A 50,465-nucleotide genomic window follows, 5' to 3' on the forward strand; every position below is an offset into this window, starting at 1 on the left:
CATCACTATTAATATTTACCAAAAGGGTACAAAAGGAGGTCATTTCAACCAAATTTCCAAATGTGCACCAATTGGTACCAACTTCAAAAATATGACAATAATCTTATCTTTGCCCTTTTCCCTTATATTGGCCCAATGTTGTTTTTTTCCTCAAAATCTCCAAATTTATCCCCATATTTTTGCAAGGGGCCACTTGAAGCGCTGTTTTAGTTCTTCCATGTTTTGCTCTGCAGGACACTGGCTGTCCAAGTACACATCAGGGAATTCAGTAGCAAGTCAACACCATCAATTGCATCAACTACAACAGCACCACCACCCTGTTATCACCCCTACTCAGGAGATTGGTGGTCCCAAAATTGAACCTTGGGGAACACTAAATGCATATCTTACTATCTTTGCTCTTTATATTGGCCCAATATTGTTTTTTTTCTTTCTCAAAATGTCCATATTTATTCCTATATTTTTGCAAGGGGCCACTTGAAGCCCTGTTTTAATTCTTGTTTCCATGTTTTTATTTACAGTTGCTCCGCAGGACACTGTCCAAGTACACATCAGAGAATTCCAAAGTGCACCAAATCAGCACCATCAATTGCACCAACTACAACAGCACCACCAACCTGTTATAATCCCTACTCAAGAGCTCATCATTCAGCCATCAATATCTGCGCCTCCTGTATCTTTGTCACCAACGGGGTGCCTGTTAAGAAACCCCACAGAGAAGCAAGCCCAACAAGGACTATAATTGTATGTTCTGTGGAAAGAAGTTCACAGACAGCAGCAATTTGAAACAGCATGTCAGAATACACACAGGTGAGTGAGATTGGAGGTCCCAAAATAGAACCCTGGGGAACAGCATGTCAGAATACACACAGGTGAGTGAGATTGGAGGTCCCAAAATAGAACCCTGGGGAACAGCATGTCAGAATACACACAGGTGAGTGAGATTGGAGGTCCCAAAATAGAACCCTAGGGAACAACATGTCAGAATACACACAGGTGAGTGAGAGTGGTGGTCCCAAAATAGAACCCTAGGGAACAACATGTCAGAATACACACAGGTGAGTGAGAGTGGTGGTCCCAAAATAGAACCCTAGGGAACAACATGTCAGAATACACACAGGTGAGTGAGAGTGGTGGTCCCAAAATAGAACCCTAGGGAACAACATGTCAGAATACACACAGGTGAGTGAGAGTGGTGGTCCCAAAATAGAACCCTAGGGAACAGCATGTTATCAGAATACACACAGGTGAGCAAGATTGGTGGTCCCCAAATAGAACCCCAGCGTTGCTGATATTCTTTCTCAGTGCAAAAGTTTGTCCGCATGTCAGAATACTGAGAATACACACAGGTGAGTGAGATTGGTGGTCCCAAAATAGAACCCTAGGGAACAGCATGTCAGAATACACACAGGTGAGTGAGAGTGGTGGTCCCAACATAGAACTATCCCCAGGGAACAGCATGTCATCAGAATACACACAGGTGAGCAAAATTGGTGGTCCCAAAATAGAACCCCAGCGTTGCTGATATTCTTTCTCAGTGCAAAAGTTTGTTGAGGTTCGATGAGTTGTTTTAAGATATTGATTCACTAATTTTAATACAAAACAAACTTTGAGAGGTTTATGAAGTAGATGATAGATCCTCAGGCCCTAAAAGTTCAGAACAAAACTATCATTTCCTCCAGTGTTTACTCTCGCTGGAAATTGAGTGCGCCAAATGAAGCTTTTTCTCCAAAATTTGGCTCAGTAATTCCTCAAAGTGTCTAATTAATGTGATACAGCATTGCAAATTTGTGTGCGGCAAATATAATTTTCACTGGCTAAATTAGCGACATACAGCCTTTGAGTAAACACTGATTTCCTCCCCCCTGCAAATTTGAGAAGTCAAAGCAGGGACTAGGAATGGAAAGTGATTTCACTTATGACCTTTTCAATTAAAACTTATCTTTCATGAAATTTGTTTACTTATTACAATTTTCAGGAGAAAAGCCGTACAAATGCAGTCACTGTGGAAAGGGATTTATCCAGAGCAGCAACTGCAGGCTACATGAAAGGACACACACAGGTATGTACAAAGTATCCCATCCCTAAATGCTATATCTCTGCTCCTTGGATAATTACAGGTGGTGTATGACGTGCAGTCCCTAAATTCAGTAAATTTTCATCGTCAACCGTGTAATTGAATGGGATTATTTTGAAATTTTAAAACGCTTGAAATATCACAAACAAATAGGCCTATGTTGATAAATAATATCAATACAAGCTAAAACCGTTGGGGTTCGATAATGAACCCCACAAAACTAACCGAGTATATGGAAAATGCCATACGGCCGGGCGGTTTCACGAGTTGCCGGCTCGATCATGTCATCCGCCGCCTGGATAATTATTACCTACTTGGGATATATACTGCCTCAAAGGCCAGAGCAGCAACTGCAGGCTACATGAAAGGACACACACAGGTAAACAAAGTATCCCATCCCTAGAAATGCTATATCTCTGCTCCTTGGATAATTATTACCTAATTGGGACATACTGCCTCTGGCTTTTAAAAGTCCACATCTCAAAGGGTATGTAAAGTATCCCAGCCCTAGAAATGCTAATATCTCTGCTGAGCTGCTCCTTGGATAACTCATTACCTACTTGGGATATATGACCAGTTGAAGTATTTCCTAAATAAAAGAGAGCAAAATAAATTATTTCCTTTGTTTGGCTGTATCTTAAATCTATATATCCGACTTCCGACTGATTCTGCTTGATCACATTTGTGGAATCAGCATGAAGAATGCATTAAAATGAGTGCAAATAAGCTTAGTATTGGTTCATTGCTTCTTGATAGCTCTTGATATTTTTGGAAAATATTCCAAAACTTGGGACTTTTTATGTTGTAACCTTAAAAGTTTGATTTTATCCAATTTTTTTAGGTGAGAAACCTTTCAAATGCAGATGTGGACGCGCCTTTATCAAAAGCAGTAACCTGAAGCTACACATGCGGACTCATACAAAAGAACGACCATACCAGTGTATGGGGTGTAAAAAGGGATTCACTTGCTCATCGGATCTGAAGAAACATCGCAAGAAAAGTCAGGTAATAGATTATAGGTCCTTGAATTGAGCCTTGGGGAATCCCATATATAGTCAAATAAGAGCTCATACAAAAAACACCATACATGTGCATGGGATGTAAAAAGGGCTTCACTTGCTCATCGCATCTGAAGAAACATCGCAAGAAAAGTCAGGTAATAGATTAGAGGGCCGTGAATGGAGGTTTGGGGAATCCCATATATAGTCAAATAAGAGCTCATACAAAAAACACCATACATGTGCATGGGATGTAAAAAGGGCTTCACTTGCTCATCGCATCTGAAGAAACATCGCAAGAAAAGTCAGGTAATAGATTAGAGGTCCGTGAATGGAGCCTTGGGGAATCCCATATATAGTCAAATAAGAGCTCATACAAAAAAACACCATACATGTGCATGGGATGTAAAAAGGGCTTCACTTGCTCATCGGATCTGAAGAAACATCGCAAGAAAAGTCAGGTAATAGATTAGAGGTCCGTGAATGGAGCCTTGGGGAATCCCATATATAGAGCATAAGAGCTCATACAAAAAAACACCATACATGTGCATGGGATGTAAAAAGGGCTTCACTTGCTCATCGGATCTGAAGAAACATCGCAAGAAAAGTCAGGTAATAGATTATAGGTCCGTGAATGGAGCCTTGGGGGAATCCCATATATAGAGCATAAGAGCTCATACAAAAAACACCATACATGTGCATGGGATGTAAAAAGGGCTTCACTTGCTCATCGGATCGGAAGAAACGGCGCAAGAAAAATTGGAGGTCCATTACACTGGTACTCACTACTCATACTCAGGTAATAGATAAGAGGGTTCTGAATTGAGCCATGGAGAATCTCATAGTTAACTAACATGAGTATTCATACTGTAGCTTAACCATTAATGCTGCGTAAGTATGAACCATGTGGTACAGGGTAAATAGGCTGAAGGTCACACTGGAAGCTGAAATGCATAATATCGAGGGTTCAGAACCAGAAAGCTGTAACTCACCATGACCAGCTCTCACAAAATGAGCATAAAGTTTGCTCAGGCCTTTGGTTTTCAAAAATCAATATTTCCTATACAATGAATGTCTCTTGTTTTCTATTGAATGTTGTCATGATGGATTGTATCTTCAATAGCGCCCTGGCGACTTTATGCTCATTTTGTGGGTGCAGGTGATTGTAAGTTGAACCTTTCTGGCTCTCAACCCTCGATATATGTTTGGACATTTACACTGAGGTGCTCCAACACATGTTGACAGCGATTGTTGTCCTAAATTACTTGTACTTTAAAATACATTAACTTCCTTCTTTTATTGATGTGTTTGTAACCTCAGGACAAAGGCAACACAAAGTGTGCCAATGCGACACATGTATATCCTGATTCAGTGTACCCGCCAGGTATAAACGATGATGCACCGGCTGCTCTTGCCACTACATCAACAGGTGAGATTGGGTGTATTCATACATTTGGGTGTATTCCTAATAGATTTGGGTGTATTCTTAATAGATAATAGACCTTGGTGTAGATTATTCATCCAGTTGATAAAACAAAAATACAGAAATTAAATCAAATACTGGAACTTGCGTTTTGTTGACATGATGTTTCGTCTGAAACCATTGGACATCATCAGGTGACTGATTAGGCCGATTGGTCACGTGAGAGATGGCGATCAATTCCTTTCAGTGCTTGGTCCCACGCGCGCGAGAGTTGAAAGCGTAGTCATCCTGTCCCGTTCAGCAACAGGCTTTTGACTCTGTATTGTCATCTGGGAGAGAGTTGAAAGCCTGTCGCTGAACAGGACAGGAGGACTGGAATAGATTGGGTGTATTCTGAATACACTTGAGTGACTAAATGGGTGTATTCCTTATACATTTGGGTGTATTCCTAATACATTTGGGTGTATTCCTAATACATTTGGGTGTATTCCTAAACGATGATTCTGCATCTGCACCGATTGCTGTTGCAACTACTCTTTACATCAGCAGGTGAGATTGTTGGTCCCAAAATTGAACCTTGGGGTACACAAATGTATTTCCTAGGGAGAACAAAGGAATGTTAAATATGTTAAGGGCAAAGTAATGGGAGAGAACCTGGACCTTTTTTGACTTCATTATTTCTGAAGTTAAAGTTCAAAGTATATAAAACTATACATGTTTGGAAAGGAAATGATTAAATGAGGAATCCTTATTTAATCATAAATGTTCTGTTCAGTTTTTGATAAATCACAAAAAACACTTTTTTACCCGAAATTTTTTTGTGACAATATACCATTTTCACGAATCTATTTTCGTTAAAATATCTGCACCTCGTACTTCTACTTCATGAATAGCTGACATCCCAGCACCACAGAATAGTGGTCAGATGACAGAAGAAGTCTCTACCAGCACACAACCTACTGCTACCGTGACAACAGTTGTTAAGCAACCAGTAACCAAGAAACTACATAGGACAATACGTCAAATACAAGCAGGTAAGTAAATACCAGATGCACTTCCCACAATGCATTTCTTCCAAAAATAGTCTGTACTGATTTGCTATCACATGCAAAATGGGTCGATAGTGAGAAAAAGTTCCTCAATTAATATCCAGATCCTGCAAAATATGAAATTTCTTCACTATGACCCATGTTTAGCCAGTGTGTTCTCAGTATGAAAAGAAAGGGAACCGGTATACCTATACAAAGTGATAGTGAGTGTCATTTGATGTAATGAGGTAATGCACCATGTTGCAAAGGATTTTGGGAAGGAAAATTTTTAAATTTGTGACTCTAAGATTTGAAACACAAAAAGTGCACTGCAAATATAGATGTAGCACAAAATTGTATTCTATTTGTATTATGATGCAATCTTATCAAACCAGTCAGAATTTAAAGGAGACATTTTTGAAATTGCACAATAAGCAAGTGTGCTTGTAACTTATTACTATAATTACATCAGTAGCATACTTATTTGGTTGCCAGTTTTGACAATATGTCAATCTGTCAGATTGTGTCACAGATATTCCGCATACTAGCAAATACTAGATTGCCATCCTATAATCAGGGTTAATGTGGCATAAACCAAGGTTAATATGGCTCAAACCAGAGGTAACATGGCTTAAACCAGGGTTACCATGGCTTAAACCAGAGTTAATGTGGTTTTAACCAGTGGTAACATGGCTCAAACCAGGGGTAATGTGGCTCAAACCTGCCTGAGAAGTTCTGACTTTCAATCAAGCAATCATAATTGGTTAATTATGTCATCTGAGTGACCAATTTATATGCAGCACCTAAATTTTTAGGCTTGATCCTCTTCAGCTCTACCCCAATTTTTAACCATGTTGTTGATTGGCTCAATAAATCGTAATAGTCTTCTTGTAACCAATCAGCAGGTAGTACTTATGGGGTTAACCTACCACCATTCTAACCATGTTGCTGATTGGCTCAATAAATCACAATAGTCTTCTTGTAACCAATCAGCAAGTAGTTCTCATGGGATAAACTTGTTTGGGATTTGTCACTATGCAGTGATCATAAATGATATCAAACTGACTTTTGTACTCTATAAATGGGTTATTCCAATTGAAAACCACACACCCTTATGGAAGAAGTGACTGTAATGGCCCTCACATGGAGCGTAGATTTCAAATGGGGTCACTCGTTCAGGTAACCCCATTTGAAATTCACACACCCTGTGATGAAGACCAAGGTCATGTCTACAATTAGTGGTGTATGGATTTCAACTGGAATTGCCAATTATAAGCAGATTGTGGCAAATAAGTTGTTCCCATAAAGGAAAATGTATGTACATCATCAGCTTCACATACTTGTGGTTGATGTATTGCTAATACATGAAGGTGTATTCCCAACACCTTCCTAATACATTTTGGTTCTTGATCACACAGGATTTTCAGACATCACAGTTGAAAAAGAGGAAGAGGAAGTACAGCAACAGCCATTTCAGCAACAGCAAATGCCTCAGCAGCCACAGGCTCAATTGTTAACACAAGAGCAGGTGGACACATTACAGCAGGAGGCTATTAATCAGCAGGTATGATATTAACCAGCAGGTGTGCTATTAATCAGCTGGTATGCTATTAATCAGCATGTATAATATTAATCAGCAGATATGCTATTAATCAGCAAGTATGCTATTAATCAGCAGGTATGATATTAATCAGCAGGTGTGCTATTAATCAGCAGGTGTGCTATTTATCAGCATGTATGCTATTAATCAGCATGTGTGCTATTAATCAGCAGGTATGCTATTAATCAGCATGTATGATATTAATCAGCAGATATGCTATTAATCAGCAAGTATGCTATTAATCAGCAGGTATGATATTAATCAGCAGGTGTGCTATTAATCAGCAAGTATGCTATTAATCAGCAGGTATGCTATTAATCAGCAGGTGTGCTATTAATCAGCAGGTATGCTATTAATCAGCATGTATGATATTAATCAGCAGATATGCTATTAATCAGCAGGTGTGCTATTAATCAGCAGGTGTGCTATTAATCAGCAGGTATGATATTAATCAGCATGTGTGCTATTAATCAGCAGGTGTGCTATTAATCAGCAAGTATGCTATTAATCAGCAGGTATGTGCTATTCAGCAGGTATACTGTACCGGCTATATGCATGGCATGCTTTTTAAAGGGAGCTGATCAGGGTTACTGGAAAATTTCAGCCCGAATCGCAGGTCAAATAATCAGAAAGTCACCCCATTTTTTTCTTATGCATTAGTTTCTATGGGACAGGAAATTGTCAAAAGTATTCCTAATGCATTTGGGTACATTTCTGAGACAGTTTGGGGTATTCCTAGTGTATTTCTGAGACATTTTCTATTCCTAATACATTTGTAACCATCAAGGAACCGGGTGTAAAGTTGAACATTTAAGAATCTTAGGTTTTGCATCAGTCAAAATTGCCTTAAAACAAGCAATTACTGCGTATTTTCACGGTCTATCGCGAAAGTACGCAACGCTCTATCGTGTACACGCGAAGGCACGCAGTGCTGGTGTGATTGTTAGACACGGTACGAGCGAACAATCGGCCCTCATGAATATGCGAGAACTTACATCATATAATACACAGGGACTTTGACTGGTTGTACTCTCTGCTTTCTTTCTCCTCTGTGATTCCTTATACTTTTGGGTGTATTCCTAATACATTTGGGTGTATTCCTAATCCATTTTGGTGTATTTTCTCCTCAGGTTGTGATAGATGAGCAGTCCACGCCAATACAAACCCTCCAGCCATTACAAGCTACACCGCATATGTTAGGACAACAGCCAACACTTGCTGTGGGTGGTCAACTACTGGGTTATTTACCTGTACCACAACAACAAACAAGTACATGTAAGTATACATAGTAATGAGATAAGAGGTCCATGAATTGAACCTTGAGGAATGCCACACCACATATGTGGTGACAACAGCCAACACTTGCTGTGGGTGGTCAACTACTGGGATATTTACCTGTACCACAACAACAAACAAGTACATGTAAGTATATATAGTAATGAGATAAGAGGTCCATGAATTGAACCTTGAGGAATGCCACACCACATGTGGTGACAACAGCCAACACTTGCTGTGGGTGGTCAACTCCTGGGATATTTACTTGTACCACAACAACAAACAAGTACGTGTAAGTATATATAGTAATGAGATAAGAGGTCCATGAATTGAACCTTGAGGAATGCCACACCACATGTGGTGACAACAGCCAACACTTGCTGTCGGTGGTCAACTCCTGGGATATTTACTTGTACCACAACAACAAACAAGTACATGTGTAAGTATACATAGTAATGCTATAAGAGGTCCCTGAATTGAACCTTGAGGAATACCACACCTCATATGTGGTGACAACAGCCAACACTTGCTGTGGGTGGTCAACTCCTGGGATATTTACTTGTACCACAGCAAAAGACAAGCGCATTCCATTTTGACATGTATCTGAGGTAAACAACTAGTCCTTGCTATGAGTGCTCCAGGAGCTAACTTAAAGTCATGGTTCATTTGAGAATTACAGCATTTATTTTCTTTTTAAATTTGTTGACTTTTAACTTCCTGCAGCAAATAATGTGACACAGGCCCAGATGGTGAATACTACTACAACTCATGTGAGCCAACTTCAACCAATTGGTGAGTAATACTTAGATAGATATTAAAGGTCCCTGCATTGACCCTTGGGGAATACCATTATAGTTACACAGACCCAGATGTTTAATACCACTAGTCAAATTAGCCCACATTAACCAGTGGGTGAGTACACTTAGATGTGACTGCAGCAATATAATGAGATTACAGGTCCCTGCATTGACCCTTGGGGAATACCATTATAGATACAGACCCAGATGTTTAATACCACTAGTCAAATTAGCCCACATTAACCAGTGGGTGAGTACACTTAGATATGACTGCAGCAATATAATGAGATTACAGGTCCCTGATTTGAGCCTTGGGGAATACCATTATAGTTACACAGACCCAGATGTTTAATACCACTAGTCAAATTAGCCCACATTAACCAGTGGGTGAGTACACTTAGATATGACTGCAGCAATATAATGAGATTGCAGGTCCCTGATTTGAGCCTTGGGGAATACCATTATAGTTGCTCAGACCCAGATGTGTAATACTACTAGTCAAATTAGCCCACATTAACCAGTGGGTGAGTACACTTAGATATGACTGCAGCAATATAATGAGATTACAGGTCCCTGATTTGAGCCTTGGGGAATACTGTAATGTAGAATCCCATCTACAAGCATTTGCCTCTATATATATATATATATATATATGAGGGTATTTTGACGAAAGAGATGGAAAGGCAAACACCAACAAAAACATTACAAGAGATTGGTCTTACAATAATACTTGTTTCAACAGCCACCCTTATCAGTAATATATTTGCTCAAATTCCAAAAAATGTTTTTGTGGAGGATGTCTTTTTTTCGTCAAAAAACCCTCATTGACTATTACAATGTAATGATATTAGAATAATATGCATGACTTGCCTCCTGTGTTTGCTGTCTAATTCTATGCATATTTCTGGATATTTATTTGCAATGGCTTACCCCGTATGTCTATTATGTTTCTTGTATTTTTCTGAATATATGCATGGCTTACCCCCTGTATTTCTTGTCTAAGATGTTTCTTGTATTTTCTTTATGGTATATGCATGGCGTACCCCTTGTGTGTCTTGTGTTTGTCTATGTTTCTTGTATTTTTTCAATGTGTGTGCTTAGGCTTACCCCTTGTGTTTCTTGTCAAAGTTTGTGCTTCATGGTTTTTTTTAGGATATATACAATGTGATAAAAAAAATGTTGTTTGACTCGAACCCACAACCTTTTGATTATGAAACTCACGCCCTAACTATTGGGCCACCGTGCTTTGAGAAAATATATCGTACTACCTGTGTTTCTTGTCCAACCCATGTTTTTGTGATATATGCATTACTTAACCTCTGTGTTAACGTTTCTTGTCTAAGTCATTGTTTCTTGTATTTTTCAAGATACTTGCATGGCTTACCCTTTGTTTTGTGTTTCATGTATAGTATCAGAATATATGTATGGTTTCCACCTGAGTTTCTTGTCTAAAAGTCAGTGTTTCTAGTATTTTCTTTGAATATATGCATGACTTACCCCAGTGTTTGTTGACTAAGTCAGTGTGTTTCTTGTATTTTCTTTGAATATATGTATGGCTTACCCTAGTGTTTCTTGTCTAAGTCAGTGTGTTTCTTGTATTTTCTTTGAATATATGCATGGCTTACCCCAGTGTTTCTTGTCTAAGTCAGTGTGTTTCTTGTATTTTCTTTGAATATATGTATGGCTTACCCCAGCGTTTCTTGTCTAAGTCAGTGTGTTTCTTGTATTTTGTCTTTGAATATATGCATGGCTTACCCCAGTGTTTCTTGTCTAAGTCAGTGTGTTTCTTTTATTTTCTTTCAATATATGCATGGTTTACTGCAGTGTTTCTTGTCTAAGTCAGTGTTTCTTGTATTTTCTTTGAATATATGCATGGCTTAGTCCAGTGTTTCTTGTCTTAGTCAGTGTGTCTCTTGTATTTTCTTTGAATATATGTATGGCTTACCCCAGCGTTTCTTGTCTAAGTCAGTGTGTTTCTTGTATTTTGTCTTTGAATATATGGATGGCTTACCCCAGTGTTTCTTGTCTAAGTCAGTGTGTTTCTTGTATTTTCTTTGAATATATGTATGGCTTACCCCAGCGTTTCTTGTCTAAGTCAGTGTGTTTCTTGTATTTTCTTTGAATATATGCATGACTTAGCGCAGTGTTTCTTGTCTAAGTCAGTGTGTTTCTTTTATTTTCTTTGAATATATGCATGGTTTACCCCAGTGTTTCTTGTCTAAGTCAGTGTTTCTTGTATTTTCTTTGAATATATGCGTGACTTAGCGCAGTGTTTCTTGTCTTAGTCGGTGTGTTTCTTGTATTTTCTTTGAATATATGCATGGCTTACCCCAGTGTTTCTTGTCTAAGTCAGTGTGTTTCTTGTATTTTCTTTGAATATATGTATGGCTTACCCCAGCGTTTCTTGTCTAAGTCAGTGTGTTTCTTGTATTTTGTCTTTGAATATATATGCATGGCTTACCCCAGTGTTTCTTGTCTAAGTCAGTGTTTCTTTTATTTTCTTTCAATATATGCATGGTTTACCGCAGTGTTTCTTGTCTAAGTCAGTGTTTCTTGTATTTTCTTTGAATATATGCATGGCTTATTGCAGTGTTTCTTGTCTAAGTCTGTGTTTCTTGTATTTTTTCTTTGAATATATGCATGGCTTACCCGTTGGTTTCTTGTATTTTTCAGGATATATGCATGGCTTACCCCCACCAGGCTTCCCTATGCATCACCCATATCCAACTGCTTCTACCCCTATGCCACTGCAGGCCGCACCCAGTAACAAGCATGCCACACCCGGTAACAACCAATAATTTGTGCACAAAACAAGTTCAAATTCTGCACTTCTTTTTTATGTCATATACTGCTATGTCTGGTCAGGGCAGAAATGAGCTATTGCAGCCAATACATTTACTCTTTACTCTTTAGCTCTGATTGAAGACCTCTTTTGTTGAAATCAAATGAGAATTTAAGAAACAGTGATTGAAAACCCAAGGAAGGAACAAAATCAAAAGTTGTATTTCATGTTCTAATCAGTGGAAACATGGCGCTAGTTGGCTTATTCGAGAATGCTTTGTGTATAAATCAATAGGGCATTCAATGGAGCAATCTACATCTTTTGAATTTGCATCTTCCAGGAGATTTTTGATCCTTGTGTCTTTATTTTCTTGAACGATTTCAACAAATGGGTTCTTATATACGAGCTAAAAGATACAGCTATTGGTTGCTACTTCTAATATTGACATATCTGGCTTTGTTAACGATAAACAGGTGTACAAATAATTGGTATCTTTAAAATTGTTTGCAGTCTGTCGTGTCAGACCTCCTTATTGGCTTGTCGTATGAAGACCCAAAAAGTTAACCTCAGTATGTACAATGTATTGGTAAAAGTCTGACACTGAACAATAATCTGTGTCTTTAACTTAAGCTTGCACGTACGCTATCGATACATATCACATGGATCGCAATTAAACAAGCACACTTGATAACTTTTGCAAGGGTTGGCTTAAACCAGGGTTAACATGGCTTAAACCGGGGTTAGCATGGCTTAAACCAGGGTTAACATGGCTTGAACCAGGGTTAATATGGCTTAAACCAGGGTTAACATGACTTAAACTAGGGTTAACATAGCTTAAACCAGGGCTGACATGGTGCAGTTCATTTCTTTTTGGGCTTGACTCCAATCTGTGCTGCAGTTAGGAACTGCCTTGAGTTCAAATCATATGTCCATGGTACTAATAATATTATGTGACCACCGACTGCAAATGGGCTGTAATGTCGGCAGAGTTTCTTATGAGATATGATCCAATAGAAAACAAAGGAGTCAACTCTTGCTGATTTTGACTACCTTGCAAACAAGCAACAGTGCCAGCTGCCATGTAATATATCATTGTAAAGCTTATTTTGAGGAAAAGTTACCTGTCCAATTTCAAAAAGTGAAAATGCCGACATTACAGCCCATTGGTGGTGGATGGGCTATTCCACTTGAAATCCATACAATAAACCTACTATGGAAGACGTGATCTCCCAAACAGGATGTGTAGATTTCAAATTCAGGTAACCCCATTTGTATTTCAAACCCCCTGTTGTGTACTATGTATGTCAGCTACAGGCAAAACACGCATCACACAGTAGTACACGGTACGATATTTTGCATTTGTGTGCGTGACAGGGGACTAATTTTAGGATTGTTTAAAAGAAAGACTATAAAAGTAATGTTTTGCCCAAGCATCTCACGTTCTGTGGTCGCTTGGTAAATATTCAAAGTCAAATAAAATTTGGGGAAAGGATGCACAATAAAATGAGCCAATCCCTGCTGCTTAATTTTTTAGATTCCCAAGCCTATGTCCAAATTCATTCACCCGATAATTTTTTCTGGGACACCCTGTACAACTCTAACAGAGAGTGTAGAGTCACACATTCCAGTAACCCCATTTTAAATCCGCACTCACTGTGTGGGAGATTAAAGTCATGTCTTCCATAGGGGGTGTATGGATTTCAACTGGAATAGCACAATCCACCTCAATGTGCTCTACTTTCTCATAATAATAGAGCCCAGTTCAAAGCTGCTATTCTAATGCTATCCTTGCTGGATTCAACAGGGACTGCCCTTTGAGGAGAGCGAGAGCAATCGCTCACTTCTGCTCTCTTTAAATCTGATATAGAGAATGATTTTTTTTCTCCTTAGTTGACCATTTTCTTCTTACATTTTATTTTAAATGCTCTACACAGCTCTCCTTGAAGGCTCCAGAAGAGCTATTTAATGTTCTGCTGCAAATTCCAAAAGACAGTCCTCGATTCAATGGTGTTTTTTTTTTCTTCAATTCAGTCACCACTTCCACCTACACATCGTATCACCAACCCATGGTCCAGCACCAACCACAACACCACCAACAACATCACCATCAGCTACAGCACCAACAGCATCTTCATCATCATCAGCAGCAGCAACAGCATCAGCCACATCATCATCAGCAGCAGCAGCATGCACATCATCAGAGTCTGTCTACTGCACTCCCACCTATGGGCAACTGGCATGATCCACTTCAGAATAATCCCATGAACACCCAGCAACAGGAATCTAAACGTAAGTGTTAATGGGATTGGTGTGGTTATGGGTAGGATGGGGTAAACACATGTTTACCCCATCTACAGCGAAATTTGCCCTTGCTTTTGATATTTTTTGATATGTGATATCGATGTTTACCCCATCTACAGCGAAAGGATGGGTGCGGTTAGGGGTAGGATGGGGTAAACACAAGTCGTATGGGATGGGTGCGGTTAGGGGTAGGATAGGGTAAACACAAGTCTTATGGGATGGGTGCGGTTAGGGGTAGGATGGGGTAAACACAAGTCTTATGGGATGGGTGCGGTTAGGGGTAGGATAGGGTAAACACAAGTCTTATGGGATGGGTGCGGTTAGGGGTAGGATGGGGTAAACACAAGTCTTATGGGATGGGTGCGGTTAGGGTAGGATGGGGTAAACACAAGTCTTATGGGATGGGTGCGGTTAGGGGTAGGATGGGGTAAACACAAGTCTTATGGGATGGGTGCTGTTAGGGGTAGGATAGGGTAAACACAAGTCTTATGGGATGGGTGCGGTTAGGGGTAGGATGGGGTAAACACAAGTCTTATGGGATGGGTGCGGTTAGGGGTAGGATAGGGTAAACACAAGTCTTATGGGATGGGTGCGGTTAGGGGTAGGATAGGGTAAACACAAGTCTTATGGGATGGGTGCGGTTAGGGGTAGGATGGGGTAAACACAAGTCTTATGGGATGGGTGCGGTTAGGGGTAGGATGGGGTAAACACACAAGTCTTATGGGATGGGTGCGGTTAGGGGTAGGATGGGGTAAACACAAGTCTTATGGGATGGGTGCGGTTAGGGGTAGGATGGGGTAAACACAAGTCTTATGGGATGGGTGCGGTTAGGGGTAGGATGGGGTAAACACACAAGTCTTATGGGATGGGTGCGGTTAGGGGTAGGATGGGGTAAACACAAGTCTTATGGGATGGGTGCGGTTAGGGGTAGGATGGGGTAAACACAAGTCTTATGGGATGGGTGCGGTTAGGGGTAGGATGGGGTAAACACAAGTCTTATGGGATGGGTGCAGTTAGGGTAGGATGGGGTAAACACAAGTCTTATGGGATGGGTGCGGTTAGGGGTAGGATGGGGTAAACACAAGTCTTATGGGATGGGTGCGGTTAGGGGTAGGATGGGGTAAACACAAGTCTTATGGGATGGGTGCGGTTAGGGGTAGGATGGGGTAAACACACAAGTCTTATGGGAGGGGTGCGGTTAGGGGTAGGATGGGGTAAACACAAGTCTTTTGGGATGGGTGCGGTTAGGGGTAGGATGGGGTAAACACACAAGTCTTATGGGATGGGTGCGGTTAGGGGTAGGATAGGGTAAACACAAGTCTTATAGGATGTGTGCGGTTAGGGGTAGGATGGGGTAAACACAAGTCTTATGGGATGGGTGCGGTTAGGGGTAGGATAGGGTAAACACAAGTCTTATGGGATGGGTGCGGTTAGGGGTAGGATGGGGTAAACACACAAGTCTTATGGGATGGGTGCGGTTAGGGGTAGGATAGGGTAAACACAAGTCTTATGGGATGGGTGCGGTTAGGGGTAGGGATGGGGTAAACACAAGTCTTATGGGATGGGAGGGGTAGGATAGGGTAAACACAAGTCTTATGGGATGGGTGCGGTTAGGGGTAGGATGGGGTAAACACAAGTCTTATGGGATGGGTGCGGTTAGGGGTAGGATGGGGTAAACACACAAGTCTTATGGGATGGGTGCGGTTAGGGGTAGGATAGGGTAAACACAAGTCTTATGGGGTGTGTGCGGTTAGGGGTAGGATAGGGTAAACACACAAGTCTTATGGGATGGGTGCGGTTAGGGGTAGGATAGGGTAAACACAAGTCTTATGGGATGGGTGCGGTTAGGGTAGGATAGGGTAAACACAAGTCTTATGGGAGGGGGGCGGTTAGGGGTAGGATAGGGTAAACACAAGTCTTATGGGATGGGTGCGGTTAGGGGTAGGATGGGGTAAACACAAGTCTTATGGGATGGGTGCGGTTAGGGGTAGGATGGGGTAAACACACAAGTCTTACGGGATGGGTGCGGTTAGGGGTAGGATAGGGTAAACACAAGTCTTATGGGATGGGTGCGGTTAGGGGTAGGATGGGGTAAACACACAAGTCTTATGGGATGGGTGCGGTTAGGGGTAGGATGGGGTAAACACACAAGTCTTATGGGAGGGGTGCGGTTAGGGGTAGGATGGGGTAAACACACAAGTCTTATGGGATGGGTGCGGTTAGGGTAGGATGGGGTAAACACACAAGTCTTATGGGATGGGTGCAGTTAGGGGTAGGATGGGGTAAACACACAAGTCTTATGGGATGGGTGCGGTTAGGGGTAGGATGGGGTAAACACACAAGTCTTATGGGATGGGTGCAGTTTGGGGTAGGATGGGGTAAACACAAGTCTTATGGGATGGGTGCGGTTAGGGGTAGGATAGGGTAAACACAAGTCTTATGGGATGGGTGCGGTTAGGGTAGGATGGGGTAAACACAAGTCTTATGGGATGGGTGCGGTTAGGGGTAGGATAGGGGTAAACACAAGTCTTATGGGATTAGGGGTAGGATAGGGTAAACACAAGTCTTATGGGATGGGTGCGGTTAGGGGTAGGATGGGGTAAACACAAGTCTTATGGGATGGGGATGGGGTAAACACACAAGTCTTATGGGATGGGTGCGGTTAGGGGTAGGATGGGGTAAACACACAAGTCTTATGGGATGGGTGCGGTTAGGGGTAGGATAGGGTAAACACAAGTCTTATGGGATGGGTGCGGTTAGGGGTAGGATGGGGTAAACACACAAGTCTTATGGGATGGGTGCGGTTAGGGGTAGGATAGGGTAAACACAAGTCTTATGGGATGGGTGCGGTTAGGGGTAGGATGGGGTAAACACAAGTCTTATGGGATGGGTGCGGTTAGGGGTAGGATGGGGTAAACACACAAGTCTTATGGGATGGGTGCGGTTAGGGGTAGGATGGGGTAAACACAAGTCTTATGGGATGGGTGCGGTTAGGGGTAGGATGGGGTAAACACACAAGTCTTATGGGATGGGTGCGGTTAGGGGTAGGATGGGGTAAACACAAGTCTTATGGGATGGGTGCGGTTAGGGGTAGGATGGGGTAAACACAAGTCTTATGGGATGGGTGCGGTTAGGGGTAGGATGGGGTAAACACACAAGTCTTATGGGATGGGTGCGGTTAGGGTAGGATGGGGTAAACACAAGTCTTATGGGATGGGTGCGGTTAGGGGTAGGATGGGGTAAACACAAGTCTTATGGGATGGAGTGCGGTTAGGGGTAGGATAAACACAAGTCTTATGGGATGGGTGCGGTTAAACACAAGTCTTATGGGATGGGTGCGGTTAGGGGTAGGATGGGGTAAACACAAGTCTTATGGGATGGGTGCGGTTAGGGGTAGGATGGGGTAAACACACAAGTCTTATGGGAGGGGTGGGGTTAGGGGTAGGATGGGGTAAACACACAAGTCTTATGGGATGTGTGCGGTTAGGGGTAGGATGGGGTAAACACAAGTCTTATGGGATGGGTGCGGTTAGGGGTAGGATGGGGTAAACACACAGTCTTATGGGATGGGTGCGGTTAGGGGTAGGATGGGGTAAACACACAAGTCTTATGGGATGGGTGCGGTTAGGGGTAGGATGGGGTAAACACAAGTCTTATGGGATGGGTGCGGTTAGGGGTAGGATGGGGTAAACACACAAGTCTTATGGGATGGAGTTAGGGGTAGGGGTAAACACACAAGTCTTATGGGATGGGTGCGGTTAGGGGTAGGATGGGGTAAACACACAAGTCTTATGGGGTGGGTGCGGTTAGGGGTAGGATGGGGTAAACACAAGTCTTATGGGATGGGTGCGGGTGGGGGGTAGGATGGGGTAAACACACAAGTCTTATGGGATGGGTGCGGTTAGGGGTAGGATGGGGTAAACACACAAGTCTTATGGGATGGGTGCGGTTAGGGGTAGGATGGGGTAAACACACAAGTCTTATGGGATGGGTGCGGTTAGGGGTAGGATGGGGTAAACACACAGTCTTATGGGATGGAGTGCGGTTAGGGGTAGGATGGGGTAAACACACAAGTCTTATGGGATGGGTGCGGTTAGGGGTAGGATGGGGTAAACACAAGTCTTATGGGATGGGTGCGGTTAGGGGTAGGATGGGGTAAACACAAGTCTTATGGGATGAGTGCGGTTAGGGGTAGGATGGGGTAAACACAAGTCTTATGGGATGGGTAAACACAAGTCTTATGGGATGGAGTGCGGTTAGGGGTAGGATGGGGTAAACACAAGTCTTATGGGATGGAGTGCGGTTAGGGGTAGGATGGGGTAAACACAAGTCTTATGGGATGGTCTTTATGGGATGGAGTGCACAAGTCTTATGGGATGGGTTGGGGTAGGATAAACACAAGTCTTATGGGATGGGTGCGGTTAGGGTAGGATGGGGTAAACACACAAGTCTTATGGGATGGGTGCGGTTAGGGGTAGGATGGGGGAAACACAAGTCTTAGGGGATGGGTGCGGTTAGGGGTAGGATGGGGTAAACACACAAGTCTTATGGGATGGGTGCGGTTAGGGGTAGGATGGGGTAAACACACAAGTCTTATGGGATGGGTGCGGTTAGGGGTAGGATGGGGTAAACACAAGTCTTATGGGATGGGTGCGGTTAGGGGTAGGATGGGGTAAACACAAGTCTTATGGGATGGGGTGCGGTTAGGGGTAGGATGGGGTAAACACAAGTCTTATGGGATGGGTGCGGTTAGGGGTAGGATGGGGTAAACACAAGTCTTATGGGATGGGTGCGGTTAGGGGTAGGATAGGGTAAACACAAGTCTTATGGGATGGGTGCGGTTAGGGGGTAGGATGGGGTAAACACACACAGTCTTATGGGATGGGTGCGGTTAGGGGTAGGATGGGGTAAACACAAGTCTTATGGGATGGGTGCGGTTAGGGGTAGGATAGGGTAAACACAAGTCTTATGGGAGGGGTGCGGTTAGGGGTAGGATAGGGTAAACACAAGTCTTATGGGATGGGTGCGGTTAGGGGTAGGATAGGGTAAACACAAGTCATGGGATGGAGTCTTATGGGATGGGTGCACAAGTCTTAGGGATGGAGTAGGATAGGGTAAACACAAGTCTTATGGGATGGGTGCGGTTAGGGGTAGGATGGGGTAAACACAAGTCTTATGGGATGGGTGCGTTAGGGGTAGGATGGGGTAAACACAAGTCTTATGGGATGGGTGCGGGTTAGGGGTAGGATGGGGTAAACACAAGTCTTATGGGATGGGTGCGGTTAGGGGTAGGATAGGGTAAACACAAGTCTTATGGGATGGGTGCGGTTAGGGGTAGGATAGGGTAAACACAAGTCTTATGGGATGGGTGCGGTTAGGGGTAGGATGGGGTAAACACAAGTCTTATGGGATGGGTGCGGTTAGGGGTAGGATGGGGTAAACACAAGTCTTATGGGATGGGTGCGGTTAGGGGTAGGATAGGGTAAACACAAGTCTTATGGGATGGGTGCGGTTAGGGGTAGGATAGGGTAAACACAAGTCTTATGGGATGGGGGCGGTTAGGGGTAGGATGGGGTAAACACACAAGTCTTATGGGATGGGTGCGGTTAGGGGTAGGATGGGGTAAACACACAGTCTTATGGGATGGAGTGCGGTTAGGGGTAGGATGGGGTAAACACAAGTCTTATGGGATGGGTGCGGTTAGGGGTAGGATAGGGTAAACACACAAGTCTTATGGGATGGGTGCGGTTAGGGGTAGGATGGGGTAAACACACAAGTCTTATGGGATGGGTGCGGTTAGGGTAGGATGGGGTAAACACACAAGTCTTAGGGTGCGGGTTAGGGGTAGGATGGGGTAAACACACAAGTCTTATGGGGGGGGGGGGGTAGGATGGGGGTAAACACACAAGTCTTATAGGATGGGTGCGGTTAGGGGTAGGATGGGGTAAACACACAAGTCTTATGGGATGGGTGCGGTTAGGGGTAGGATGGGGTAAACACACAAGTCTTATGGGATGGGTGCGGTTAGGGGTAGGATGGGGTAAACACACAAGTCTTATGGGATGGGTGCGGTTAGGGGTAGGATAGGGTAAACACAAGTCTTATGGGATGGGTGCGGTTAGGGGTAGGATGGGGTAAACACACAAGTCTTATGGGATGGGTGCGGTTAGGGGTAGGATGGGGTAAACACACAAGTCTTATGGGATGGGTGCGGTTAGGGGTAGGATGGGGTAAACACACAAGTCTTATGGGATGGGTGCGGTTAGGGGTAGGATGGGGTAAACACACAAGTCTTATGGGATGGGTGCGGTTAGGGGTAGGATGGGGTAAACACACAAGTCTTATGGGAGGGGTGCGGGTAGGGGTAGGATGGGGTAAACACACAAGTCTTATGGGAGGGGCGCGGTTAGGGGTAGGATGGGGTAAACACAAGTCTTATGGGATGGGTGCGGTTAGGGGTAGGATGGGGTAAACACACAAGTCTTATGGGATGGGTGCGGTTAGGGGTAGGATGGGGTAAACACACAAGTCTTATGGGATGTGTGCGGTTAGGGTAGGATGGGGTAAACACACAAGTCTTATAGGATGGTGCGGTTAGGGGTAGGATGGGGTAAACACAAGTCTTATGGGATGTGTGCGGTTAGGGGTAGGATGGGGTAAACACACAAGTCTTATGGGATGGGTCCGGTTAGGGGTAGGATGGGGTAAACACACAAGTCTTATGGGATGTGTGCGGTTAGGGGTAGGATGGGGTAAACACACAAGTCTTACGGGATGGGTGCGGTTAGGGGTAGGATGGGGTAAACAAGTCTTATGGGATGGGTGCGGTTAGGGGTAGGATGGGGTAAACACACAAGTCTTATGGGATGGGTGCGGTTAGGGGTAGGATGGGGTAAACACAAGTCTTATGGGATGGGTGCTGTTAGGGGTAGGATGGGGTAAACACAAGTCTTATGGGATGGGTGCGGTTAGGGGTAGGATAGGGTAAACACACAAGTCTTATGGGATGGGTGCGGTTAGGGGTAGGATAGGGTAAACACACAAGTCTTATGGGATGGGTGCGGTTAGGGGTAGGATAGGGTAAACACACAAGTCTTATGGGATGGGTGCGGTTAGGGGTAGGATAGGGTAAACACACAAGTCTTATGGGATGGGTGCGGTTAGGGTAGGATGGGGTAAACACACAAGTCTTATGGGATGGGTGCAGTTTGGGGTAGGATGGGGTAAACACAAGTCTTATGGGATGGGTGCAGTTTGGGGTAGGATGGGGTAAACACAAGTCTTATGGGATGGGTGCGGTTAGGGGTAGGATAGGGTAAACACACAAGTCTTACGGGATGGGTGCGGTTAGGGGTAGGATGGGGTAAACACAAGTCTTATGGGATGGGTGCGGTTAGGGGTAGGATGGGGTAAACACAAGTCTTATGGGATGGGTGCAGTTTGGGGTAGGATGGGGTAAACACAAGTCTTATGGGATGGGGTGCGGTTAGGGGTAGGATGGGGTAAACACAAGTCTTATGGGATGGGTGCAGTTTGGGGTAGGATGGGGTAAACACAAGTCTTATGGGATGGGTGCGGTTAGGGGTAGGATGGGGTAAACACAAGTCTTATGGGTAGGAGGGGTAGGATAGGGTAAACACAAGTCTTATGGGATGGGTGCGGTTAGGGGTAGGATGGGGTAAACGCAAGTCATATGGGATGGGTGCGGTTAGGGTAGGATGGGGTAAACACAAGTCTTATGGGATGGGTGCGGTTAGGGTAGGATGGGGTAAACACAAGTCTTATGGGATGGGGGCGGTTAGGGGTAGGATGGGGTAAACACAAGTCTTATGGGATGGGTGCTGTTAGGGGTAGGATGGGGTAAACACAAGTCTTATGGGATGGGTGCGGTTAGGGGTAGGATGGGGTAAACACAAGTCTTATGGGATGGGTGCAGTTTGGGGTAGGATGGGGTAAACACAAGTCTTATAGGATGTGTGCGGTTAGGGGTAGGATGGGGTAAACACACAAGTCTTATGGGATGGGTGCGGTTAGGGGTAGGATAGGGTAAACACAAGTCTTATGGGGTGTGTGCGGTTAGGGGTAGGATGGGGTAAACACAAGTCTTTTGGGATGGGTGCGGTTAGGGGTAGGATGGGGTAAACACACAAGTCTTATGGGATGGGTGCGGTTAGGGGTAGGATAGGGTAAACACAAGTCTTATGGGATGGGTGCGGTTAGGGGTAGGATGGGGTAAACACAAGTCTTATGGGATGGGTGCAGTTTGGGGTAGGATGGGGTAAACACACAAGTCTTATGGGATGGGTGCGGTTAGGGGTAGGATAGGGTAAACACAAGTCTTATAGGATGGGTGCGGTTAGGGGTAGGATGGGGTAAACACAAGTCTTATGGGATGGGTGCAGTTTGGGGTAGGATGGGGTAAACACACAAGTCTTATGGGATGGGTGCGGTTAGGGGTAGGATAGGGTAAACACAAGTCTTATGGGATGGGTGCGGGTAGGGGTAGGATGGGGTAAACACAAGTCTTATGGGATGGGTGCAGTTTGGGGTAGGATGGGGTAAACACAAGTCTTATAGGATGTGTGCGGTTAGGGGTAGGATGGGGTAAACACACAAGTCTTATGGGATGGGTGCGGTTAGGGGTAGGATGGGGTAAACACACAAGTCTTATTGGATGGGTGCGGTTAGGGGTAGGATGGGGTAAACACACAAGTCTTATGGGGTGGGTGCGGTTAGGGGTAGGATGGGGTAAACACAAGTCTTATGGGATGGGTGCGGTTAGGGGTAGGATGGGGTAAACACAAGTCTTATGGGATGGGTGCGGTTAGGGGTAGGATGGGGTAAACACACAAGTCTTATGGGATGGGTGCGGTTAGGGGTAGGATAGGGTAAACACAAGTCTTATGGGATGGGTGCGGTTAGGGGTAGGATGGGGTAAACACACAAGTCTTATGGGATGGGTGCGGTTAGGGGTAGGATGGGGTAAACACACAAGTCTTATGGGAGGGGTGCGGTTAGGGTAGGATGGGGTAAACACAAGTCTTATGGGATGGGTGCGGTTAGGGGTAGGATGGGGTAAACACACAAGTCTTATGGGATGGGTGCGGTTAGGGTAGGATGGGGTAAACACAAGTCTTATGGGATGGGTGCGGTTAGGGGTAGGATGGGGTAAACACACAAGTCTTATGGGATGGGTGCGGTTAGGGGTAGGATGGGGTAAACACAAGTCTTATGGGATGGGTGCGGTTAGGGGTAGGATAGGGTAAACACAAGTCTTATGGGATGGGTGCTGTTAGGGGTAGGATGGGGTAAACACAAGTCTTATGGGATGGGTGCGGTTAGGGGTAGGATGGGGTAAACACAAGTCTTATGGGATGGGTGCGGTTAGGGGTAGGATGGGGTAAACACAAGTCTTATGGGATGGGTGCGGTTAGGGGTAGGATGGGGTAAACACAAGTCTTATGGGATGGGTGCGGTTAGGGGTAGGATGGGGTAAACACACAAGTCTTATGGGATGGGTGCGGTTAGGGGTAGGATAGGGTAAACACAAGTCTTATGGGATGGGTGCGGTTAGGGGTAGGATGGGGTAAACGCAAGTCTTATAGGATGGGTGCGGTCAGGGTTTTCTTTAACGCACAAATCACACATATTTACGCGTTCACACACTTTGCGGAGTGCGGACCCCTTCAAATCCCAAAGTCCAACACGTACAAAATCTTGAAAACATACACATTTAAATATTGTATGATTTGAATATAAAACTCCCAATATTGTGCATTCATTCTCGGCTTTTGGTGGCTACGTATTATTTTCTACATAAACAAAAGAAAACTAAGCAGCAGTGTAACCCAGCAGACTCATAAGTCACGACTAGCGACGCATTTACATAAACATTCGAGAGCTTGCGATATCCAGACGTACGTATCAAACGCCTGTGCCTCGATTCAAAGTCCCGTCACATACAAGATTTTGAATAGATGCATGAGCGTTTGATACCTACGTTTGGAAATCACAAGCCCTCTAATTATTAAACCTAACCCGAACTTAGCTCTTCATTATGGAGGTGATAATTGTTGGATACCCTTTGACCTCTGTACAACCTCCACGCTCAGTTCCCAGTCCCAGTTCGGGTTAAGCATATTGGCTTCAACGTTGTCCGATGCACACTAAACAAATCTAGGCTATTGGTGCGATTTATTTACTTATTCATCATGCATCAAAAGCTGACATGGACATACGTTTGTATCGAGTGCTGGGGGCGGGGGAGACTCAAAAGGGGTCATTAATATACCTACAATAAAGTCAAGTTATATTTCATGTTTTGTATGCAAAGCTTTCTTTATATTCAATTATTTCTTGACATGAATGTTGTTTCATTTCAGCCAAAACAAGCCCGGGGAAGAGGAACCACAGACGACGTAATGGAGCGTACAGATGCCTGTTTTGTGGACGCAACTTCCCTGACAGTAGCAATCTCAGACAGCATGAACGCACTCATACAGGTTGGTATCTGGGAGTCCCACAAGGTTCAATTTGGGGACCACTAATGTTATGTTTGTGCTGAAGCAACTTCCCTAATAGTAGCAATCTCAGACAGCATGAACGCACTCATACAGGTTGGTATCTGGGAGTCCCACAAGGTTCAATTTGGGGACCACTAATGTTATGTTTGTGCTGAAGCAACTTCCCTAATACAATTAATAGTAGCAATTAGCATCAATGCACAGAAACACACATTGGTATCAGTGTATCGGTGAACTCTAACACGTGCATTTTACGCTGGGAACAAAGCACACGCAGAACTATGCCTGGGGAATAGTTACTTTTGCAGGCATAGTCAAAACTGCCCACGCTTTTAACCAATCAGATGGCAGGCATCTTTAGATGAGGTATATAATCTATATTATGTACTGAGCCAATCAGGGATGTGGTAAGAATAGTCAGAAGGGCTGAAAGGGATTAAGCTTAAAAGAGCTAAGGGATCTGAAAGCTCTGTTTTAATTGGTCACTTTTATTATTATACTAGATCTCGCGCTTCTCGGGTTGGGCGGTTCTCGTGATAGGCCTATCTCTAATTACCCAACGCCCGTTACCTATAATACATGTCCTGACCGTTCAAACTACTATACGATATACGTCTCTCAATGATTAAGACACAACTATCAACTCTGTTTTGTAGCTGTGGCGCTTACTTCGGAACCTATAATCTGAAAACCCATCGTTCGCCTCTTCCAAACCCTGTCCTGCAACCACATCGGAGGACCCAAAAATATCTCGAAATTTTAGTAGTGTCTGGATGTAGGCCGTCAATTGCACCTGTTAGTCACTGTAATGCTTTCCGATGCTCGCACTTTTCGCCCGTCGGTACTCCAGCACTACTCTGGCGATAGCGCACACGCGATCGCACCCTTGAAAGCACGCGTTAGCGAAACCACGCGCACGCGATAGCGCACGGACAGAGGACGGACACGCCATAATTAGTATTAAGATAATGTACTTAACCAATTGTGTATTTTTTCATTCCTCAATTTTTCTTTGCAGGAGAGAGACCCTACACTTGTAGTCATTGTGGCAAAGGCTTCATTCAAAGCAGCAACTGTAAATTACATGAGAGAACTCACACAGGTATGCAAGTATCCCTTCCCTAGAAATGTTAATATCCCTGCTCCTTGGATGACTCATTACCTACTTGGGATATATACTTCCCCTGGCTTTAATGTCATCATCCCAAAGGCTTCATTCAAAGCAGCAACTGTAAACTAGAGTCAACAGACGCTGAATACAAGCCGCAATTTGACCCCTATAACTTGACCCCTGGGTTACGGATGGGGTAAACTGCTCTTGCACTGTGCTTAGGATGTCATAAGAAATATTCCTGGTAAATTTCAGCTTAATCGGAACTTATACATGGATTTTGATTTTTTGAAAATGTTTGATTGACCTTTTGACCCCCTTAATGACCTTTGACTTCAATGAAAAAAAAACCTTATGTACACCGACAAAATGCATTGTTCCAATTTTAATAAAAAAATTCTACTATGTTTAGTTGTCGAGATAAAAATTCTTAAAGTTATTTAGCTAAAAACAGGAAGTGACCACTTAATGACCTTTGACCCCCAAAATAAAAATACCATACATACATCAGGTAACACTGATTCATGTATGATGGTTATATTACTCTGGTCTGTTTACATTTTGAGATACAATTTTTTTGAACATTTTTGATAATTTTGGTTTTTGACCGGAAGTAACCCCTTAATGACCTTTGACCCCAAAACTGTAGGCATCCTAAAGACGCTGGCTAGTAGCGATGCATGTGTGCTAATGGCGACTCTCTGCTATGTAATTTGTAACGACAGTGATTTTTTGAATATTTTTTAGACTTTGACCGGAAATGACCCCTTAATGACCTTTGACCCCTTATCTGAGCACACCCTATAGACACCGACTAAAGTCGAGTCACATGATATAACCATGTCCTCATCGCATGAAATTTGTGGAAGGAGTAGCATTTTTTGTGAAATCACATTTTTGACCATTATAGCTAGGTCAAAGGTCACAGCAAGGTCAAAGTCAAATGGCAGGTTTGGCATAGTCCAGTGGTCATTTGGCTCAAGTATGGTTGAAATCTGTCGAAGCATAAGAGAGCTAGGGTGAAACGTGTCAAGTCACGCAAAATGTCACGAGGTTGCCAGAAGAAGAAGAAAGAAGAAGAATTGGAAAGAGACAGCACAAGCCGACGTTTGACGTCGGCTTGTAATTACATGAGAGAACTCATACAGGTATACAAAATATCCCATCCCTAGAAATGTTAATATCCCTGCTCCTTGGATGACTCATTACCTACTTGGATATATACTGCCCCTGGCTTTAATATCCTTGACTCAAAGCATTGTAAGCAATGACCGCAATTGGATAATGAAAATTTCACTGCGTCCAGGCTATGTTGAATAAACTAAAAGTGTGTGTGTCCACTATTAGATAAGCCCAAGGTGGGGTCCATGCCGTAAATGCAACCGACTGAATGACACGCATAGGTGATATCAGCACTGGTAGTAAATCCAAATTTTCTTTTCTTTTACTTCAATTGTTTGTTTCAATATTAAATGGGGACATATCGGACAGTAAAAGCTAACATTTTATGGAATAGTAATTTATATTTTATGGAAATGTTTCAATATGGCAATAAATGCACCCTGTTATCTATATCCCATGTTTTCTTTACTGTTATACAGATGTGAATCATTGACTTATATCATTTATTTGTTTGATTCCTAGGAGAGAAACCATTTAAATGTGACATATGCAACAAAGGATTTAGTAAAAGTAGCAATCTGAAATTGCACCAGAGAAATCACACAGGTCAGTATCAGGCTATTCTACAGGCAGCATGAGAATTGTCCTTTTTAAAAGGAATTTTTTTTTTTTTTTGGTCCAAATTTCCATGTATTTTATTTCTTTTTAGCCCATTTTGAGCTTTTGTGTCATGTATTTTACGCACTTTTCCCATTTATAAGAATTTTCCTTTTTTTTTCATTGAAATGTATTCTCACGCTTGATTCTATTTGAAATCCAGGCCCCCTATGTAAGGCATCATTTGAAATCCAGGCCCCCTATGTAAGGCATCATTTGAAATCCAGGCCCCCTATGTAAGGCATCATTTGAAATCCAGGCCCCCTATGTAAGGCATCATTGGCATGACCTTAATCTCCTACACAGGGAGTGTGAATTTAAAATGTGGTCACTTGACTTCATTTGAAATTTAACACCCCACTTGTGTTGATGATTAAAGTGATATATGTGGTGCCCTGTTGCTAATTAAAGCATTACTCTGATTGGCTAATTGAAGTGTCCCATGAAATTTAAGCAGGGCTCTGATTGGCTAATAGAGGAATCCCATGAAATATTTACATTGTGACTTTTGACAGTTTCTAGAAACCAATGATAATTAAAAAATATTTGTTAAATTATAAACATTAGCCACATGATTTTTGGCTGTAGAAACCAATGGCTAACACCGACACCAGCCAATACCATGTGGGGGTGTATTTTGGAAACATTTGGGTGTATTCCTAAAACATTTGGGTGTATTTCTGAGACATTTGGGTGTATTTCTACAGAATAGGAGAAGGAGAACCTGGACTCCCTATACCGCCACGTACAATCGCGCCATCAGCTATGGGGAGAAAATTTGAGTTTTGATAAATGCTACAACTTGTCTGCTGCTGTCATGTGTAATAATAACAACAAGAAATTGATAATTTATCAATAACCAATAATCAATACATCAACATTTATCAATAATCAATACTATTCCTTTGTTTTACAGGGGAAAGACCGTACAAATGTAATCGATGCGACAGAACGTTTAAATGTGGGAGCGAGCTCAAGATGCACATCCGACGTCTTCATACGAACGAACGTCCCTTCTCGTGTAACAGTTGTGGCAAAAGTTTCATATCCAGTGGCGCCCTCAAGAAACATGAAGCATCGCATTCCCTTCACAAACCGTACAACTGTTTGTATTGCTACAAGAGTTTCAAGACCCCTGCATATTTACAGCGCCACCAAGGTGTTCATACAAACGCAAAACGATTTAAATGTAATATGTGCGACAAGGATTTCAAGTATTTGAAATCAGTGAAAAAACACGAAGAGTTACACGCAAAACCGGAAGAAATTATCAAATGTCCCCATTGCGATTTGACTTTTCATCGGAGGAGTAATCGTGACAGACATCTCGCAACACATTATAAGCCAGCGGCACCGCCCAAACCAGAGAAATCGCCCCCGGCGCCGAAGGAGCCCAAACCGCTGAAGGAGCCCAAACCACCGAAAGCCCCCAAAGCACCAAAACCGGCCAAAATGAAACCAAAATCAATCAAGAAACGCATTGAAAAAGCTAAAGCAAAAGGAAACAAAGAGTCCGAAAACCAAGAACCCAAAGATACGACGAAAAAGAAGAGAATAAGAAAGCGCCCTCAACAGAAACAAAAGCTGGTGGAAAATGAAAAAGAACCAAATCTTGAAATAGTTGAAGCGCCTGAAATAGAGGAAGCCGATGGAGACATAGGTGTAAAACGCAGAGGACGCGCACGCAAGAAAAAGGTCAATTACGCTGAACTTGCGGATACCGATGTATTTGATGAGTTACTTGAAGAAGAAGAAGACGACGGTGTTGATGAATCGATTTCGATGGTCGACAGGTTAAAAATGCCGCTCAAACCAAATGGTATAGACAGGAAATGCTTGTATAAGCTCCCAAAGGGTGTCAATCCTGTTCTCCAAGCTACTCCAAATCCAATCCCTATCAAAATTACTAAAGCGATATCAGCTGCAGATACGTATGCATGATGGGTGGTTTACCTTAAGGACCAATATTGGGACCCTTGTACATTTGGGTGTATTCCTAATACAGTTGGTTGTACTCCTAATACATTTGGGTGTATTCCTAATACATCATGTACATTTGGGTGTATTCTTGTATAAGCTTTCAAAGGGTGTCAATCCGGTTCTCCAAGCTACTCCAATCCCTATCAAAATTACTAAAGCAATACAGCTGCAGATACGTATGCATGCATGATTTGATATGTTTTGAGTGGCGTAACCAACACTGGATACATACTGGTATTGTTAGTTATTTGGGTGTATTCCTAATACATTTGGGTGTATTCCTAATACATTTGGGTGTATTCCTAATATTTATTTATTCTTTCTTTAGGCAGGGTAGCCCCTTCAATGCTAAAACACTGATTTCCAAGGAGGCCCTGCATCAAAAAGTACAACATTCTTAAGTTAAAAACAAATTTAAAATTACATATAAATACTGCACATACATGTAAATAATATAAATTATTTTACGATACAACTTAAAAATTACATATGAGCACACAAATAGATTATGATGCAGATGGAATAAACAAAATTATGAAGAATGAATCCTATGCTTAAATTGAGAGAGGCTCATGGATTCATAATTGCATTTAATATCAGCAGAAAGACTGTTCCAAATTTTAGCAGCACGTGAATTAAAAGTCCTTTTCCCTGCATTAATATTCCATGACACTTCGTGGAGATTAAAGTTGGTTTGACTCCTTGTGCCTTTAGAATGCATGCTATACATGAAATTAAATTGAGATGATATGTAACTTGGAGCCATACCTTTAAGGCATTTGAATATAAGAACCAACATTTGGTTAGACCATCTATCATTTAGTTTGTTCCATTGTAAGATACTCATCATATCATTAACAGGTGTTCTAATATCAGCAGATAGGATAATGCGAGCTAATCTGTTATGCAGAATTTGAAGAGTGTTTGAAAGATCAGCACAACAATTTGACCAAACAGAGCTACAATAATCGAAGTTTGGCATGACAAGTGCATTAGCAAGCATGATGAGAGTATCTTTTGGAACAAAATATTTAATACGTCTGATAATACCACAACGTTTGGAAATACAAGAAGACATTTTATTAATATGATTTGACCAAGACAAGATAGGGTCAAATGTGACACCAAGGTACTTAAATTCTTCGACACGCTCAATGTTATCATTATTATAATATATGTGAACATTTTGAACTTTTCTAATATATGACGAGTACCAAAGACCATAAACTTGGTTTTCTTAGCATTTAAAGTAAGATTGTTACTCTTGAACCAATCAGCAATAATATTGAAGTTTGTCTGGAGTTCTGATTGAAGAGTAGAAGGGTCATTAGCAGTACAAAGAAGTGTGGTATCATCAGCATACATAGTACATTTACAATTTACAGTATCAGGTAAGCTATTTACAAAAATAATAAAGAGAAGTGGACCAAGTATAGATCCTTGAGGAATTCCAATATTGATGTTTTTAAAGTTTGACAGTGTGGAATTTATATTTACAGCTTGAGCTCTATTATTAAGGTACGACTTGAACCACTCTAATACATTACCTCGAACACCATAACAATAAAGTTTCTCAATCAAGAGAGAATGATTTACACAATCAAATGCTTTGTTAAGGTCAAGAAAAATTGCTCCAGTAGCACGTCCACTATCCATGTTTTTCAATATATAATCTTCAACATCAATAAGAGTAGTTGCAGTAGAATGATTTGTACGAAAACCAGACTGATTATCTGATAGAATACCAGAGATTGTAAGGTATGAATAAAGTTGATTGTGCACAGATCTTTCAATAATTTTTGAGATAAGAGGCAAAACAGAAATAGGTCTATAGTTCCCAACATCTAATTTGTCACCAGCTTTAAAGATTGGAGTAACTTTGGCCAATTTCCAATTTGTTGGGAACATAGATGTACAAAGTGAAAGATTACAAATATAAGAAAGTGAATGACATATATACGGTGCAGCAAGTTTAAGAAGTTTTACACTAATATCATCAATACCAGTTGACTTGTTGTTAGGAATATCACAAATTTGCTTATAAACAAAATCTGAAGAAATAGAATTAAAGCTGAAAGAACTATCAGAATCTTTGATATTATTGTTAATATGTACATTATCAAATTTTTCTGCAAGCGTGGAACCTATTGAAGTGAAATAATCATTAAATACATTAGCAGTTTCTTTGACAGTAGATGTAAAACCATTATCATTTTTAACAGTAGTGGTAGTTGATGAAGATTTAGATGGTAAAAGTTTCTTTATCGTAGACCATAATTTCTTAGAGTTATTTACATTATTAGCTATGGAATCAGAATAAAATTTCCTCTTGAGATTAAGACGTAAATTATTGGCTTTATTACGATACATTTTGGCCATCTGCCAGTCATTAGGTTCATTACTTTTATGTGCTTTTGCATAATAATAATCACGATCTTTACAAATAGATAAAAATTCACTTGTTATCCACTCGGGTTGAGGGGTTTTCACACGCTTCTCTTTTATTGGAGCATGAGTATTACATGCTTCATTAAACAGTGTTGTCCATGTTTGGAGAGCTTCATCTACATTTGTATAATTATTGATTATATTCCAATCTATATTTTTACTGTATTTACAAATTCATGTTCATTAAAATGCTTGAAAGATCTAGATTTACATATCTTAGGAGATGACTTAATTTGTTTAATTTTACGTTACAACAAAGATAAGATTGTGATCACTAATTCCTAGACTGTGAACACCAGAAGCACAAATAATTTCAGGTCTAGACACAAATGCAAGATCAATAATTGTCTTACTTTTATCAGTGACACGAGTAAAATCATGAATAAGTTGAGTGAGCTGAGAATGATTAGCAACACGTGAAACTTTTTTAGCATCAGCTGGTTTAGCTACATCAAGATTAAAGTCACCTAAAATAATAACATCATCATAATTAGAAGAGCAATTTTGAAACATAGCATCAATTTTATCAATATAGTCGGCTTTGGCATCAGGAACACGATAAATAGTACCAACAATAATTGGTTTAGTATGGGAAGACAAATTTCTAACCAAAGAGCTTCAACATCATTAATATTTAAATCACTATTTACGATAATTCAAACTATCCTTTACATAACAAACAATGCCACCATGGGTATTGTATACTCTATCAATTCTACACAAGTTATAACCATTAATTTTGACTTCACCATCATCAATATCATCTGTCAGCCAAGTTTCAGTTACACATAAAATATCTATTTTGTTGTCATGAAGAAGAATATTAAAGTAATCTACTTTATATCTTAAACTTTGTACATTAAGATGAGCAATTTTTAGACCTTTATTGAGAACACACTTGAGATCAATAAACGGCTCATTACAAAAGGGGAGTTCATTTGAACATGTCCTATAGAAACATGATTGACACCAATATGGGCCATTGTTATTATAATCAGTGACACAGTTATTATGAAACACCAATGAACATTGAATGCATGAAATGGTTTGATGAGATGGGATTATCTTACAAGTACACTCAGCACATATTGTATTGTTATCACTTGAGACTTTACAATGAGATGGTTGATGGGATGAATGGATGGCATTGTTAACTGTGTTAGTTGTGTCACTGTAATTATTTACATCATTATTGCACATATTATTATTTTCATTACATATTGGAGAAACATGGTTATTAAACACATTTGAATTACAATTACTTGGCATTTGCAGATAAATTGCACAATCAGGATTTGAAGAAGTATCAACATTGAAAACACTATTAGCATCAAAATTTAAATTAGGTTTTATCACACTGTCATTGTTCTTCCTCTTATTTGTGGAAACACAGTTTTGTTTATTTTATAGTCCGGTCCTTTGTGACGCTTGAAAATTCAAGTAGTTCATGTAGTTCCTAGCGAGAATGGCTGTCCCTTGTTTATTTAAATGCAAGTTATCTTGAGTACTCAAATGGTCAAGTGTAATGTTGCTGTTGTCTATATATTTCCAGCCATTGGCATTACTTAGTATACATAGGCGTGAGTTAAAATTGGTTATCCAAGTTCTACTAACACGGTTGAGTTGTGTTGTAAGCGAAGAAATAACAATGTCAATGTCATATCTTATAGCGCTTATAAGATGGCAAAGTTTATCTATACAATCAGAAGGTGTGTGGGTATGAAGATCATTAGTACCGCAGTGGATGATTACCATTGTAGGCTGTGTTTCTTCTATCATGGCATCGATGATTTTAGTCCACAAACTCAGTGTACTTCTTGGTATACACCGGTTGACAAGTCTATATGTTCTTGACATTCGTCGACCATTAACAAACTTTGGTATAGAATCTCCAACGAGTAGATACATTTGGGTGTATTCCTAATACACATTGGGTGTATTCCTAATACATTTGGGTGTATTCCTAATACATTTGGGTGTATTCCTAATACACATTGGGTGTATTCCTAATACATTTGGGTGTATTCCTAATACATTTGGGTGTATTCCTAAGGCCAATGGAACTCGATTATTAGTTTCCGATTGGATGTTTAAAAAAAAGGATGAGGTCGCAATTTCATTATTCATTATTCGGTCTCTTTTCATTATCCATTATGTCAACAAAATCAATGATTTTATGAACAGCTTTCTACAAATTTAGGTACCCCACCAGTACCAAAGTATATATTGTTGATGAAAGACCATCTCAAAACAGGTATTAATGCTTAGATCATCTTTACAGACATTTTGCAACAGATTGAGAAAAAATTTGAATTTGTTTTCATAAAATGAAAAGAAATTAGCAATTTTTGTATCTCACTAGAAACATGATGAGGTAATCCTTAAATTTCCATTATTTACTACATCCTCTACCCCTACAACTAAGAAAAAGGGCTGATTATGATCAGCAGGGGATGTCAGACATTTTGAGAGTTTCAATTTTTATTATTTCCATCTCAATTTTCAGATAATTGACTTTTTTATGAAAATAATGAAAGTTTTGGTCAAATTGAAAAAGTGATGCGGGCGGTCAATCGGAAACTAACAATCGAGTTCCATTAGCCTAATACATTTGAGTGTATTCCTAATGCAAAGTTCCCCCATTTTACAGACGTATTAGGGTCCATTCATCTTGTAACTCTTGATTGGGTCACTTCAATAGTGTACAGAAATATTGTGTAATATATGTAGGTAAAATTACTCAATTGTGTTCACCATAAGTGGATATTTCTAAGATGGAATACATTTGGATGCAACATGTGCTTCCCTAGTTCACACAAGATTACGCATGGCAACTCTGTCTTAGCCAGCCACTCAGTTTGGACAGGTAGTTTTCTCCTGGAACATGCAAGATTAAAGCCATATTATAACATTTGCTGAGGAGAACGCCCTCAAAAAATGTTAAATTCAGGTTTTTACACGATTGTAATGTACTTAAGTAAACAAAGATTCTCTGCAAAAATCAAGACTTTAGGTGCTGTAGTTTTGTCAAAATCCGAGATTTTGAATAAACCGCCGGAACCGTTGTTTTATTATTACGATAGAAATATTAGTCGAACACGTACACGGCGTGCGGGACACACACACACACACACACACACGCCAGAGGATCGTACCATATTACAACCGCTGGAGTAACATGTATTGGCGCTAGTAGTAAATTCCAAGTTTCTTTGCTTTACCTCACTTGTCCGGCTCAAAATTAAAAGGGGACATATCTGACAGTAAATGCTAACATTTTATTGAAAATAAATACTAATCTATTTTTTAAAGAAATGTTATAATATGGCTTTAATGTTTGCTAAATTCTAAACATAATGTTTGAATATATAAAGTTCTGTGAACTTAAAACAAGACCAGTCTATATATAGCAATAGCTCTTTGAAATGCCTGAAGGTGCAGAGGTCTGCTGGTTTTTGTATGAGTCTGAGTATATTTTAATGAACACAGTATTGTTTGAAATCTAGCATAATAATTGTATAGTTTGCAAATAGCAATGTGTAGTTTCAAGTCTACTGTAATTTGTGGAAATTGAGATTTTTAACTTTCCCCTCATCCATCAGAACATTCAGTGTTCATATAAAATTTAACAACTTGCCCATTTGGGTGTATTTATTAATACCTTTGGGTGTATTCCTGATACATTTGGGTGTATTCCAACTTTCCCCAGTTTTACTTGTCATTACATTAAATTGATCGACTTGCCCATTAGCTTATGTCCAAGCAGTTTGGGTGTATTTACATTTAGTGCATGCCTTAGACATTTGGGTGTATTCTAACATCATTTGGGTGTATTTCTGAGACATTCATGTGTCTTCTAAATACATTTGGGTGTATTCTAAAATGATTTGGGTGTATTTCTGAGACATTTGGGTGTTTTTTAATTCGTGTGTTGTGTATTTTTGAGACATTTGGGTGTATTATTAATACATTTGGGAGTATTTCTGAGACATTTTGGTGTTTTTAAATACATTTAGTTGCATGTGTTGGTATTCCATAACATGAAGTCAATTTCTGAGCTGAAGAAAAGAGATTATTTTATACATGGTTTTTCTGTGGATTTGGATTTATTTTTCAGGCAGTCAAGTTGATACGACATCATTTGAAGATTCATTTTGAATCTTTGTTCATGGATGATACCCCCTGGTCAATGATCAGAGTGGCACCCTTACTATGGACCACAATGGCCTCATCCCAATGGCATAGTTCAATAACCACAATTAAACAATAATAGTGCAAAAATTTGACCTCAAGTTGCAGAGTATGAGTAATCCTGTGTGTAATTTTGGTTAATTTTGATTGACAGTATTTTAAGATATGACCTTGTGATTCACAAGTTGTAAAAAATTATAAGTTTCTTTTTGAGCTCAGTTTACATTTGGGTGTATCCTAATACATTTGGGCATATTCCTAATACATTTGAGTGTATTCCTAATACATTTGGGTGTATTCCTAATACATTCTGGCATATTCCTAATACAATTGGGTGTATTCCTAATACATTTGGGTGTAGGCCTATTCATAATACATTTGGGTGTATTCCTAATACATTTGGGTGTATTCCCAATAGATTTGGGTGTATTCCCAATAGATTTGGGTGTATTCCCAATACATTTGGGTGTATTCCCAATACATTTGGGTGTATTCCCAATACATTGCGGTGTATTCCCAATACATTGCGGTGTATTCCCAATACATTGCGGTGTATTCCCAATAAATTGTATTTAAATTATTTTTTTTTTACTAAATGTAGACCAAATTTTGTAAAATTCAACTGTCATCTCAGATTTCAACACTTTCCAACCGCAATTTAAAGGTGGGTAACCTGATTCACAGCCTCATCCCCAACTTTTTCCTACCAAAACGCAGGTTTTGGTACCAGGTAAAAGCTCATATTTTTCTCATTACATACTGAAATTAGGAGTTTCAAATCGGTATATTTCCGAAGATATCATCAAAAAACCATATTTGAGGCTAATTCTACAGATTTTTGATGATATCTTCGGAAATACACCGATTTGGAACTCCTAATTTCAGAATGTTATTGAGAAAAATAGGATGAAAAAAACATGATCATGATGATTATCATTAATAAAAACAATGTAGACTGCCAATTTCACGCTGTATAAATTGTATTTACAAGGAACATTTTCATGTTCTTTTTGCATGAATGTTTGAAAGTGACAACAATTTATGTCATAAGTTTTAAAGAATTTGATTTTCCAAATATATCAGGTCACTTCATGTTGCAAACTGGCCACCTGGAAATCAACATTGGGTGCAACCTCCCTCAAGGGCAGTGGCGGCACCAGGAATTTTTTCGGGGAATCGACAAATTTTGGCAAAAATTGCCTCTAAAAGTGGAAATTTACGTAATTTGGGTTTTTTTACCTCAACTGTGGGGGCGTAGTGCCGCCACTGCTCAAGAGGTATATGGATTTCAAATGGAATATATCCCATTGTATACATCTTCATTACCATGGTTATCCTTTCCATACGGGGTGTAGACCAGGCAAGGTATCTTCCCCTTCCCCAGAATCCTTTGCAACATGATGCATCACCTCATTTCACCAAATGACACTTCTATTACTTTGTGCTGGTTCCCTTTATGTTCATGTTGTAAATAGACTGCTAAACATGGGTCGATAGTCAATAGATAAACATATTTTGTAAGGTCTGGATGTGTTCTGATAATTGATGTATTTTTTGTCACTAAAATTGAAGAAATGCATTGTGGGAAGTGTAAGCTAGACTGCAGATGACAAATTTCAAATTTTCTTTAAATTTCAGAATTGTACATTTCCATGACCACAGTATGAAATCGGCATGAAAAATGGCCTGCATGAAGAAATAGAATACTCAATAGTGTGATAATAATGGAATGTAAATAAATGTTTATAATGTGTAAGATAAAATAAATGTGACAAACCTAACACATTTTGTTACCTTTGATTTGTTACTAGAGTATGTAATCTTGTAAATATTGGGTGCATTTCTGAGACATTTGGGTGTATTCCTTAATACATTTGGGTGCATTTCTGAGACATTTGGGTGTATTCCTTAATACATTTGGGTGCATTTCTGAGACATTTGTGTGTAGGCCTATTCTAAATACTTTTTGGGTGCATTTCCGAGACAAATGTATTCTTAAAGGGCATTTCGTGATCCACAGCCTCATCCCCACTTTTCTCAAAAAAAGTTGAGATTTTTATATCACTGGAAACCTCTGGCTACATAATGTTTATGTACAAAATATTTCTTGCAGATTAATTCGTTTTGCAAAGATATCGTGAAATTTGAATTTCGTTCTGGTTGCACCAGAACGAAATAACGCATTGTCTATGGAGCAGTGTAATACACATAATCAAGCATAACTCGCAAACGCAAAATCGGAATCAACTGAAATTTTGGGAATAGGCTTTTTTTCGTGGATATGTACTGAAAAATGTCATAATAAAAATTCCCTTTAAGAGGGAAGGCCAGCCTCAATGCAGAAGAGGTCTTGTAATTAGTTTGGGTCACTGTGAAAGGCATTTTTAGGATCACGCTTTACATCCATGTTACACGACAGTTTTCCCTCCCAAACACTCACAGTTAAAGTGGACATCATCCATCGACAAATTTACTTTTGTAGGCAATGAACAATTATTTCAACATGTGATATTTTTACTAGCACCAGGACACTCCTCCCAGTGGCATAACTAGGGTTGGTAACGCCCCCCCCAAGTTACGCCACTGACTCCTCCTTTTTGGGCTACACACTGAACTTTTAGAAGCTCTTTAATGTCAATCTTAAAAATTTTAAGTATAGGCCTACTAGGTATTACTCCCTATTCCAGAATTTATTTGGAATCAAAAAAGATATTAATCCATTTCGCCATGGCTAAATCTAATACTTTAGTTAGTTCTAACTGGCAATAAAATAAAATTATCACTGTAATATTTGGCCAATATTTGGAAATAAGGGCCAAAACATGCACCGATATGCTCTGTTTACTTAACCATGAACTTACCTTTATTTTACTCCTTCGACTTCCAACTTCAATACTTGCTACCCTTTTATACTTATCTCTGACTTATCTCATGAACTCTTTCTGCTGACATCTCAATAATGGGTGTGCCCTCCATCACTGTCTATCACTGCCTGGATATGTACCTATGTCGTCGTCATGCTCTGAACAAGATGTCTTATCTTTACTTGGCCAATGTCTTGTCATTTCCTGAGCAGGATGCGCTGAAGGCCTTCTAAGGTGGTGTCGGGCTTGATTGCCTTGTTAGCTTTCCTCTTAAGAGTGTCCCACAAGTGTTCTAGTGGATTAAGGTCAGGGCTCTTTGCAGGCCAGTCGAGAGTATTCACCCCCCTCTGTTTCCAAGAACTCTCTTAGGGCTGCAACATGTGGCCTGGCATTTGGCTCGAATATGAGCTAAGTGCAACATTCAAAATCCGACTTGAAGCCACTCGAGCGCCCATAACTCGACCAAATGATATCGTAGAGCAACAAAAGAGGTATCAAAATGCGCAGGAGAAAGCTGCGCTTTATATACATTAAATACCGGTAAGTTTTTCCGATATATCTGACCATCTATAATCGTTTCGATACTTTCTGGGCTGAGTTTAGACCAATCGGCTATTTTAATTTGATAGCACTGACTTCATATAGCCACCAGTTATCTTCAGTAGATAGTAATGACTACACAGATCAGTCAGCTATCTTCATTTAGTAGCACTGACTTCACATAGCCATCAGCACGTGAAATATATCAATGAGTTTACAGTGCAATCAGTTATCTTTAGTAGATAGTAATGACTTCACAGATCAGTCAGCTATCTGAAGCTTCATTTAGTAGCACTGACTTCACATAGCCATCAGCACATGAAATATATCAATGAGTTTACAGTGCCATCAGTTATCTTCAGTAGATAGTAATGACTTCACAGATCAGTCAGCTATCTTCATTTAGTAGCACTGACTTCACATAACCATCAGCACTTGAAATATATCAATGAGTTTACAGTGCCATCAGTTATCTTCAGTAGATATCATTGACTCCACAGAGCAGCATGCTATCTTCAGTAGATAGCAATGACTCCACAGAGCCATCAGCTAACACCAGTAGATGACTTAACTTAGCCATCAGCTATTCAGTAGATAGTAATGACTTATCATAGCCATCATCTATCTTCAGTAAATAGTAATGACTTCAGAGAGCCATCATCTATCTTCAGTAAATAGTAATGACTTCAGAGAGCCATCATCAAACATCTGTAGATATAAACGACTTCACACAGTCATCAGCTCTCTTCAGTAGATAGATGATGACTTCTTATAGTCATCAGCTATCTTCAGTAGATAGATGATGACTTCTTATAGCCATCAGCTATCTTCAGTAGATAGATGATGACTTCTTATAGCCATCAGCTATCTTCAGTAGATAGATGATGACTTCTTATAGCCATCAGCTATCTTCAGTAGATAGATGATGACTTCTTATAGCCATCAGCTATCTTCAGTAGATAGATGATGACTTCTTATAGTCATCAGCTATCTTCAGTAGATAGATGATGACTTCTTATAGCCATCAGCTATCTTCAGTAGATAGTAATGAATTCATATAGTCATCAGCTACATTCAGTATATATCAGCTCTTCAGTATATAGGCTAGATATGATTTCACATAACCTCATACCAATGACTTCACAGAGCAACCAGCTATCTTTAGTAGACTGCAATGGCTTCATATATCCGTCAGCTAACCTCAGTAGACACCAATGACTTCACAGAGCAACCAGCTATCTTTAGTAGACAGCAATGGCTTCATATATCCGTCAGCTAACCTCAGTATAGACACCAATGACTTCACAGAGCAACCAGCTATCTTTAGTAGACAGCAATGGCTTCATATATCCGTCAGCTAACCTCAGTAGACACCAATGACTTCACAGAGCAACCAGCTATCTTTAGTATACAGCAATGGCTTCATATATCCGTCAGCTAACCTCAGTAGACACCAATGACTTCACAGAGCAACCAGCTATCTTTAGTAGACAGCAATGGCTTCATATCCGTCAGCTTTCTTTAGTAGTTGGCAAGGACTCCACGTTAGACGTCAGCTACCTTCAGTAGATAATAATGACCTCACATAATATACATTACCTAACTTCAGTAGACATGGTAGGTAACAATGCCTTCATAGAGCCATTGGCTATCTTGAATAGATAGCAATAACTTCACATAGCCATCAGCTAACCTAGCAAGGACATCACATAGCCATCAGCTGTCTTCAGTAGATTCCCCACGAATACGCCCACACCCGGTAGCTCCCGGTCCCCAACCCTCTTCTGAAGAAAATTTTTCCTTGATTATTGCTATACTCACTCAGTGTAAAGTTTGTCAACATTTCCCCCCTTCTATTGGGCACATTTCTCCAAGGAAGCAGTAAAATGTTGTCAGTCGAATACTATAAAACATATCGAGCGTAAGCCCCCCAATGTTATCCAACTGAGTGTTTCTGACCAAATTTAGACTAATATTTTAGCCGACAAATTGCAAATTTTCGTGCACATGTTCATATTTGCTCATTTTAGCTTGAAATTGGCAATTTTCCCACGCTTCGCCCAGAGTTTGGATTATTTTGGACTGTTTTTTGTTACCGTCTTTCTATTTTCTTTATGTTGTTGTAGTCTTATTCTTGTTCTGTTTCGTCGTTGGTGGCGCCCTTATCAAACTCTCCCAAGAATATCTGGCGCAATGAGTGTCTCTACATGTATAAGCTTCTATACAACATTTCGTGATAGATCAGAGTGAAAGATTATATTTACTATTGAAATTAAAGTATAATTGAAAGCCAGTGAAACATCACATAGCCTACCAATTATAAAAGTGTGTGGTTTATACTACATGGTAGTAGGCCTATGCTTATCAACATTATACATAGGCCTACCTGTGTGCTTTATTTTGTATTATCTTACTAGTGGTAATCTCATCCCAACATCGTTGTCTTTGTATATGATTCAAAAAACCACCCAAGTCCAACATTTAAAATGAACCCCCACGAAGTCCCTGAAACGCTAATCGTAATACCTAATACAGTTTAACCCACTCATTTGCACGTAGGCCTAAAAACATATTGACCAAGTAAATCTAACTGAATTAAAATGATACGCGGGTTTGTTTTTTTCTCAAAATCACTTCCCATGGACTTGGGTGGGTTTTGAATTCATAGTTCAATATTGTGTAATAGTGAACGATTATATTTACTTTTGAAATTAAAGTATAAAAGCCAGTGAAACATCGCATTATACCAATAACACACGAAAAACAAATGATGCTATACGCGTGTTATACTGCTTCTAAGCTGAGTGTAAAAATGCAAATTTATTTTCTCAAATACATTACGGACGACTAGATAAAACTTAACTTTAACCTTGTTAACATAGCTAGAAGCTCTACTTTAATTTAATCATAGGCCTATAGGTGGAAATTATCACGACTATCTATGACACAGAATATACGGTGATTGGCTTATCACATACGGTATTATTTCTCTGGTATTATTTGTATTACATGATTTAGGGTATAGACCCCGGGGTATAGACGAATCCAACGAGCCAAGTCATTTGGTCGGCCATCTTTGGGTCCCCGCAACACCAAAAACCCGCTTAAAAATCGATGTTAGGCCTACTATCTTTTGTGTTGTAAACTGTCTTGTCTTGCCACACGGGTGATGTAATGCAGTTTAAAATGCCCTCCAAGGCCGCATTATTTCACATTTTAGGTGAAATTGAGTCGACGGGACCCAACTTTGGCAGCCATTGAGGTATAGGACTGCGTAAAATTGGATTCGTCTATAGGGCCTACTACGCCAATATCTGTAACGAAACATTTACATGCTTTAAATACAATAAGATGGATGCATCTAATTATTGTAAGGGCCACGTGATTCCAATTGCCACAAGCAATACTGTTCCGCCAAACACTGAAAAAAAACCGTGGCACCTGGGCCTGTGCCCACTCAGCGCCCTATGGTAAATCTACCCATGGGCTATGTGTACAAAATAATTTTGCAATGAGAAAAAGTAAACTGAAGTGTGCAGTTTACGTGCAAAGAAATATAATTTATTTGCAATATTTTCTTGATTTAGTTGTAATTTGATCAGATTAGTACATAATCATGTTTGTAGCCTACTTCGAAGAGATATAAAATTCTATGATAAAATGTGCCAGTATTTCTTAGACCAACCCAGATGTTGCATATTGCTGATCATCTTTAACATGTTTAATGTGATAAATAGATATGTGTAAACTAAGTGCCATCATTTTTTCAAACAAAAGCACTTGAAACCCAAAATTCCCCATGTTAAAAGTGATGAGGGTCTCAATGCGCGCGAAGATTTTGGGTTTTAAAGCGGAAAACTTTTTTGGCCCCCTTTCCTACCACCTAAAACTTTTTGGTCCCCCCTTTTTTAAGGTCCAAAACTTTTTTGGCCCCCCCTCCCTTTTTACCAGCCCCCACCAAAGTATTTCTGAACACTCCCTAATACCCTGAAGTCAGTATAAAGTGGGAGAATGTTTTTTAAAACTCTTTGTAAAATGTATAGTTATTTTGTGTTATTAAATTTAGCACCTTTCAATGAATACGAAGCGGATTTATGCGAAGGCTACATAATAAATCATGTATCGTCATATTTTCATGAGAATAAAGCTAAAAAAATCATGGGTATTCCCAAATTTCGCTACTGGTTGCTATGCAATTCATAATGACTTGTACACCAATCGAGTTTCTAATTAGAATATCTCCAAAATTATCAACCCTAAACTAGCAAAGGTAAACATTTTTGGAAAGCTGAAGGCATAAGCAATTCAAATATACACATTTCAACTCATTATACAGGGTGACCTTCAAGTTATATAGGGTGGAATAAAAAAGATTTGGATAAAAATGGGTTACTTAATGCATTGCTTATTACCAACTTGGAAGTAAACAACATTTATTTGTTCATGAAAGTTCATCTGTGTTGGTATAACTCATGATTTTTGATTTAAACTTTTGATCCAAACAACACAAGGAATTAATTCCTACCTCGGAATTTTCAGATGGTACTTCTTGACCTTTGACCTGATAACGGACTCGTAGACTCCTGAAAGTCAGTTGAACCGGCCCCGTCTTCACATGACTTATGGAGCCTAATTAATGAATAAAGGTGTTCTGCATGTAGGCGCTTTTGCTTTTCAAGTTTATATGTTTATATCTGCATTGTTTATTGTCTTCCTTTGTTAGAAGTTTCAAGTTGGCTCTCAGAGAGTCACCTAAAAATGGTTGATAAACGGGGAAATGTCTTTAAACCACATTCTTTTCACAAAAATCGACAAAATATGAAGAAAACTCTCAGAGATCGCATTTTGTTTTCTATGCGCTCTGCATTGTGGGATGTACACTGCAAAAACAAGTGTTTATATTTAAACACCATATTGTGTTTTTTAGAGCAACACTTAATAAACACATAATTCATGTTAATGGTCTAACACTAATGTTAATCGCTCATTCTACAAAATCCGGTGCCAATAGCCTTTTTTCCATTCTTTGGTCCACAAACACTTTGTCGAGCATTTAGGGCATCAAATATGTTGTTTTTCTGGTAGAACTCAACGAGATCTACACGGACATATATAGTTGTCCATACTTTAGATGCTTTCTTCAGCCTGTTTAACCCTTGCAAAGGCTCAAAAATCGCTAAAAATGCGTTTCCACTGCTCAAGTGTCATATCTGACCCTGAATATTTTCTTTGAATAAATGCGATTTCTTTACATATTTGTTGGTTTTTAATTAGATAACGCACCATCATATTGTTTATCAACATTATTTTTAGTGATTAAAACGTCTTTGTGTAATTCTAAAATAAATTGCACTTTCCACCAAAACGCTGTGAGCTACGTTACCCTTTTTTAACACACGTTATTGGAAAGAAGTAAAACAGAGGTATCAATGTAATTTGCGGTTTTTGAAAGGAAACACTCATAGGTTTTTAAAATCACAATAAAAATCATGATGCTGTAGCATTTTTGGCATAGAAATGTTGTAAACATTGAAATTTCGACCGACCATGTTAAGATTGGTGAGCTACGTTACCAGGATTCTATAGTATGCACTTGTATTACATGTACTTCCTAATAATATGTGAAAGCTACCAGTGGTTGAACCCCATTTATATTAGAATTAACCGACATAACGTTCTAACGTTCGCAAATCACATTAAAAACATTAAAAACCCGTGAACTACGTTACTGTGAGCTACGTTACACACTCATTTATGCATCTTCAAAACTTCTATGAAATGGTGAAATCGGTTTTACATTTCACTCAAGTGATCTTTAGTTTGCATTTTATGACCTTGGATTGAGTAAAACCAGCCCATTTTGTAGTCGGTAACGTAGCTCACATTACATTGAGTTTTAGTGTTAAAAAACATCATGACTTCTTGAAAGAAAAATATGCAAGTGGTGTTGGCAATTTTTTACATCTGAAAGTAGTGATACATTTGCTCTTAAAAAACACTAAAAGCAGGTAATTTTGAACAACTTTATTTTTTTCAATTTTTATAGTGGATTGGCACCGGATTTTGTAGAATGAGCGTAATGGTTCTAACACTAATGTTCATAAATTAACACTTGGTGTTATATTACAAACACTAATGTTTGTAATATAGGGCCTAACACCAAGTGTTAATTTATGAACATTAGTGTTAGACCATTAACATGAATTATGTGTTTATTAAGTGTTGCTCTAATAAACACAATATGGTGTTTAAATATAAACACTTGTTTTTGCAGTGTTGGCCTACGCACCAAAGTATAGGCCTATCTGAACACTTAATAAGTCCGGGTAATAGGCCCCTAAGGGGTGGTGCAATAATTACGAGTACCCCGGGGGTGAATTCTCAAAATGGTCTGCCAAAAACCTTTGCCCCCCTTTCGACGTGCCAAAAACCTTTGCCCCCCCCCTCGGCTTAAGTTTTGACGTGCCAAAAAATCTTTACCCCGCCCCCTTACACATGCAAGATTTTGGGGAACCCGAATTTAAAACCTTAAATTGTCTTAACATATAGCCTAATGCGAGCGCAGCGATCAGCGAGCAGGAAATTTTGCATATTTGAACGTGTTCGTAACGTTTTCCTACGCCTTTAGGGCGTAATATAGAAACGGTGCCCAAAATATCTGTGCCAAAATTGCTTGCCCCCCCTTTCGACCTGCCAAAATCGCTTGACCCCCCTTTCGACCTGCCAAAAATGCTTGCACCCCCTTTTGGCCCGGGCTTTTGGCCTGCCAAAAATCTTTGCCCCCCTATAATTCACCCCCAGGGTACACATAATTATTGCACAACCCCTAAGTGTGAGCATATTAAAACATTGCATTTATATGCCAAAATATCCGGGTTTGGAAAAAAATAACCCGTTAATAATTTATTCAGATTGTAATGGTGTAGTAGTACAAGAAGCCGGGACAAGAAGTTGATAGGAATTAGTAGGCCTACCGTACAATTTTTATGGCCGCTTTTAATAATAATAGCTGAAAATTTCAAATCTCCATTTCTTTTGTCTACAATGACGCTAGATAAACTCTAAATAATTAATATTCACATTATAAGGTCATGGGGTCAAATAATTGGCCAAGCCCATACAGCTTTATGTCAAAATTACACCTTTTTTACTAGGTAAAGGCTTCAATAATAGCGTCAATATGGTCCCAATCACGGTGGCACAACATCAAGGGGTATTCAAACTCTAGTAAAGAAAATAAAAATTCTCTAAATTTAGTGAAAATTCTCTGCATTCGGCCATTTATTTTTGGTCGGTGTTTCGGGCGCGTCATCTTTGCTTTCATAGACATACCACCTAGACCTATTACTGCCCATCCCTTACCACAGCGGGAGGTGAAGCCCCGTATCCAAGGTGATATTGACGGATTGACGGGGTTACTAGGCGAGGAGAATATCGCATACATGTCTGACGCGCTCGTTTGCGTAATTGCTGCGCCGTTATCGCCCGCGTCAAATGCGCCATGTTCCGTAGACGCGAATATATCTGCTTACTTGCGTCCGGGTATGCGTCCTTGTCAAAGTTGTTGCTAAGCAGTGTTGACTTCACTACGCGAACCAAAGTCATAGGTCTAGGTTCTTGTTTGTCTGGGTTTGCTTTGATATAGCCTGCCCTCAGCGACATGTTTAATTATCAATCAGTATAACGCCCAAAGGTTAGTCAAATTCCGCCCAACTGTTTCAGGATGTGTACACAGCTAGATTCCATTATAAAATATCAACCTGTAACCCAATACATGTCTTTGTTTTTTGTTTTGTTTTATGTGGACGTGTGCAAATATTGTTTGACAATATGATACTCATGGGCGATTTGTTTTTGGTAAGCCTTGGGAGGGGAGAAGAGTGTTGAAATAATGCAACTGACCGGCTCTAGGCCGGCTGGATTCTGATGCCTGTATTCATTATCTAAACTGAGATTTCCTCGCTATGCTCGTTGCTCTCTTCTATTCGAGAGGCGTCATAGTTTATGTTACATTTTTTTGGTCAAGACTGAACAAAAATCACCCGCGGGAAATCACCAAAAAATGACATTTATATAAAAAAAAATATTGAATTAAGAGATGATTTTCATGTGTCATACGTTCTGTACGCCAAATATAAAGTTTCTACTCCATTTTATAAATTTTCAAGAAACAGCTAATTAAAATGTGCCATTTTAAGGTAAAAAATACTTATTAGGCCTATCATGAAATACCGAGGTTTAAGGCTGAGCCTGGCTCAGCCGGTTGGGCATTTGAGAGCAAATTTTTTTAAAATATGGGGTCAGGAGTGAGAGTAGATCTATAATTTTTGGCATTTGGTGAGAGAAAAAATATGGGTAAGAGACGGTGTTTGGACCTAAATTAGGGGATTTAAAACATGATAATTTCTTTTAATGGGTTCCATTTGGGTCAGAGCCAAAACAGTCCAACTTTGTTTCACAAAATAAGTAGTGACGTAGCCAAGGGACCCCAGAAATTTTTCAGGGATCGTGGGGACGGCAAAGAGTAAAGTATCATTAAAATGACTAAAAATGGGACTCGACACAAAATATGGGGACGAAAATTTGCCTCCCTCCTAACACCACTGAAAATAAATAACAAATAATTATACCCAAATCCAACGTGTTTACTAATGGGACTCGACACAAAATATGGGGACGAAAATTTGCCTCCCTCCTAACACCACTGAAAATAAATAACAAATAATTATACCCAAATCCAACGTGTTTACTAAATATGTACTAAGATCAAGTAACTTCAGGCGTGGGGCCGCGAGGTAATCTGCCCCCCCCCCGTAGTTCACCACTGCGTAAACTACGGGGGGCAGATTACCTCGCGGCCCCACGCCTGAAGTTACTTGATCTTCTACCTAAAAAAGAGTTTTGTGGTATTTTGTTATCAATAAACGGGCGCAAAGAGCTTACTCCCGCCTGTCGGTGCACGATAAACGAGTGGATCGAGCTTTCTCCCACCCGTCGGTAAGCAACGTAGGGCCTGCATTCAAGCGAAGTTTCGTGTATACTGACCTTTATTTGGTAACTATTTACCAACTATAGCATCTTTTTACAGAAAATTAATCTTTACAACTTTAGGGGCAAACTTGCTTTGCTCCCCTGGTTAGCAGAAGCTTGGTACTAAATAAATACAATCTTCGATGACTCGGAACCAACAACAAAAGGTGACACAAATCATCACAAATCCAAGGATACACTTTAGCTGAAACGTATCTTTATGATGTTTATTATCTTCACTTGCTATTCTTCTTCTTGTTCTTGTCACAAATACTAATTATGTTGGTTTAGGCTAAGATTAATTGTGTCTTTACCGAGAGCTTCTACACTACAATACATCAAAAACCAAGATGACAGCCTCCAGTGCCAAATTCGGCACCAAATTACATGTGATTGATGGGCTGTGCAGGCTATGTTTAGCTTAACACTTCAAGGGCGCTCATCACATAAATAAACATGCCATAGGAATGCAATGATTAAGGATGCACAACACTTAAACAAACTTTGATTTTAGGTAAATGGCATCAACATTCCGGCGCCTAATTGTCTGCTACCAGCAACAATTCTTCTTAAAACATAGTTTTGGTGTGCCATTTACTGACAAAACTGAACCTTTTACAAGAGGTGCCTTTGTGACCCCTTAAACTTCAAAACATCAAACTTGACTGATTTTGAAACATGAATAAAGTTATGAAATCAAAAACCTTTATCTGATTCACTTGTGTGATAAAAAACTTGTATCAATGCTATGATTCAAAACAAAAACAAAATTTCAAAAATTTCAAGTGATTTTAACTTCACATGAAAGAATTATTTTGCTTTATTTTACAAGATAGATGATGCTGCACTCAAGAGATAACTGCCCATGCCAACCAAAATTGCTTGAAACAAAACCAAACAAAAGCCCACACAACAGGCAAATTTTGGTGAGATTGGAAAAGCCAACTGAGTACATGGGAGATACTATTCAAGTGCAACATGATCACAACATATCAACATGAACACAACAATGTTTAGTTTGTAAACTAGAAATGCAGTCTGTTGCTGTCCTTTCAATCAAAGTACATAACTCTTTGCATGCGAATATCTTGTTTGGTACACCTTGTAAATGAGAATACAACTTGATAAAATATGACTGCCTGTGCACAACCATAGCAGCCATGAGAAAAACACAACTTGATATAATATGACTGCCTGTGCACAACCATAGCAGCCATGGCCCAAATTTGCAAATTCAGTCAATCCAGGTTATAGTCAAAACACCAGATGCTGATAGGATGCATTTACTTGCAAAGTACATGTAGATAGGAATACACAATTACAAACTTGAGTGAAATTATTTCAGACCTCGATCATGCATACCCTTTGATTAATAGCAAAGCAATAATTTCAAGAGAAATCAAATTTGAGCATTATCGAGATTCCAAAATACGCGCAGAGAACATTACTTTCAAAAGGGTGTATCCCAAATATGGTTTACATGATATACTGTACACATCCACAAATTGTGCACACATTTTCAGCAGTAGAATACAATGCAGAATCTTGCAAATTAAAACTCCATGGGCCTGTGGTGTACCAAACTTTAAACAAACTTGCTAATGATGCACACTGGTTCCATCGGTACAAATTGCATGCATAGGATTCTTCTTTACAAAATCAAATTCACAGATGTGGTGATCTAGGTGTCAAACATGTTCATTCTTGATCTTGACGAT

At 40.1% G+C, this 50,465-nt stretch overlaps 2 protein-coding genes across 2 annotated transcripts; both read left to right on the forward strand.

Annotated features, from left to right (window-relative positions):
- Nucleotides 1-711: 711 nt before the first annotated feature.
- On the forward strand, nucleotides 712-8,531 carry LOC140170447 (uncharacterized). The gene is made up of 7 exons (XM_072193815.1): nucleotides 712-810; nucleotides 1,979-2,062; nucleotides 2,919-3,082; nucleotides 4,396-4,504; nucleotides 5,392-5,532; nucleotides 6,945-7,090; nucleotides 8,257-8,531. The coding sequence occupies exons 1-7, from the start codon at nucleotides 747-749 to the stop codon at nucleotides 8,413-8,415; spliced, it is 867 nt and encodes a 288-aa protein (XP_072049916.1). The 5' UTR covers nucleotides 712-746; the 3' UTR covers nucleotides 8,416-8,531.
- Nucleotides 8,480-29,958, forward strand: LOC140170446 (uncharacterized). The gene is made up of 8 exons (XM_072193814.1): nucleotides 8,480-8,548; nucleotides 9,125-9,193; nucleotides 11,872-11,982; nucleotides 14,012-14,269; nucleotides 24,664-24,783; nucleotides 25,823-25,906; nucleotides 27,560-27,643; nucleotides 28,611-29,958. The coding sequence occupies exons 2-8, from the start codon at nucleotides 9,148-9,150 to the stop codon at nucleotides 29,633-29,635; spliced, it is 1,728 nt and encodes a 575-aa protein (XP_072049915.1). The 5' UTR covers nucleotides 8,480-8,548; nucleotides 9,125-9,147; the 3' UTR covers nucleotides 29,636-29,958.
- The last annotated feature ends 20,507 nt before the right edge of the window (nucleotides 29,959-50,465 follow it).

This window comes from Amphiura filiformis, chromosome 14, assembly GCF_039555335.1.
Source record: "Amphiura filiformis chromosome 14, Afil_fr2py, whole genome shotgun sequence".
NCBI classification, from domain to species: Eukaryota; Metazoa; Echinodermata; class Ophiuroidea; order Amphilepidida; family Amphiuridae; genus Amphiura; species Amphiura filiformis.

Coding starts and splice junctions, on each gene's coding strand:
- LOC140170447 (XM_072193815.1), top strand. CDS start 747: ATGTTCTGTGGAAAGAAGTTCACAGACAGCAGCAATTTGAAACAGCAT. Junction 3,083..4,395: donor AACATCGCAAGAAAAGTCAG/GTAATAGATTAT, acceptor TTGTAACCTCAG/GACAAAGGCAACACAAAGTG. Junction 4,505..5,391: donor TCTTGCCACTACATCAACAG/GTGAGATTGGGT, acceptor CTTCATGAATAG/CTGACATCCCAGCACCACAG.
- LOC140170446 (XM_072193814.1), top strand. CDS start 9,148: ATGGTGAATACTACTACAACTCATGTGAGCCAACTTCAACCAATTG. Junction 9,194..11,871: donor GAGCCAACTTCAACCAATTG/GTGAGTAATACT, acceptor TGTATTTTTCAG/GATATATGCATGGCTTACCC. Junction 11,983..14,011: donor TAACAAGCATGCCACACCCG/GTAACAACCAAT, acceptor TCTTCAATTCAG/TCACCACTTCCACCTACACA.